Source organism: Cibotium barometz, chromosome 9, assembly GCF_041138505.1.
Source record: "Cibotium barometz isolate CiBa-2024 chromosome 9, ASM4113850v1, whole genome shotgun sequence".
Lineage (NCBI taxonomy): Eukaryota > Viridiplantae > Streptophyta > Polypodiopsida > Cyatheales > Cibotiaceae > Cibotium > Cibotium barometz.
In genome coordinates, this window is record NC_141054.1 from 7746160 (window position 1) to 7818248 (window position 72089).

At 38.2% G+C, this 72089-nt stretch overlaps 1 protein-coding gene across 1 annotated transcript; it reads left to right on the forward strand.

Annotated features, from left to right (window-relative positions):
- Window positions 1–8421: 8421 nt before the first annotated feature.
- On the forward strand, window positions 8422–59380 carry LOC147635217 (uncharacterized). Its single transcript, XM_086803257.1, has 3 exons — window positions 8422–8643; window positions 8734–9037; window positions 59160–59380. Exons 1-3 carry the CDS (start codon window positions 8422–8424, stop codon window positions 59378–59380), a joined length of 747 nt encoding a protein of 248 aa, XP_086659383.1.
- Window positions 59381–72089: the final 12709 nt, after the last annotated feature.

The following is a 72089-nucleotide window of genomic DNA, read 5'->3' on the forward strand; positions in this document are numbered from 1 at the left end:
AATTTACATGCTTAGGAATCTATGATGGGTGAAAGGTTGATGCATATGTGTGTGTGTCAGTGAAACAACAGTAAGGGGCTTGCAATAGGCAGAGAGAGAGAGAGAGAGAGAGAGAGGTGTGAAAAAATGAGTGCATGACGAGCTACTTGTAACTGTTTTTTGTTTTCAGGATTTTCAAACGTACAAAATGTGGGAGAAAATGAGGGAAAATGACTTTTTTCAAATGTCTAAAAACTAGTTTAAAAGCCATGGCTAGGACATAGGTTTCGAGTCCACCTTACCATGCATCCACCCTGTGGAGTGTGAAGAAGAGAGAGAAGAGAAAACTTGAGCACACAAAAGAGAACAACTTGGGCACAACACAAGGCGAATGTATTATGAATGAGATGAATAAACCACCAAGTGCAATGCCCTTTTATAGGCATCATACCCTATCTTTTGACTTTAACTAAGAGGTTCTTCATACTAAGAGTGTTCACACCAACTTGGCTATAGACCTTGGCTATAGACCTGACCAGCTCCAATGTCATGAAAGCTCTCTGTCCCCTCCGCGCAACGAATTCAGGAGTGCTAGCAGCGGAAGTAGCACTTCTTGCGTGGGGCAGGGTCCCTCACTCGGGGCCTCGCTCACGGATATCCGGACAAGAGACTAATCCATCGGTTCTTCCAAAACTGAACACGAAAAAACTTTCCTCACCCGAAAAGCATGCGCGATTCCTCCAGGATAAATTTACTCTAAGGTAGTCAAGAGCTTTAACTAACAGAATTGATCTAACTGAACCCGTAAGTCCCATATTCAGTCAAGAAAAGACTTACACTTGGATCATAGAGACCAACGCATTTTTCCTCATTGTTGAGAGGCACATCCGTTGATTCTTTTCCATAGAACAATTTTTATCCGGGATTTACTTCATCTATCGTACGATAACAGAATTGAGTCTCATTTTAGGGATCCATCAGTCTAGCCTAACCCCATCCAGTCCCGTGGGTTAGCCAACCGCCCAACCACTGTAGTGATGGGACCCAACAGAATCCTGGGATAAAGATCCCTTATACCAGCTGAAAGATCCCTTATATAGAACTCATCATCAAATAACAATTCATTTAGATCATATCATTCATATCTAGATTTTTAATTTGTCATCCCTTAACTTGATGCACTGGGTCAAGTGTTAATAGTAGCAATCTGTCAGCACAATCCGCTGCAGTGATTTGCTGAGTCATTATCGTCATTCCAGTTACGAACATCATCACAGGGACTTGTCCCATTCATCCTCATTGTGGTTTTGCTCAGCTTATCGCTTTTCAACCAAAATTCAGGAATCATCATTTTTCAATCAGAATCCCAATCAACTCATCAGTTCTCAACCAGAATTTTAAATTCATATAAACCACATTCGAATTCATCATCTGGATAGCATTTTTGCTTTTAATTTCAAGGTCTTAGATTTACTCGTATATACTGCCAGTAAAGAGCTACAGTTATACTCTCGGTATATACGGGTAGTTACGGTCCTTGGAATTTTAAGGTAAATATCATCATGTCTAGGCCTCAAGCAAGTCAGGGATTCCATACAATTGCAGTACTTCCATTTGAAGACCTAATTACCTATTTATGAATCTTCATTTTGAATATCAATTTGTATGAATTTCATCACATAAGTATAACCTTTTACTACTACTTCATAAATTTTTGACATTTCTGGTTTCTTGGTTGATCCACTTTAGCCAATTTGCTCTGATACCAGTTGAAAGATCCCTGTCCCCTCTCTGCGCAACGAATTCAGGGGTGCTAGCAGTAGAAGTAGCACTTCTTGCATGGGGTAGGGTCCCTCACTCGGGGCCTCGCCCACTGATATCCGGACAAGAGACTAATCCATCGGTTCTTCCAAAATCGCGAACCCGGAGGTGATATGAATCAAATAGATGTGAATGAATGTGTATATGAAGAATGGATATGAATGTGTATGTGAAAATGGATGTGTATATGAAGAATGGATGTGAATGTGTATATGAAGAATGGATATGAATGTGTATGTGAAAATGGATGTGTATGTGAAGAATGGATGTGGGTGTATGTGAAGAATGGATGTGGATGAGTATGTGAAAGAATGGATGTGGATGTATGTGAAAGAATGGATGTGGATGTGTATGTGAAAGAATGTGATGTGATGTAAAGAGATGTGATGTGACATGAATATATGTGGATGTAAAGTGATAGATATGAATGTATGGATAGATGTGGGTAGTCGTACATGTGATCGATTGGATAGATGTGGATGAAAGAGATGAGATGTGTATGAATGAGATATGATGTGGACAGAAGTGATGTGATATAATGTGGATAGAATGTATGTGATGGGATGGTGATGAGAATGAATGTGATGGATATGAATGAATGAATGTGATGGATATGAATGAATGTGATGTGATGAATGAAAATGGATGTGATGTAAATGAATGTGATGAACGTGAATAGACGTGATGAGATGTGAATCAGGATGTGAAGGAATAAGATGTGATGTCATGTGAATCGGGATGTGAGTGAATGAGATGTGATGTAAATTGGGATAGATGTGAATGAGATGATATGTGATGTGAATGAATATGATGTGATGAGATGTGGATATGGGTAGATGCGAGTGGATGAGATCTGATGCGGATAAATGAGGAAAGATGTGATGAGATGAAAAATGATGTGATGAGAATGAAAAATGATGTGATGAGAATGGGAATACATATGAAATAAATGAGGATTGATGTTCAACAATGTGGAAAGACGAGAGTTTGTTATTATAGAAACTGTATTTATGACCTATTTTTAAATGACTATTTTATGTCAAGAATGCTAGGGAAGCATTTTGATCGTCTTGTGATTGAATGAGGTCGTGGAGACCTATCTGATAAAGTTGCAACAGTGTGACGGAGAGTCAATGAAGGGCATCTTGCGTAGCAAGGTCGGCCGAGTTGACCACTCAGCCTTGGTTGACGGAGAGTCAATGAAGGGCATCTTGCGTAGCAAGGTCGGCCGAGTTGACCACTCAGCCTTGGTTTGATTTAAATGGTGAGCTTTCGATACGGTGGATGAGGGACTAAGGAAGCGGCCTATGAGTGAAGCGCTAGGTGACCTGCGAAGGGTCCTAGAGAGTGCTGACCATACGGTGCTCGGGCTCTAGGTCGCCAAAGATACCCACACGTACGTCGTGGAAGATATTGGAACAAGGAGTAAGAGTTGTTTTCTAAATTCGGGCATGGATCTGGTTGATTGACCTTGCTGGTCCTCAACGGATGAGTCCATGGCTCTTTTATATGGATCTGTTGGTTGATCTTGCTGATCTTCAACGGAGATTCCATTTTGATTTTTATAAGTGAATATATTGCTGGGTACTATGAGCTAGGAACTGTCGGAAAGGCCCCTGAGTGGACAGGTGGTGAGCGTTCTCGTTGTTGCCAATGATGCCATAGGTACAGCTATGAAGGAAAAATTGGAAATTAGGATTCAACCAAAAATTTTGGAGGATTATGATCGGTGATACTATAGTTTCATTAAATGATTGTTTTAAAGACAGTTGAATTTATGAAAAAGGCAATTTCATATTGGGTGTGTAAGTTGGGTGTGTAAGTGGTGTGACTAGTTTTAAGTTTGCATGAATATCCAACTAGGGGGCCTGGGAACTCTTTTTCCTCGTACCCGGGACAAAACCTAACCAAATTCTTAAATGGATCCCATTACTATAGTGGTTGGGCGGTTGGCTAACCCACGGGACTCTGGATGGGGTGGAACCCTAAAATGAGACTCAATTCTGTTATGGTACGATAGATGAAGTAAATCCCAGATAAAAATTGTTCTATGGAAAATAATCAACAGCAGTGCCTCTCAATGAGGAAAAAAGCGTTGGTCTCTATGATCTAAGTGCAAGTCTTTTCCTTGATCTCACTATGGGACTTACCTGTTCGGTCAGATCAATTCTGCTAGTTAAGGCTCTTGACTACGTTAGAGTAAATTTATCCTAGAGGAATTGCCCGTGCTTTCCAGGCGAGTGAAGTTTTTCCAAGTTCGGTTTTGGAAGAACCGATGGATTAGTCTCGTGAGCCATCTACATTAAATTTTCACTGATATTAATTATAAAAATTGATTTCTATGCATAGAAAGATGCAAAAAGAATTTTTTTTAATTACAAAAGTGTTATTCTTATTAAATTTGATTTTTATGCATAGAAAGATGCATAAAGGAATTATTTTATTATAAAAGTGTTATTCTTATTAAATTTGATTTTTATGCATAGAAAGATGCATAAAGGAAATCTTTAAGTGTTATTCTTATTAAATTTGAATTTTATGCATAGAAAGATGCATAAAGAAATTTTTTTGATTATAAAAGTGTTATTCTTATTAAATTTGATTTTTATGCATAGAAAGATGCATAAAGGAAGTTTTTTATATTAAAAGTGTTATTCTTATTAAATTTGATTTTTATGCATAGAAAGATGCATAATTTTTTTTAATTACAAAAGTGTTATTCTTATTAAATTTGATTTTTATGCATAGAAAGATGCATAAAGGAACTTTTTTAATTACAAAAGAGTTATTCTTATTAAATTTGATTTTTATGCATAGAAAGATGCATCAAAGATTTTTTTTATTATAAAAGTGTTATACTTATTAAATTTGATTTTTGTGCATAGAAAGAGATGCATAAAGGAATTTTTATTATTATAAAAGTGTTATTCTTATTAAATTTGATTTTTATGCATAGAAAGATGCAAAAAGGAAATTTTTTCATTATAAAAGTGTTATTCTTATTAAATTTGATTTTTACGCATAGAAAGATACATAAAGGAATTTTTTTATTATAAGAACGTTATTCTTATAAAAATTGATTTTTATGCATAAATAGATGCATAAAGAAATTCTTTTTATTCCAAAAGTATTATTCCTTTTAAAATTAATTTTATGCATAAAAAGATTTTTTTTTTTATAAAAGTGTTATCCCCATTGAAGTTGATTTTTATGCATAAATAGATGCATAAAGAAATTTTATATCAAAATTAGAATTCTCTTAAATTCTATGAGTATTTGATAAATGAGTAATTAAATACTCTAAGAGAGAAATTTCTATCGTTTTATATTCACACGAATTGTAAAAAGAAAATTCAAGAAATCTATCGAGCTAGAAATATTCAGATAAATGATTAATTTATTCCTCATTGAAATTCGTGACTATTTTAGAAATCAGTTAAGTGAAAATTCAAAGAAAGAAATTCAGTCAAATAGTAACTGAATTACCAAAACTTTTTGAGAAAGATAGTTCAGGAAAAATCTTATCCAACTCGAACCTTGAATCAGACTATGACCAAGACCAACCTCTTTCATCAGTTTTGAGGAAAGAAGGTGTGACCAGTTTAGAAAAATACACTCAAAACTCTCGCCAAATCTAGAACTAAGTTTGAAACCCTTCGAATTGATCTGTGGATCAAGGTTATAGAATTCGAGGAATTCTCGTATGAAATTCAAAATTCCGATCAATAAGTTTTGGGGATACTGATTCAAGAAATACTCCTTGTTTTTCTAAGAGAAGTTCAGTTGCTATCAACTCGCGGCGGGGAGTGTTCAAAGGACGGCTCACGCAGCAAAGCCTTTGACCAGCCTTGGTATGGTTGAAAAATGGTGACCTTTTGGTACGATGGGCGAGGGCCGACGAAGCGGTCCCTGAGTGAATGGATGGATGGGATGTGATGTGAATAGATGTGATGAGATGTGATGTGAATAGATGTGATGAGATGTCATGTGAATCAGATAGATGGGAATGAATGGATGGATGGGATGTGATGTGAATAGATGTGATGAGATGTCATGTGAATCAAATAGATGTGAATGAATGGATGGATGTGATGTGATGTGAATGAATGAATGGATGGATGGGATGTGATGTGAATAGATGTGTTGAGATTGGATGTGAATAAGATAGATGTGAATGAATGTGTATATGAAGAATGGATTTAAATGTATATGTGAAAATGAATGTGGATGTGTATGTGAAGAATGGATGTGGATGAGTATGTGAAAGAATGGATATGGATGTATGTGAAATAATGGATGTGGATGTGTATGTGAAAGAATGTGATGTGATGTGACATGAATATATGTGGATGTGAAGTGATAGATATGAATGTATAGATAGATGTGGGTAGTCGTACATGCTATCGATTGGATGGATGTGGATGAGATGTGTATGATTGAGATATGATGTGAGCGATTGGATGGATGTGGATGAATGAGATGAGATGTGTATGAATGAGATATGATGTGGATAGAAGTGATGTGATATAATGTGGATAGAATGTATGTGATGGGATGGTGATAAGAATGAATGTGATGGATATAAATTTGGACTCAAAAAGGGGCCTTGTAAGAGATCCCTTGGGATGGTGATGTGGACAAAGCAAGCCAATAAATCCACATATAATATTGGAGGGCACGTGCGTCGTTTTTGAGTTCTTTATTCCATTAACTGACATGTAGGGTGTTTTTTAATTCAAAACAATGCATCTTGAGTATAGTTTTTTATTCCCACTATGGTGCCTTATTTTATTGAAAAAAGACACCACTCTCTTTCTTCATTACACTTTTGAATGTAACGAAGCCAACTCTGCTAACCGAACTTAGTCCCTGCAACCCATCATCTTGCATTGTCTCCCTCATTGTCTTCCCGATTGCACAACCACTACCACTCCAAATCCGAGTTTTTTTGAGCGGGAGGTTTTTGATTTTCTCTTCTTCTCAAGGCGGCAAGTTTTGAAAAAGGATGGAAAAGTATTTGTTCTTCATGCGCCATACCTGCTTGTGCATGAATAACAATCCCATTTCTTACCTTTTTCAAGTGAGGGTTGTGCTTACAAGTACTCTGTACATTTTGGTTCATCCAGGATACCAACAAGTTTGTTGGATGGACAAGGAGGTATTATTTAGTGATGTTGTCTTTTGGTTTTAATGAAGCAATCTTCTTCACGGGAGATAAGTGTAATATCTTAGGTTTTTTTTTGGTTAAAGTGTGAGTTCATTATGCTTTTTGGTGTTGTTAAAGCACAGAACAATGCAATGGAACCTGTGCAGCAAAAGAGGAAAAAGGTGGACATCCACTTCCAAGTAGAACCCGATTATGCTCCCTGCTGCTGTAAGAGAAATTGGTCTAGGCCAGCATGCGAAGCCCGCATTACTGAGCTTCGAAATGAAGGAAAGAAAAATATGGACCTTTGGTTGGATGGTAGTATTTACCCACCAGATCCAACCTCCTCTCAATCTCCATCATTCTTTGGGTTGACAAGTTTCTTCAAGTTTGTGTGTGAGGGTGAAAATGGATTGCTTGGGTATTGCAAAAGACTGTTTGGCCAATGTCAAAGTATCTTTGAAAGACATTTGAGTGATAGAGATGCCAGGATAAAAATGCTTGAAGGTGCGAATTTTTACTTGGCATCGATCACAACAGCTTTGCAAGCTTCAAACGAGGACAAGGCAAAAGTTTGTGCTGGGTTACAAAAAGAGTTTGATCATTTGCAGCAGACTATTTGTAAGATGCAGGACACTATAAAGGAGAAGAATGAAATTTTGGCAGTTCGAGAAATCAACAATTTCACATTGGAGAGTGAGAATGCACACCTTCGAAAACAACTTGAAAAGTTCAACAGAAAATTGCAATATTTGAAAGACACGCCATTAGGTGCTCGATTACGCAAGAGAAAGATCAAACCATTGGAAGAACTCAATGTTGGAGGTGGCCAATGGAAGCGTCGTGTAAAAGCTTGCAGGTATTGGGATCTATAATTTCTTTGAGCTTAAATTTCTTTGAGCACTCACTTTCATTTTCATCTTTAGTTCCTTTCTTGGAGATGGGGGATTGGGTGTGGGGGTGGTATAGTTAGATGAATGGTGGACTGAAATAGCTATCGTTGTTGCTTCAGGATGGTCACAGATGTTGTGGGTCCAAAAGAGCAAGGTTCTGATATATTTGGCAAAGTTCTGACAAAAGACATCGTGGAGTCAGCAATACAACATCCTAAGTTTACAAGACTTCGATCAGACATAGCAAAGCAATCCTTGCAAGAGGTGAGTGAAGCATTCACGCCTGTAGATGCACAAGGTATATGTGACATGGCTGGTATAAGCACAAAGTCTTACAGGATGTTGTTTAATAAAGTAAAAGAGGGTTTCAATTGCAAGCTTGGAAAAAAGACAGTAATTCCCATTCCAAAACCATTTCACGTAAACAAAGCTCGAAATATTCTCAACTTGGGAATGGTCGAACTTGTTGGAGAGCCTTGTCACGTGTCTAGCACATTGACAGTGACTAAAAAGAGCGGGGAACAGAAAATTATAGAGCTTACAGAGTTCAACAATTTCATCATGGATGTTCGGAAATTACAAATGGCTATGGTGAAATTTTATGACATCAGTGTACATGAGTGCAATGGAAGGCTGAAATTTGTTTTGAAACTTGATGAGAGTGAGGTGATCAAAGGACAGAAGCTGGAAAGGGTTAGCATTACTTTAATGAATAGAGCTTTGGATGCAAGTATCAGTAATGCTGATGAGAAGCACTTTAGTGTACAATCCGAAAATGAGATTTGGTGGCTGGCTGCATTTGAGGTGACGTGCTATCCATTTTTAAATAAAGAATATTATGTTGCTATCCTCTTGTTATGATGTTGTAGACAATCTAACAGTTGTTGTTAACAGGTTCCAACAGAGACCCATGAAATTCTGAAGTGGTACTTCAACCAGACTGAGCTTCCTTCCACTATCCAGCAGCAGCAGTCGAATGGCGAAAAGCTTTATGTAGAAGGATATGGTGAATATGAGGTTGAATGGCACCTGGCTGCAGATCTTAAAACCTTGAAATGCATGTTTGGTATTTCCCAAGGAGCAATGGCCAAGTATCCTTGCCTGTATTGTATGACCGAACGAGGTGTCTCCAAAGGAGGAAAAGAGAGAGAATGGAAATGCCCAAATGCAATCAGTAATAGGCGTGAACCCCCAAATCGTGATGCTCCAGGAGTGGATCCTACTTGGGATCCAATTCTTCCTATCCCTTTGATCAGAGTTCATATTTGTGTTTTGCATGCGCTGGTTAGAATAATTGAGAAACTAGTCTACATGTACATCGAATTTTCATGGAATATGAAACCAGCAGTAGAGAGTGAAAGAACTATTAAAAAAATAGAGCAAGTGCTTTCAGATGCAGGTTTACATTGTGGTCAAGTGAAGATTGAGAAGGACTTGAGAAGATCAGGGAAGACCGGAAATGTTCCTAGCAAACCATGTTTTGGAGGTGCAAAAGCCAGAAAGTTCTTATCTAATCATACCCAGAGAGGTCATCTGGGTACAGATTTTGAGGTGTGGAGGAAGCTTCATGCAGCTGTACCTGACCGAGGCTCTTCAGGACAAGCAAGGGTGGCAAAGGCCAAAGCGTGGTTGGCACTTGATCGCCTAGCACCTTTGTTGCAAAAAGCAAGGTTTGAAGATGGGGATGTTGAGAAATTTGAGGCAGTTGTGACAGAGTTCTACACTAGCTATGAAAAGGCATGGGGTGCGACAAACTTGACACAATACATGGTTATTACTTGAAAACCTACAGCTTTGAGTATTTTTTGTTGTTCAAAAAATATTGTACGATACTAAATGTCTTGTTGTTGTTGAGCATTTGTAGCACATTTTGCATGCACATGGAACCTTTTTTGCGGAAGAGTTTGGAAGCCTTGGGATTTGGTCTACCCAAGGCATGGAAAGATCTCATTGGCAAGCATGTTGTGCCTATCAAAGGGCCACTCAACATGGAGGAGGAATAAAGAAAAGTAATCCCATGAAGCAAATATGTCAGTGGTGGTATAGGCGGATTCAAGTGAGGGCTCGTGTGAAGATCAAACATGCTGAATCAGCTGTGTCATGTGCAATAAGAAAGGTTCAGGCTGAACGGAGACGTTCAATATATGTCTCCTCACAGGGAAAGCAGAATCATGCTGAATGGCTAAGACAACGACAAAGACAGGGCAGAGTGTGGAAGAAAATTGATCATTGAAATATATATTGTAAAACAATGATGTAACTGTGAAAGATTTTAAAAGAACAAGAGCTTTCATCTATGTCCCATATAAATGTTTCCAATATATATACATTTCATAGTTTGCAATGGTAAACAAGAAGAGTATTGAGAAATATGACGAAACTTCTTAGCAACTGGAACAATCTAAATTTGTTAATCTGGAACAGAGACTTCCCCCAGCCGAGCCTTTTTTGTTGACGTTTCTGCATCATCTTCTTCATCCTCTATTAATGGCACAAGAGGGACCATTGGTCTTGCTGTTCTAAGAAGATGCTTCTTCCCGCAATCACTCAACAGATTGGGATCTGTGATTCCACATGCCAACCCGTAAGCAGCATATGTTAAATAATATTTACATCTTAACGAATATACTCCAGGTCCCTCTCCAAAAATTTGAACAGCTGCTTGCCGCTCCAGAAGTATTGCCTTGTTTGCATTCAGCCTTACGTGGTAGCCACCTAAATACCTGGATAAAGTCTTTATCGCCATCAGAGGAAAACTGGCGTTGTCCTTGGAGTAGCTAGCGTGAAATATCACAATTTGAGGGAATTTTAGGCGGTGTATATATGTTCCTAGTGTCGAATCGTGGCCCAATCCCGCCATACGCTTGCCTGAAGCACGTTTGAGGAATGTGTCTTCATATATTTCCAACTGAAAAAATAAAGGAGCATTAGCCAGAAACAACATCACCAAACATTTCAGGACAAAGTTGATAAAGCCAAATCCACAAAAAAAAAAAACTAACCTCTTGGTTCTCATCTGCTTCAAGCAAGGCGTCTTGCCATAAATTAGTGCTCGAACTAGGAACGTTTTCCGCTGACTTATTTGGCACATCCCTACACCCTCCCATGTTGGTGATATTCAATCTGTCCCTTGCTTCTTGTAGCTCTTCCTCTGTGGCATCTTTTCCTTCATATCTAAGGGCATCAGCATAGATCATATTTAGTGTTGCTGCAGCAGAAAGGAACTCGGTGTCTTTCACATGGCTATCCACTAGTAGGTACTTGTCTATCCCATCATCATCTACAAAATTGTCATCGACCTCCAGATTCTGGGCTATGAAAGCTATGCAATGATCCTCCCTTAAGTTAAATACACGTTGTATGTCTGTCAGCAATATATACTCTGAATCTCCTACTTGGTAGGAGGGGAGTAATGGCGTTGGAATGGGGGAGGAGTCATCTGATTCAATCACAAGCTGACCTACATCACTGTTTTGTTCTCTAACTGCCTCAATATCAACCACCGAACTAAGCTTCCTCTCTTCTTCAACATTGAACTCCTCAATGACATGAGGAGTGTCCTCCTCTTCAGCAGCATCCTCAACGGTGGGACTTGCCTGACGAGAAATCGTGTCTTCACTTTCAATTTTTGCAAGCGGCTCTGTACATTCTTCATCTGTTAATTGCACGTTCATGTGCAAGAAGCATAAGAAGGCGTAGGAGTATTCCATCAAGCGGCACTTTCTTTTGTGAAAAGGGCAAAGCAAGGCTCTCTTCTTGTCACATGGCACCTTGTGCCAATCCCTGTTTAACCTCTGCTTCTTCTCCGGCGAAACCTTGAGATTAAAATGAATGTGACTTTTCCCATCAATCATCATTGGTTCTTCATTTGTGAGCTCGTCAAACTCTTGCTTTGCCTCTTCGAAGTATCCATGATGGCTAGACAATGTATCCTCCAGAGAAAAATCGCTATTGAACATCAACGAAATTGCAGGGTGCAAATCATGATGTCGACATTTGTACAGGAAGTCATATAATAGAGTTGCAGGAGTTTCTTTGATCTCTTCGTCCACATCAAATTCGACTTGAACTTGCGCCATGGCTGAATTCAAGTCTGTAGAAAAGACATGGAAAATATTAGTTCAGGCAATGAATCAAGACACAGTCGATCTTAAACAACAAATCTCTGTGTGGTGTAAATGGATTCAACATAACGCGAGAGGAGATGCCAGAGGAATCCAGGTATTCCTCCTCGCATTGTAGTGAATCTATTTTCCCTAACGCAAATAAAATTGAAGCTTAGTCAAGGACCTCTTCTCGCATTATGGTGAATCGATTCACCATAATGCGAGGAGGAGTATTGTGCTTCCTATGGGACCTTCGCTCGCGTTGTGGTGAATTGATTCACCGCAATATGACGACTTTATCATCCTTTGGCAACGCCTCTAACGTTATGGTGAATTAAAAATAAAGATAGTTCTCCAGTACCCATACTGAGAGAGGAGGTGTCAAACGAATTAAAATACTCTTCTTCGCAGTCAATTCACCATAAGGCGAGAAGTCATAGGTTTTCAATTCACCTTAACGCGATGAAAAGACAAAGCAAGTAGTTCTCCTCGACTGAAACCAAAACAACGAAATAACAAAAGAAGAAAATGTAAATGGATTCAACATAACGCGAGAGGAGATGCCAGAGGAATCCAGGTATTCCTCCTCGCGTTGTAGTGAATCTATTTTCCCTAACGCAAATAAAATTGCAGCTAAGTCAAGGACCTCTTCTCGCGTTATGGTGAATCGATTCACCATAATGCGAGGAGGAGTATTGTACTTCCTATGGGACCTTCGCTCGCGTTGTGGTGAATTGATTCACCGCAATATGACGACTTTATCATCCTTTGGCAACGCCTCTAACGTGCAACGCCTCTAACGTTATGTTGAATTAAAAATAAAGATAGTTCTCCAGTACCCATACTGAGAGAGGAGGTGTCAAACGAATTAAAATACTCTACTTCGCAGTCAATTCACCATAAGGCGAGGAGTCATAGGTTTTCAATTCACCTTAACGCGATGAAAAGACAAAGCAAGAAGTTCTCCACGACTGAAACCAAAACAACGAAATAACAAAAGAAGAAAAAAGCACAAAGGAGATAAAAATACCAGGAAAACGAATTGTATACAATCGTCGCAGGAGATGGAGATGAAGGAGGTTGGAGGTTTGTCTTTGACGTTGGATACAGGAGGATGATTGATGAAGGAGGGTTGGAGGAGATAGTCAGTCGTTGATGGAGATAAAGGCCGTTGTTGGTGGGGAGATAAATGAGAATACGAACTCCAAAAGAGGCAATAAATGAGATGAGTATCCTAGAAAATCCGTTTTTAATGCTACGCGACACGTCAGCGCCGCGTTTTCACCCGCCATTCCATGAATGCCACGTGGCATCCCGCCGTGTACCTAGCACGTGTACAAGCTATAAAGTTTAATCAAAGCCCTTTTTAATGCTATACGACACGTTAGCGCCGCCTAGTCGCCCTGGCAGCCCGCCAGCACGTGTGTTCGCTCTAAAGACTAATCAAAGCCGTTAATCACGCCACCTTTTCGTCCTCTTATTGATTTTGCCTTGTCCGTCCTCCTGCTTGCCTCCAGCTGACTTCCGACTACCGCCACAGTACTGAACCGACTTTCCAACACCTGCACGACAGTCTCCATCCATTCACACGCAAGAAATGTAAGTTTTTGTATAATACTTGATTGTTTTGTAAGTTTCTTGTATATTGCTTGTTTGTTTTATTTTTTCTTCGACTGTTTGCCCTGTGCCATTGTTTATTCTTCGACTGTTTGCCTTCTGCCGTGGTGATTCGATTCACCTTAAAGCACACGACGGGCCATTAGAATCTCAATAAGCTCCATGTCTTATGGTGGATCGAATCACCATGGCAGAAGGCAAACGTAAGAGATTCGCGAAAATCGATTCACTATAATGCGAGGAGGATTGTTTTGCATTGACTGGCCCTTAGACTCGCGTTATGGTGAATTCACCATAACGCATGACCAAAGGGCAAAGGATTCACGATAATCCACCTCTTATTGGTGTCAATTAAATCACCTCCTACACGACAGTCTCCATCCATTCCCACTCATAGAATGTGATGAAAGTGTATTACTTGATTGTTTTGTGTTTCTTGTATAATACTTGATTGTTTTGTTTTTCCTTCGACTGTTTGCCCCCTGCCGTTGTTTTCTCTTCGACTGTTTGCCCTCTGTCATGGTGATTCGATTCACCGTAAAGCAGACGACGAGTCATTAGAATCTCAATACTGCTCTATGTGTTATGGTGAATCGACTCACCAAACTGCAAGACGGAAAGGTAAGAGATTCGGGAGAACCCTCCTCCCGTTGTAGTAGATCGATTCACTATAACACGAGGAGGATTGTTTTGATTTGACTGGCTCTTAGTCTCGCGTTATAGTGAATCAAATCACTTTAACGCAAGATCGAAGCTCAAAGAATGCACGATAATCCGCCTCTTATTGTTGTCAATGAATTCACCATAATGCGAGAAAAATTATTGTGTTTCTGTGGACCTTCATCTCTCGTTATGGTGAATGGATTCACCATAACGCGAGGAAGTGCATATTGCTTTCTTGGCCCCCCTCTCTCGCTTTATGGTGAATTGTTAATCGTGTACTACTGAATAGCAAAGTTTTCTGCTTTTTCTTGCGTTTTCAGATGGCTCGTGTAAGGCATACAGCTAGACCCATTGATAATGCAGCTCCCTCATCTACTGGGAAGAAGATGGGCGTTCTGAAAGCCTCAAGATCAAGAAAATCAAGCAGTCCTTCCCGATTGTCCAAAACGCAGCCTAGACTCAGGCGTTTTGCAGAGCATTCGGCAGCCCTGCGAGAAATCAAAAAGTTTATGAAGCACCCGACAGCTGCTATTCCTAGATTGCCTTTCCAGAGGCTTGCCAGGAGAATTTGTGAGCAGAATGGAATTTTGTTTAGGTGGAAGGCATCGGCCTTGTTTTGCTTGCAAGAGGCCACAGAAGATTGGATGATCGAATTTTTTTTGGATAGTTACGTTCTTGCTGCCCACGCACACAGGGTGACAGTAATGAACAAGGATTTTTTCAGCCTAATAGCCCTTCGTTTCAGATACGATAAGTCACTTAGACCAGTTACGTTTACTGATGAACGAATGTTACAAATTTTGGATGTCCGGCCTGTACAAAAAGTGAGAATTGAAGAGGTGACCGAGGGAGGTCCAGATCATGAGCATCAGACTCGGGCAAATTTAATGACAAGCGCTCAAAGGGAACATCAAGCTGCAATGCTTGCATTGCAAACAAAAAGGGAAAATGTTCGCGCACTCCACGCCATGAATCGGGAGGCGCTGCAATTTTTGTTGCCGGAGTTCTATGTACCCTTTAATATTAGAGGGCATAGATGTTATTTCTCGATTCATGCTGAAGAAATCAACATTTTGTTTGATCCCAAAACTGAAGTCAACGACAAAGTGCTCAGATGTGTTTTAAGGTATACTCTTTTCTCTGTCCTCCCACAATTTTTCATTCTTGGCTCTTAAAGTTGATGCCTCACTCTTGATATGTTTCCTTGTGAAGTTTTGTTATTTCGCTATTGCCCGAGGATGTACAGCAACGAGTGTTCCAGATTGATTCACTGGTCTCAACACTGTTGCTAGTAGAGTCAGTTCCGTACCTCGATGTGCTGAACTGGTTTCGGGAGGTCCAGCTGGACGATGCCCGAGTATTTTTTTTGGCATATCATGAAAAGTGAGTTTGTCTCTCTCTCTCTCTCTCTCTCTCTCTCTCTCTCTCTCTCTCTCTCTCTCTCTCTCTCTCTCTCTCTCTCTCTCGCATGATGTTTATAGGAATCACCGTACACGAGTTATATAGTGCTTCCTTTGGATTGAAACTAATAGAATTCTATTGTGCAGTTCCCATTGGAGTCTTCTACTAGTCGACGTGCAAGAAAATGTCATTTACCTTGCAAATTCGACATCTGGTGTCCATGGAAATGTTTTGTTGTAAGTAAAAATCATTAAGATACATATTATTGTTTGAGTTAGAAGTCCGGATTGATCAGGATAATGATTGGTCTCTGTTTACAGTGGAGTCAGGAAACTAATGGCAGCTTACGAGAGCCTCAGCATGGACATCGACACCCTGGATCGATCGACCATCCGTAGGGTTAGTGTCCCCAAACAAGAAGATGGCTACAGCTGTGGGTGGAGGGTTGCACTTAATGCAATGTTGCTGCTACGAAGCATTTTTCAGCTCCCTTCAGAGGATGTAAGCATTTTCAGCTCCCATACGCATTTGTGCGCTTGTTTATCTTCTTATATATTGTCATGTTGATCTTATTTATGCCTTGATGAATTGTGATGGCAGTTTCCATCAATGTCTCGCTACGTGGACCTAGACGTCCAAACGTTTAGGGAGGAAACGATTGCGAAATTGATCGAGGTCGCTGAAGTTATGCCTCCAGACGGGCCAGTGGACTTCATCCCGCCCAATCCACGAGGGGGGATAGGCCCCCCTGAGCCTCTTACATGGGCTCCATACTTGGGAGAAGAGCCCTGGCTCCATCCTGAAGCCAATACCTATGGGTTCCAGCCATAAATAGTTTTTTCCTTCTTCCAACAAATGTACGTTTGTAAATATGCAGCTATACATGTATTGGAGGGAGAACATCAAATGTAAATACACTTATCATTTGAAAATCAGAGGATCAAATTTGCTACTGTGTTCCTTCACTGCTTGCTTTCTTACTTTAAGCCTTTTTTTGTGTACATAAAAATTCAATTGGGGAATTCTTGCCTTCATTACATTGTTTTAAATAATAAAGCATTACAAAAGCAATGTTCTGAATAGATAAGTTTATTGCATATGGAAAATACATTGTCACCGTATACATGGTCACATCATATATCTTCTAGTGCCTCCAATTCATGTGGGGCTGCAACATCTTTACAAATGATCTGATGCTCTCTTCTTTTACTTAGCTTCCGACCATCGAGCTTGAAGCAAAATTGATCTGGAGGATTCTGAATAGCTACTTCTAATTCCTTCCTAACATATTCGAGAGTCCAATTCTCTTCCACTTCCAATGTCAAAGATGGGTGACCCTGTCGAATCATAACTATATCTATCAAGCAAGAGTGGCTGCCATCTCTTGTATCTTGGTCCATGCTTTCCCAGTTGTTGTTGATCCATCGCCACCTTCTATAAGTAAATGACATGCACAGATGTTGCCTGGCAATATAGTATCTGATTCCAAAATATCATTAGGATAATTTTCCGAGTATAATCAAATAAGCGTTGTAACTGTTTCACAAAAATACATTTTAATGTTTTAACACTCACCGAAATGCAACGTCGGAGGTGTTCAATCGACATTCGATCAAATCATCTCCCTTTGATGATTTCACTCTCCAACCTTTGTCAAACAAATGATCAAGCCAGACTTCATCTACATCTTTGCACACAAAAGTTGTTCTAGTTTTTCTCAATTGTTTACAATCAGAAAATAAATGAACAAAGCATGCAATTGGAACAAACAAACTTAAGTGCACATTTCTTGCACCAATGCTAGGCTTCATAGCACATTTAATATCATTAAACATTTTGGTCCTGTATGACTCTATCACTTCTGTGTCAAGCAATGGCCACTCCGGACTATCAAGTGCGGGCAACGGAATACGTTCCAACTTTCCATGTCGACTCGATTGAGTGGGCAAGGTATAAAATGAGTCATAGAAATATGTTCTACTTCTTGCAAGATCACTTGGTGCACGACCTTCATATTGAAGTTCCCCCACCTCACCATGTACGACATTCAAGAACCCCGTCAAGCATTGTGCAGGCTCCCACTCCTGAAGGTTGGATGGGTACAAATCTGTGCAAGGCAGAAAAATGTATATCAATCACCTTATTTGCAACGTTGAAATACAAAACACAAGCACTTACAATGTGGTCTGTGTCTTGGAAGTCCTTCCAATGGTCCCACGTTGATCTCTTTTTGCATGAATACATGCTGGATCAACACTTCTTTGACAGTTTTCCCTCCTGGTGCCATCTTAAAGTCAAGGATCCTTCCTTTCCAATGTTTGGCCAAGTCTTCAGATGCCTTTCCCTTCACTCGGTAGTGGCCTTGTTTTCCTGGCTGCATAGTGACCCAAGAGTACTTCCTGTATACTTGGGGAATCCATTCTTCGTTCTCGTCTTTTATGTTATACAACACAACAGATGAGATACTGCTCCTTGCTCGTTTCAGTCCACTTTCGGGTGCCATGATAGAATAACAGACGTATGAGAAAGAAGAAGTAGCAGAAAGTGGATGACTGGGCTAACCGCTTTTGTGGATCAAGGAGGGAGGATGAAATGAGGGACGGTGTGTTCTTTTTGGGCGCCAAAGATGTTTCAAGATTCAAAAGTGGAACCAAGTTGAGGGAATAACCGGGAGAATGTGTATCTATCTATTCCAAGCATTCAAGCTTCATTAGTTCTAGGGGTGGTGGAAAGAATTTTTTAGTGCTCCACGTCTAACACAGGAATGTGGAAAACATTCTTTTATTGTGTTAGTTTCTGACAAAAAAACGGTTTTAAATATTTTAAGACAAGGTGATGGTTTTTTTTAATATTTCATGAAGATAAGAGTTTCTCCACGTTTTGGGTGGGTTTGTACAGAGGTCCCACCACCGGTGAATCTCGTTTGTAGATTACATGTCACTCAATCTATGTGTCTATTATTATATTATTGTTGAAACAGCCCTCTTTTGAGTCCAGAATTTTCCTAATGGTACCCGGGACAAAACCTAACCAAATTCTTAAATGGATCCCATTACTATAGTGGTTGGGCGGTTGGCTAACCCATGGGACTCTGGATGGGGTGGAACCCTAAAATGAGACTCAATTCTGTTATGGTACGATAGATGAAGTAAATCCCAGATAAAAATTGTTCTATGGAAAATAATCAACAGCAGTGCCTCTCAATGAGGAAAAAAGCGTTGGTCTCTATGATCCAAGTGCAAGTCTTTTCCTTGATCTCACTATGGGACTTACCGGTTCGGTCAGATCAATTCTGCTAGTTAAGGCTCTTGACTACGTTAGAGTAAATTTATCCTAGAGGAATTGCCCGTGCTTTCCAGGCGAGTGAAGTTTTTCCAAGTTCGGTTTTGGAAGAACCGATGGATTAGTCTCGTGAGCCATCTACATTAAATTTTCACTGATATTAATTATAAAAATTGATTTCTATGCATAGAAAGATGCAAAAAGAAATTTTTTTTATTACAAAAGTGTTATTCTTATTAAATTTGATTTTTATGCATAGAAAGATGCATAAAGGAATTATTTTATTATAAAAGTGTTATTCTTATTAAATTTGATTTTTATGCATAGAAAGATGCATAAAGGAAATCTTTAAGTGTTATTCTTATTAAATTTGAATTTTATGCATAGAAAGATGCATAAAGAAACTTTTTTGATTATAAAAGTGTTATTCTTATTAAATTTGATTTTTATGCATAGAAAGATGCATAAAGGAAGTTTTTTATATTAAAAGTGTTATTCTTATTAAATTTGATTTTTATGCATAGAAAGATGCATAAATTTTTTTTTATTGTAAAAGTGTTATTCTTATTAAATTTGATTTTTATGCATAGAAAGATGCATAAAGGAACTTTTTTAATTACAAAAGAGTTATTCTTATTAAATTTGATTTTTATGCATAGAAAGATGCATCAAAGATTTTTTTTATTATAAAAGTGTTATACTTATTAAATTTGATTTTTGTGCATAGAAAGAGATGCATAAAGGAATTTTTATTATTATAAAAGTGTTATTCTTGTTAAATTTGATTTTTATGCATAGAAAGATGCAAAAAGGAAATTTTTTCATTATAAAAGTGTTATTCTTATTAAATTTGATTTTTACGCATAGAAAGATACATAAAGGAATTTTTTTATTATAAGAACGTTATTCTTATAAAAATTGATTTTTATGCATAAATAGATGCATAAAGAAATTCTTTTTATTCCAAAAGTATTATTCCTTTTAAAATTAATTTTATGCATAAAAAGATTTTTTTTAAATAAAAGTGTTATCCCCATTGAAGTTGATTTTTATGCATAAATAGATGCATAAAGAAATTTTATATCAAAATTAGAATTCTCTTAAATTCTATGAGTATTTGATAAATGAGTAATTAAATACTCTAAGAGAGAAATTTCTATCGTTTTATATTCACACGGATTGTAAAAAGAAAATTCAAGAAATCTATCGAGCTAGAAATATTCAGATAAATGATTAATTTATTCCTCATTGGAATTCGTGACTATTTTAGAAATCAGTTAAGTGAAAATTCAAAGAAAGAAATTCAGTCAAATAGTAACTGAATTACCAAAACTTTTTGAGAAAGATAGTTCAGGAAAAATCTTATCCAACTCGAACCTTGAATCAGACTATGACCAAGACCAACCTCTTTCGTCAGTTTTGAGGAAAGAAGGTGTGACCAGTTTAGAAAAATACACTCAAAACTCTCGCCAAATCTAGAACTAAGTTTGAAACCCTTCGAATTGATCTGTGGATCAAGGTTATAGAATTCGAGGAATTCTCGTATGAAATTCAAAATTCCGATTAATAAGTTTTGGGGATACTGATTCAAGAAATACTCCTTGTTTTTCTAAGAGAAGTTCAGTTGCTATCAACTCGCGGCGGGGAGTGTTCAAAGGACGGCTCACGCAGCAAAGCCTTTGACCAGCCTCGGTATGGTTGAAAAATGGTGAGCTTTTGGTACGATGGGCGAGGGCCGACGAAGCGGTCCCTGAGTGAATGGATGGATGGGATGTGATGTGAATAGATGTGATGAGATGTGATGTGAATAGATGTGAATAGATGTGATGAGATGTCATGTGAATCAGATAGATGGGAATGAATGGATGGATGGGATGTGATGTGAATAGATGTGATGAGATGTCATGTGAATCAAATAGATGTGAATGAATGGATGGATGTGATGTGATGTGAATGAATGAATGGATGGATGGGATGTGATGTGAATAGATGTGATGAGATTGGATGTGAATAAGATAGATGTGAATGAATGTGTATATGAAGAATGGATTTAAATGTGTATGTGAAAATGAATGTGGATGTGTATGTGAAGAATGGATGTGGATGAGTATGTGAAAGAATGGATATGGATGTATGTGAAATAATGGATGTGGATGTGTATGTGAAAGAATGTGATGTGATGTGACATGAATATATGTGGATGTGAAGTGATAGATATGAATGTATAGATAGATGTGGGTAGTCGTACATGTTATCGATTGGATGGATGTGGATGAGATGTGTATGATTGAGATATGATGTGAGCGATTGGATGGATGTGGATGAATGAGATGAGATGTGTATGAATGAGATATGATGTGGATAGAAGTGATGTGATATAATGTGGATAGAATGTATGTGATGGGATGGTGATAAGAATGAATGTGATGGTTATAAATATATGAATGTGATGGATATGAATGAATGTGATGTGATGGATGTAAATGGATGTGATGTAAATGAATGTGATGGACATGAATAGATGTGATGAGATGTGAATCGCGATGTGAATGAATGAGATGTGATGTCATGTGAATCGGGATGTGTGTGATGTAAATTGGGATCGATGTGAATGGATGATATGTGATGTGAACGAATATGATGTGATGAGATGTGGATATGGGTAGATGCGAGTGGATGACATCTGATGCGAATAAATGAGAAAAGATGTGATGAGATGGAAAATGATGTGATGAGAATGAGAATACATATGAAATAAATGATGTGATGAGAATGGGAATACATATGAAATAAATGAGGATTGATGTGGAACAATGTGGAAAGACGAGAGTTCGTTACAGAAACTGTATTTATGAGCTGTTTTTAAATGATTGTTTTATGTCAAGAATGCTGGGGAAGTATTTTGATCGTCTTGTGAATGAGGTCATGGAGACCTATCTGATAAAGTTGCAACAACTCACGCAAAGTCAACCGAGGACGTCTTGCGTAGCAAGGTTCAGCCGAGGTGTTGACCACCCTTGGTTCGATTTAAATGGTGAGCTTACGGTGGATGAGGGACTAAGGAAGCGGCCTATGAGTGAAGCGCTAGGTGACCTGCGAAGGATCCTAGAGGGTGTTGACCAGACGGTGTGAGGGCTCTGGGTCACAGAAGATACCCACATGAACGTCGTGGAAGATATTGGAACAAGGAGTAAGAGTTGTTTTCTGAATTCGGGCGGCATGGATCTAGTTGATTGACCTTGCTGGTCCTCAACAACGGATGAGTCCATGGCTCTTTTATATGGATCTGTTGGTTGATCTTGCTGATCTTCAACGGAGATTCCATTTTGATTTTTATAAGTGAATATATTACCGGGTACTATGAGCTAGGAACTATCGAAAAGGCCCCTGATTGAGTGGACAGGTGGTGAGCGTTCTAGTTGTTGCCAATGATGCCATATGTACACCGATGAAGGAAAAATTAGAAATTAGGATTCAACCGGAAATTTTGGAGGATTATGATCAGTGATACTATAGTTTCATTAAATGATTGTTTTAAAGACAGCTGAATCTATGAAAAAGGCAATTTCATATTGGGTGTGTAAGTGGTGTGACTAGTTTTAAGTTTGCATGAATATCCGGCTAGGGGGCCTGGGAACTCTTTTCCCTGGTACCCGGGACAAAATCTAACCAAATTCTTAAATGGATCCTATCACTACAGTGGTTGGGCGGTTGGCTACTAACCCACGGGACTGGATGGGGTTAGGCTGTGCTGGACTGATGGATGGGGTTAGGCTGTGCTGGACTGGATGGGGTTAGGCTGTGCTGGACTGATGGATCCCTAAAATGAGACTCAGCTTTGTTATGGTATGATAGATTAAGTAAATCCGGGATAAAAATTATTCTATGGAAAAGAATCAATGGCTGTGCCTCTCAATGAGGAAAAAAGCGTTGGTCTCTATGATCCAAGTGCAAGTCTTTTTCTTGATCTGACTATGGGACTTACGGGCTTCTGACTACGTTAGAGTAAATTTATCCTGGAGGAATCGCCCGTGCTTTTTGGGCGAGGGAAGTTTTTTCGGTCATTGATTTTGGAAGAACCGATGGATTAGTCTCCTGTCCGGATATCTGTGGGCGAGGCCCTGAGTGAGGGACCCTACCCCGCGCAAGAAGTGCTACTTCCACTGCTAGCACCCTTGAATTCGTTGTGCGGAGGGGACAAGGATCTTTCAGCTGGTATCAGAGCAAATTGGCTAAAGTGGATCAAGCGAGAAACCAGAAATGTCAAAAATTTATGAAGTAGTAGTAAAAGGTTGTAATTGTGTGATGAAATTCATACAAATTGATATTCAGAATGAAGAGTCATAAATAGGTAATTGGGTCTTCAAATGGAAGTACTACAATTGTATGGAATCCCTGACTTGCTTGAGGCCCAGACATGATGATATTTACCTTAAAATTCCAAGGACCGTGACTACCGTATATATCGAGGGTATAACAGCAGCTCTTTACAGGCAGTATACAAGTAAATCTAAGACCTTTTAAGCAAAAATGCTATCCAGATGATGAATTCAAATGTGGTTGATATGATTTTAAAACTCTGGTTGAGAACTGATGAGTTGATTGGGATTCTGATTGAAAATGATGATTCCTGAATTTTGGTGGAAAAGCGATAAGCTGAGCAAAACCACAATGAGGATGAATGGGACAAGTCCCTGTGATGATGTTCGTAACTGGAATGACGATAATAACTTCAGCAAATCACTATGAGATTAGTGAATTGTGCTGGCAGATTTCTACTGTTAACACTTGACCCAGTGGATCAAGTTAAGGGATGACAAATTCAAAATCTGTATAATTGAAATTCCCATGGAGGACTGTTCAGATGGAAATTTCAGTCTAATGGACCATTATTGTGTTAAAGATATGAATATGATCTGAATGAATTATTATCTGATGATGAGTTCTATATAAGGGATCTTTCAGCTGGTATAAGGGATCTTTATCCCAGGATTCTGTTGGGTTGACTAGACTATAAGGAACCCCATAATCAATTGGATCTTAAGGGAAAGAGTTATCCTCTAGTTTGCGAGATGAGGACATCTCGCATTTTTTTAAGTGGGATAGGATGTAAGATTCCTCCCTCCATTTTTTGAGGTGTACAGGTGTAAGAACCTTCCCTTCTGATCTTATAATTATTCCCCTCTCTAAAATAAAAGAAAGATCACGTTTTACCCTGTTTTGGCCTGGCCAGATGAAAATGTCTAAAGGGAGGTAATTTAAAATTGAGATATTTTTGGATATAAAAATCCTCCTAGTGTCTAAAATGGTTTCCCCTGAAACAAAAATTCAAAAAGAACTTTCTAATGTACAATTGGAATTTATTAAAAATAGGTATAAAGGACCTTAGCCTAAGGGTGTCCAGATTTTCAAAAAAATTTAAATTATGGTCCAATTAAGGTTCCTATGGACCAATAAGATTAATCCAAATGTAGGGAGGAGATAAATTAAAGAATGAAAGAAAAACCCCCCCAAAAACGAGTAAATGCTCACATAAGATGAAGAGTGGACTAAGGACCAAAGAAAAGAATTAAAAAACTCAATTTTGACACCTCAGTGTGGGGATATCCCCTCATGAATTAGGCACCTTTTTCTCATCATTACCCCCAATTTTTAATCAATAAAATGAGATATTTTCATCTCTCCTCTCTCCTGTTTCAAAACTAGTTCCAAAAAGTAAGCTGAACTGACCCAAAAATGGTCAAAAATTGACCAAATTGATCTGAAAAATTCTAGAATCAGTTTGCTTGGTTAGAGGCTCACTTTCTCCTATAGATAGAAGCCTCCCCCTTTGTAAAATCTTAATGGTGTTTTATGCACTATTACTCTACTCCTGTCCTGAGCCATCTACATTGAATTTTTTAATAATTCAATTGTTTTTGGCCTAATCCTCTCCAAAGTGAATTGGTGGCCACTTTTGCCTTAAACAATAGTAGAACCCTCAATCCCTCAAGCCAAAGGAGAGCTTACAAGCTCCATGTAAGCTAATTTTCTTACTTTGTTTACAAATTTTAATGAAAAATCTATGGTTTTCTTGATTTTTATGAATTGCAGATGATTGAATTAAATTCAAATACTATGCCTTTGATGAAAAGGCCACCCCCTTCTCTTCTTTACATTCCAACCCTTCTTAATCCTAGAAAGATTAACTAAGTGACTAATCAAACTCTTCTTATTGTTTACCATCTTGAATTTAGAAAATTGTATAGATTAGAGTTCTATAATTCTAAATTGGGTTAGTTAAGTTAATTGTAGAAAGATAAAAGTGAGAAATGGTCAGCCATACAAAGGAGGTTATGGCAAAATTTTCTAGAATTTTATGAAAAAGAAAGATTGTCTTTATGTTATTCCAAAAGAGTAATTCCCACCATTTTTGCATCTAAAAGAAATATTCTAATTTACCTTATGTACATATTCACCTATGAATATGCATATATATCACTGATATTAATTATTAAAATTGATTTCTATCCATAGAAAGATGCATAAAGGAAATTTTTTCATTACAAAAGTGTTATTCTTATTAAATTTAATTTTTATACATAGAAAGATGCATAAAGAAAATTTTTTTATTATAAAAGTGTTACTCTTATTAAATTTGATTTTTATGCATAGAAAGATGCTTCAAGAAAACTTTTTTTTATAAAAGTGTTATTCATATAAAATTTGATTTTTATGCATAGAAAGATGCATAAAGGAATTTTTTTATTATCAAAATGGTATTCTTATTAAATTTGATTTTTATGCATAGAAAGATGCATAAAGGAATTTTTTTATTATAAAAGTGTTATTCTTATTAAATTTGATTTTTATGCAAAGAAAGATGCATAAAGGTATTTTTTTAATTACAAAAGTGTTATTCCTATTAAATTTGACTTTTATGCATAGAAAGATTCATAAAGGATTTTTTTATATATATAAGTGTTATTCTTATTAAATTTGACTTTTATGCATAGGAAGATGCATAAAGAAAATTTTTTTATTATAAAAGTGTTATTCTTATTAAATTTGACTTTTATGCATAGAAAGATGCATAAAGAAATTTTTTTATTATAAAAGTGTTATTCTTATTAAATTTGATTTTTACGTATAGAAAGATGTATAAAGGTATTTTTTTAAAGCGTTATTCTTATAAAAATTGATTTTTATGCATAAATAGATGCATAATGAAATTATTTTTATTTTAAAAGTGTTATTCCTATTAAAATTGATTTTATGCATAAAAGGATTTTTTTTATGAAAGTGTTATCCCCATTGAAGTTGATTTTTATGCATAAATAGATGCATAAAGAATTTTTATATCAAAATTAGAATTCTCTTAAATTCCATGTTTAAATTCTATGAGTATTTGATAAATGAATAATTAAATACTCTAAGAGAGAAATTTCTATTGTTTTATATTCACACGGATTGTAAAAAGAAAATTCTGGAAATCTATCGAGATCGAAATATTTTGATAAATGATTAATTTATTCCTCATTGGAAGTCATAACTATTTTAGAAATCAATTAAGTGAAAATTCAAAGAAAGAAATTCAGTAAAATAGTAACTGAATTACGAAAACTTTTTGAGAAAGATAGTTTAGGAAAAATCTTATCCGACTCGAATCTTGAAATAGACTATGACCAGGACCAACCCCTTTCGACAGTTTTGAGGAAAGAAGATGTAACCTATTTAGAAAAATACACTCAAAACTCCCGCCAAATCTGAAACTAAGTTTGAAACCCCTCGAATTGATCTGTGGATCAAGATCATAGAATTCGAAGAATTTTGGTATGAAATTCAGAATTCTGATCAAGAAGTTTTGGGGATACTGATTCAAGAAATACTCCCTTGTACTCAAAAGAAAATCAAACTGAAAACTTGCATAGAAACCCTGTTTTCTTAAAGGACTGTCTTACGCCAGAATGCAAGAGGGAGCATTTGGTATATGTTTTTCTAAGAGAAGTTCAATTGCAATCAACTGGGGCAGGGAGTGTTCAAAGGATGGCTCACGTGGCAAAGCCTGCCCAGGTCCTGACGAGCCTTGGTATGGTTGAAATATGGTGAGCTTCCGGTACGATGGGCAAGGGCCGACGAAGCGATCCCTGAGAGTGAATGGATGGATGGGATGTGATGTGAATAGATGTGATGTGAATATATGTGATGAGATGTCATGTGAATCAGATAGATGGGAATGAATGGATGGATGGGATGGGATGTGAATAGATGTGATGAGATGTCATGTGAACCATATAGATGTGAATGAATGGATGGATGGGATGTGATGTGAATAGATGTGATGAGATGCGATGTGAATCAGATAGATGTGAATGAATGTGTATGTGAAGAATGGATATGAATGTGTATGTGAAAATGGATGTAGATGTGTATGTGAAGAATGGATGTGGATGTGTATGTGAAGAATGGATGTGGATGTATGTGGAAGAATGGATGTGGATGTGTATGTGAAAGAATGTGATGTGATGTAAAGAGATGTGATGTGACATGAATATATGTGGATGTAAAATGATAGATATGAATGTATGGATAGATATGGGTAGTCATACATGTGATCGATTGGATGGATGTGGATGAATGAGATGAGATGTGTATGAATGAGATATGATGTGGATAGAAGTGCTGTGATATAATGTGGAGAGAATGTATGTGATGGGATGGTGATGAGAATGAATGTGATGGATATGAATGAATGAATGTGATGGATATAAATGAATGAATGAATGTGATGTGATGGATGTAAATGGACATGATGTAAATGAATGTGATGGACGTGAATAGATGTGATGAGATGTGAATCGGGATGTGAATGAATGAGATGTGATGTCATGTGAATCGGGATGTGAGTGAATGAGATGTGATGTAAATTGGGATAGATGTGAATGGATAATATGTGATGTGAATGAATATGATGTGATGAGATGTGGATATGGGTAGATGCGAGTGGATGAGATCTGATGCAGATAAATGAGGAAAGATGTGATGAGATGGAAAATGATGCGATGAGAATGGGAATACATATGAAATAAATGAGGATTGATGTGGAACAATGTGGAAAGATGAGAGTTCATTATAGAAACTATATTTATGTGATTGTTTTATGTCAAGAATGCTAGGGAAGCATTTTGACCGTCTTGCAACAGCTGACGGAGAGTCAACGAAGGAGGACGTCTCGCGTAGCAAGGTCGGCCGAGGTCTTGACCTTAGAGTAAATTTATCTTGGAGGAATCGCCCATGCTTCTGGAGGAGGGAAGTTTTTCCGAGTTCGTCAATTTTGGAAGAACCAATGGATTAGTCTCTTGTCCGGATATCCGTGGGCGAGGCCCCGAGTGAGGGACCCTACCCCGCGCAAGAAGTGCTGCTTCAACTGCTAGCACCCCTGAATTCGTTGCGCATAGGGGACAGGGATCTTTCAGCTCGTATGAGAGCAAATTGACTAAAGTGGATCAACCGAGAAATTAGAAATGTCAAAAATTTATGAAGTAGCAGTAAAAGATTGTAATTGTGTGATGAAATTCATACAAATTGATATTCAGAATGAAGATTCATAAATAGGTAATTGGGTCTTCAAATGGAAGTACTACAATTGTATGGAATCCCTGACTTTCTTGAGGCCTAGACATGATGATATTTACCTTAAAATTCCAAGGACCGTGGCTACTCGTATATAATGAGGGTATAACTGCAGCTCTTTACTGGCAGTATATACGAGTAAATCTAAGACCTTGAAATTATAAGCAAAAATGCTATCCAAATAATGAATTCGAATGTGGTTGATATGATTTTCAAATTCTGGTTGAGAACTGATGAGTTGATTGGGATTCTTATTGAAAAATGATGATTCGTGAATTTTGGTTGAAAAGTGATAAGCTGAGCAAAACCACAATGAGGATGAATGGGACGAGTCCCTGTGATGATGTTCGTAACTGGAATGACGATAATGACTTCAGCAAATCACTATGAGATTAGTGGATTATGCTGGGTGGCAGATTGCTACTGTTAACACTTGACCCAGTGGATCAAGTTAAGGGATGACAAATTAAAAATCTGTATAAATTAAATTCCCATGGAGGACTGTTCATATGGAAATTTTGGTCTAATGGACCATTATTATGTTAAAGATATGAATGATATGATCTGAATGAATTGTTATCTGATGATGAGTTATATATAGGGGATCTTTCAGCTGGTATAAGGGATCTTTATGCCAGGATTCTATTGGGTTGACCAGACTATAAGGAACCCCATAATCAATTGGATCTTAAGGGAAAGAGTTATCCTCTAGTTTGAGAGATGAGGACATCTCGCGTTTTTTTAAGTGGGGTAGGATGTAAGATTCCTCCCTCCAGCTTTTGAGGTGTACAAGTGTAAGAAACTTCCCTTCTGATCTTATAATTATTCCCCTCTCTGAAATAAAAGAAAGATCTTGTTTTACCCTGTTTTGGCTTGGAGAGAGAAAATGTCTAGAGGGAGATAATTCAAAATTGAGATATTTTTGGATATAAAAATCCTCCTAGTGTCTAAAATGGTTTCCCCTGAAACAGAAATTCAAAAAGAACTTTCCAATGTGCAATTGGAATTTATTGAAAATAGGTATAAAGAACCTTAGCCTAAGGGTCCAGATTTTTAGAAATTTTTAGATTATGGTCCAATTAAGGTTCCTATGGACCAATAAGATTAATCCAAATGTAGGGAGGAGATAAATTGAAGAATAAAAGAAAAACCCCCCAAAAATGAGTAAATGCTCACATAAGATGAAGAGTGGACTAAGGACCAAAGAAAAGAATTAAAAAACTCAATTTTGACACCTCAGTGTGGGGATCTCCCCTCATGAAGTAGGCACCTTTTTCTCATCATTACACCTAATTTCTAATCAATAAAATGAGATATTTTTATCTCTCCTCTCTCCTGTTTTAAAACTAGATCCAAAAAGTAAGCTGAACTCACCCAAAAATGGTCAAAAATTGACCAAACTGATCTGGAAAATTCTAGAATCAGTTTGCTTGGTTAGAGGCTCACTTTTTCCTATAAATAGAAGCCTCCCTATTTGTAAAAGCTTAATGGTGTTTTATGCACTATTACTCTACTCTTGTTATGCTGCATAAAGAAAAAAAATTTATTATAAAATTGTTATTCTTATTAAATTTGATTTTTATGCATAGAAAGATGCATAAAGAAATTTTTTTATAAAAGTGTTATTCTTATTAAATTTGATTTTTATACATAGAAAGATGCATAAAGGAATTTTTTTAATTACAAAAGTGTTATTCTTATTAAATTTGATTTTTATGCATAGAAAGATGCATAAAGAAAATTTTTTAATTACAAAAGTGTTATTCTTATTAAATTTGATTTTTATGCATAGAAAAATGCATAAAGGAATTTTTTTTATAAAAGTGTTATTCTTATTAAATTTGATTTTTATGCATAGAAAGATGCATAAAGAAAAAAATTTATTATAAAAGTATTATTCTTATTAAATTCAATTTTTATGCATAGAAAGATGCATAAAGGAATTTTTTTATTATAAGAGCATTATTCTTATAAAAATTGATTTTTATGCATAAATAGATGCATAAAGAAATTCTTTTTATTTTAAAAGTGTTATTCCTATGAAAATTGATTTTATGCATAAATAGATGCATAAAAGGATATTTTTTTTTATAAAAGTGTTATCTCCATTGAAGTTGATTTTTATGCATAAATAGATGCATAAAGAATTTTTATATCAAAATTAGAATTCTCTTAAATTCCATGTTTGAATTCTATGAGTATTTGATAAATGAATAATTAAATACTCTTTTTGGGGATACTGATTCAAGAAATACTCCTTGTATTCAAAAGAATATCAAACTGAAAACTTGCATAGAAATCCTATTTTCTTAAAGGACTGTCTATTTGGTATATGTTTTTCTAAGGGAAGTTCAGTTTTGCAATCAACTCACGCGGAGTGTTCAAAGGACGGCTCATGCGGCAAAGCCTGCCCTGGTCCTGACCAACCTCGGTATGGTTGAAAAATGGTGAGCTTCCAGTACGATGGGCGAGGGCCGACGAAGCAGTCCATGAGTGAATGGATGGATGGAATGTGATGTGAATAGATGTGATGAGATGTGATGTGAATAGATTTGATGAGATGTCATGTGAATCAGATAGATGGGAATGAATGGATGGATGGGATGTGATATGAATAGATGTGAGTCAGATAGATGTGAATGAATGGATGGATGGGATGTGATGTGAATAGATGTGATGAGATGCAATGTGAATCAGATAGATGTGAATGAATGTGTATATGAAGAATGGATATGAAAGTATATGTGAAAATGGATATGGATGTGTATGTGAAAGAATGTGATGTGATGTGACATCAATATATGTCGATGTGAAGTGATAGTTATGAATGTATAGATAGATGTGGGTAGTCGTACATGTGATCGATTGGATGTATGTGGATGAATGAGATGAGATGTGTATGAATGAGATATGATGTGGATAGAAGTGATGTGATTTAATGTGCATAGAATGTATGTGATGGGATGGTGATGAGAATGAATGTAATGGATATGAATGAATGAATGTGATGGATATGAATGAATGTGATGTGATGGATATAAATGGATGTGATTTAAATGAATGTGATGGACGTGAATAGATGTGATGAGATGTGAATCGGGATGTGAATGAATGAGATGTGATGTCATGTGAATCGGGATGTGAGTGAGTGAGATGTGATGTAAATTGGGATAGATGTGAATGGATGATATATGATGTGAATGAATATGATGTGATGTAAATTGGGATAGATGTGAATGAATATGATGTGATGAGATGTGATGAGATGTGGATATAGGTAGATGCAAGTGGATGAGATCTGATGTGGATAAATGAGAAAAGATGATGAGATGAAAAATGATATGATGAGAATGGGAATACATATGAAATAAATGAGGATTGATGTGAAACAATGTGGAAAGATGAGAGTTTGTTATAGAAACTATATTTATGACCTGTTTTTAAATATTTTATGTCAAGAATGCTGGGGAAGCATTTTGACCATTTTGTGAATGAGGTCACGGAGACCTATCTGATAAAGTTGCAGCAGCTGACGAAGAATCAACGGAGGAGGACGTCTCGCGTAGCAAGGTCAGTCGAGGTCTTGACCTCGATTTAAATGGTGAGCTTCCGGTACGATGGATGAGGGACTAAGGAAGCGGCCTATGAGTGAAGCGTTAGGTGACCTATGAAGAATCCTAGAGGGTGCTGACCATACGGTGCAAGGGCTCTGGGTTGCCGAAGATACCCACACGTACGTCGTGGAAGATATTGGAACAAGGAGTAAGAGTTGTTTTCTGAATTCGGGCATGGATCTGGTTGATTGACCTTGCTGGTCCTCAACGGATAAGTCCATGGCTCTTTTATATTTATGGATCTGTTGGTTGATCTTGCTGATCTTCAAAGGAAATTCCATTTTGATTTTTATAAGTGAATATATTGCCGGTTACTATGAGCTAGGAACTATTGAAAAGGCCCCTGAGTGGACAGGTGGTGAGCGTTCTGGTTGCCAATGATGCCATAGGTACACCGATGAAGGAAAAATTAGAAATTAGGATTCAACCGGATATTTTGGAGGATTATGATTAGTGATACTATAGTTTCATTAAATGATTGTTTTAAAGACAACTGAATCTGTGAAAAATTGGAAATTAGGATTCAACCGGATATTTTGGAGGATTATGATTAGTGATACTATAGTTTCATTAAATGATTGTTTTAAAGACAACTGAATCTGTGAAAAAGGCAATTTCATATTGGGTGTGTAAGTGGTGTGACTAGTTTTAAGTTTGCATGAATATCCGGCTAGGGGGCCTAGGAACTCTTTTCCCTGGTACCTGTCGGGACAATACCTAATTAAATTCTTAAATGGATCCCATCACTACAGTGGTTGGGTGGTTGGCTGACCCACAAGACTGGATGGGGTTCGGTTGGACTGATGGATCCCTAAAATGAGACTCAATTCTGTTATGTTACGATAGATGAAGTAAATCCCGGATAAAAATTGTTCTATGGAAAAGAATCAACGACTGTGCCTCTCAATGAGGAAAAAAGCGTTGGTCTCTATGATCCAAGTGCAAGTCTTTTCCTTGATCTGACTATGGGACTTACGGGTTCGGTCAGATCAGTTCTCTTAGTTAAGGCTCTTGATTACCTTGAGAGTAAATTTATCGTGGAGGAATCGCCCGTGCTTTTCGAGCGAGGCATCACATCTCATCACATATATTCACATCACATCCCATCCATCCATTCATTCACATCTATCTGATTCACATGACATCTCATCACATCTATTCACATTACATCCCATCCATCCATTCATTCCCATCTATCTGATTCACATCTATTCACATCTATTCACATCACATCCCATCCATCCATTCACTCAAGGATCGCTTCGTCGGCCCTCGCCCATTGTACCGGAAGCTCATCATTTTTCAACCATACCGAGGCTGGTGAGGACCTGGGTAGGCTTTGCCGCATGAGCCGTCCTTTGAACACTCCCTGCTCTGCTGCCAGTTGATAGCAACTAAACTTCTCTTAGAAAAACATATACCAAATGCTCCCTCCATCATTCTCGCGTAAGACAGTCCTTTAAAAAAAGAGGGTTTCTATACAAGTTTTTAGTTTGATTTTCTTTTGAATACAAGGAGTATTTCTTGAATCAGTATCCCCAAAACTTCTTGATCGAAATTCTAAATTTTATACCAGAATTCCTCGAATTCTATAACCTTGATCCACAGATCAATTCGAAGGGTTTCAAACTTAGTTTCAGATTTGGCGGGAGTTTTGAGTGTATTTTTCTAAGCTAGTCACACCTTCTTTCCTCGAAACTGTGACGAAAGAGGTTGGTCTTGGTCATAGTCTGATTCAAGGTTCGAGTTGGATAAGATTTTTCCTGAACTATCTTTCTCGAAAAGTTTTGGTAATTCAATTACTATTTTACTGAATTTCTTTCTTTGAATTTTTACTTAACTGATTTCTAAAATAGTTACGAATTCCAATGAGGAATAAATTAACCATTTATCTGAATATTTCGATCTCGATAGATTTCTTGAATTTTCTTTTTACAATCCGTGTGAATATAAAAGGATAGAAATTTCTCTCTTAGAGTATTGAATTATTCATTTATCAATTACTCATAGAATTTAAAAATGGAATTTAAGAGAATTCTAATTTTGATATAAAAATTTTTTATGCATCTATTTATGCATAAAAATAAACTTCAATGGGGATAACACTTTTATATGAAAAATCCTTTTATGCATATATTTATGCATAAAATGAATTTTAATAGGAATAACACTTTTAAAATAAAAAGAATTTCTTTATGCATCTATTTATGACATTTTCTCTCTCTAGGCCAAAACAGGGTAAAATAGGATCTTTCTTTTATTTCAGAGAGGGGAATAATTATAAGATCAGAAGAGTAGGTTCTTACACCTGTACACCTCAAAAGCTAGAGGGAGGAATCTTACATCTTACCTCACTTAAAAAAACGCGAGATGTCCTCATCTCGCAAACTAGAGAACAACTCTTTCCCTTAAGATTCAATTGATTATGGGGTTCCTTATAGTCTGGACAACCTAACAGAATCCTGGAATAAAGATCCCTTATACCAGCCTGCAAGATCTCTTATATAGAACTCATCACATGAGATATAACAATTCATTCAGATCATATCATTCATATCTTTAACACAATAATGGTCCATTAGACCAAAATTTCCATATGAACAGTCCTCCATGGAAATTTTAATTATACAGATTTTTAATTTGTTATCCCTTAACTTGATCCACTGGGTCAAGTGTTAACAGTCAGCACAATCCACTAATCTTATAGTGATTTGCTGAAGTCATTATCGTCATTTCAGACGAACATCATCACAGGGACTCGTCCCATTCATCCTCATTGTGGTTTTGCTCAGCTTATCGCTTTTCGACCAAAATTTAGGAATTATCATTTTTCAATCAGAATCCCAATCAACTCATTAGTTCTCAACCATAATTTTAAAATCATATCAACCACATTCGAATTTATCATCTGGATAGCATTTTTGCTTATAATTTCAAGATCTTAGATTTACTGAAGTCATTATCGTCATTTCAGTATTACGAACATCATCACAGGGACTCGTCCCATTCATCCTCATTGTGGTTTTGCTCAGCTTATCGTTTTTTAACCAAAATTCAGGAATCATCATTTTTCAATCAGAATCCCAATCAACTTATCAGTTCTCAACCAGAATTTTAAAATCATATCAACCACATTCGAATTCATCATCTGGATAGCATTTGTGCTTATAATTTCAAGGTCTTAGATTTACTTGTATATACTGCTAGTAAAGAGCTGCAGTTATACCCTCGGTATATACGGGTAGTCACAGTCCTTGTAATTTTAAGGTAAATATCATCATGTCTAGGCCTCAAGCAAGTCAGGGATTCCATACAATTGCGGTACTTCCATTTGAAGACCCAATTACCTATTTATGAATCTTCATTCTGAATATCTGTAAGATTCCTCCCCAGCCTCTCAGGACGTCCAGTATCATCCCCTGTAATCAAATCCCTCTTCAAAAAATATAAAAGATCTTGTTTCTACCTGTTTTGACTTAGAAAGAGAAAATGTTCTAGAGAGAGGTTATTCAAATTTTGGATATTTTTGGATGGAAAAATATCTCTTCTTATTAAAATAAGTTCCCATGAAACAAAAGTTCAAAAAGATTTTCAGAAGGTGCATTAGAAATCAAGTATAATCTGTTCTCAAGAGGCCTTATCCTAGGGGTCCAGATTTTCGAAAAATTTTAAATTAAGGTTTTGAGGGGCCAATCAGATTCATCCAAATGTGTGGAGAAGATAAATAGAAGAAATAAAGAAAATCCCCCCAAAAATGAGTAAATACTCACATAAGATGAAGAGTGGACTAAGGACCTAAGGAATTACTAAAAAAATAGATTTTTGACACCTCACAATGGGAATTCCCTCCTCATGAAGGAGGCACCTACTTCACATGTGTGGTGGAGTTTAAAATTATCAAAAATTGAGATATTTCATCTGTCCTCTCTCCTAATTCAAGTCTAGTTCCAAAAAGTAAGCTAAACTGACCTAAAAATAGTCAAAAATTGACCAAACTGATCTGGAAAATTCTAGAATCAGTTTGCTTGGTTAGAAGCTCACTTTCTTCTTTAAATAGAAGCCTCCCCCTTTTTTGAAGCTTAATAGTGTTTTATGCACTGTTACTCTGCTTCTCCCAAGAGCCAAGAACTGTGAATTTTTTAATAATTCACTAGTTTTTGACCATTCCCTCTTCTAAAGAATTGGTGGCCACTCTTGTTGCAAACAAGAGTAGATCCCTCAAACCATCAAGCCAAAGGAAAGCTCCCAGAATTTCATGTAAGTAAGAAATCTTACTCTTTCTTATTCTTTTAATGGTTTTCTAAATTATTTGTTATCTTAAAATGATAAACAGATGCTATGCCTTCTTGGAAAGCTTTCCCTCTCTCTCATTCTTAAAATCAGCCCTTCTTTATCCTAGTTAAGTGATCTAATTGTTGGAATTAAATTTTTCATATTGTTTCTCTCTTAAAAGTGAAAATTGATTAGTTTAGAGTGTTTAAAACCAATTGGGGATAATTTTTAAGTAATTTTTAAGTAATTTTAAGTTAGGAAGAATTGAAAAATGGTCAGCCATACAAAGGAGGTTATGGCAAAATTTTCTAAAAATTGGTGAAATAAGTTTTATCTTTTATTATCCAAAAAGAGTAATCCCCACCAATTGTGTATTCTAAAAGTGTATTTCAAAAGAGTTATTCTCATTAAAATTGAATTTATGCATAGAAAGATGCAGAAAAGATTTATTTTTATTTCAAAAGTGTTATTCTCCTTAAAATTGAAATTATGCATAAATAGATGTGTAAAGAATCTTTATATAAGAAAATAAGGATTCTCTTGTATTCTAAGAATGGATGTGAATCAGATAGATGAGAATGAATAGAGAATAGATGTGATAAAAATTGAAGTAATGAGAGTGAGAGGTAAATAGATGTGATGAGATGGGATGCGAATCAAATAGATGAGAATGAACGGATGGATGGATGTGATGAAAATTGAAGTAATGAGAATGAGAGGTAAATAGATGTGATGAGATGGGATGCGAATCAAATAGATGAGAATGAACGGATGGATGGATGTGATGAGAATAGGAGTGACGAGAATGTGAGGTGAATAGATGTGATGAGAAGTAATGTGAATCTGATAGATGGGAATGAATGGATGGATGGATATGGATGTATGTGAAGAGAATAGAAGTGGATGTATGTTAAAGAATGGATGTGGATGTATGTGAAGGATGGATGTGGATGTATGTGAAAGAATGGATGTGGATGTGTGTATGTGAAAGGATAGATGTGGATGTATATGTGATAAGTATGGATGTGGATGTATGTGAAAGGATAGATGTGGATGTGTATGTGATAAGTATGGATGCGGATGTATGTGAAGGATGGATGTGGATGCATGTGAAAGAATGGATGTGGATGTGTGTATGTGAAAGGATAGATGTGGATGTATATGTGATAAGTATGGATGTGGATGTATGTGAAAGGATAGATGTGGATGTGTATGTGTATGTGATAAGTATGGATGTGGATGTATGTGGGAGAATATATGTGGATGTAAATGTGATGGATATGAACAAGAATTGAAGCGATGTGAATCGGGATGTGAATGAATGATAAGGGATGTGAATGGATGTGAATGGATGTGATGTGATGTGAATGAATGATATAGGATGTGAATGAATGATAAGGGATGTGATGTGATGTGAATCGGGATGTGAATGAATGATATAGGATGTGAATGAATGATAAGGGATGTGAATGGATGTGATGTGATATGAATCGGGATGTGAATGAATGATAAGGGACATGAATGAATGTGTTAGCATGTGAATCCTTTGGCATCATCTTAAATGTCAAATGACTTTTGGAAAGGCTCCCAAACTCCAATTGAAATGTTCTTTGGCTCTAAAGAGAGATGATTGAATGCTCTAATCACCTATGTAATTGCCTTTGACTTTGTCAACCTTGTACTATTCTCTTTTTTGACTTTTATAAAAGTTAACCACAACCCAAAGGTTACCAACTCTTGATCAAACGAAATCCGATTTTGAGAATCTTTGGTTTGATAGAACTCTTAAAGCAAGCGCTACACATCCATGTCAACACTTTGACCAAGTTTGACTGGTAACATTTCTTTGTTTTGACCCCTTTGACCAATTAACAATTGTCGTTTCACCAAGTCAACTGTGCCAAAATTAAGAGCTCTTTGGTTTGTCAAGAAGCTAATGGCATTCATGTACTATGCACCTACATGCTCAAATCTTAAATTTAACTTGCTGCTTTTAACTGGGCCCACCTTTTGCCTTGTAGTGAGACTCATTGGTTGGAGATGAAAACAATGTTAGAAAATGGAGCACTTGAGGGCTTCAACCACTTGAAAACAACCCCAACCCTTTCGGCCTGAAGTAGGGTATTATGGTGTAGCAGAAATTGTCAAAATTGTCTCCACTTGCTATCCACTCCTTCCCCTTGCATTGGCAATGCCTTGGAACCATTCAAAAGCATGCACCACATCAATTTGTATCCGCATCCAAAACTAACCCCAAGTGCCATGCATATGTGCTTTTTGCAAAAAAATTGGTGGCATCTCCTTTGTATTTACAACAAAATCTCAATGTAGACTCAAATGAATTTCAATTGCAATGCTATGCCCACTCTTTGCCAAAACTTTGCCACATCTAAATACATCAATTGTCAACACTTTGAGGTCAGTGAAGTGCATTGAAGCTTGCTGATCTCCTGCCAAGCTCTTCTCACCCCCTTACCAAAGTTTATATCTAATGGTAAGGGTTGAGGCCATGTATTCACACCATGTACCTTATCCCCTTTCGTAACGCTTTAACAAGGCACTCACAACACGAAAGGTGCATGCACACTCCCCGTTGGCCACTCCACCTAGTGCCAAAGGCACCCTCTCACCATACTAGATTCTACAAGCATTTTGAAATTGAAATTGAATGTAATGAAAGCTTGTAATCCACAAATGTGAGAGAGTTTACTTTTACAAGAATAGCATGTACTCATGCCAATATCATAATGGCCATGCTTTTCCACAACACCATATAGCTCTAAAGGAATCAATCAAAACACATCTATGCCCCTTACATATAGCTCCAAAGGCATCAACACCATATAGCTTCAAAGGCATCAATCAAAACACATGTATGCCCCTTACATAAGCATGTCAAAAGCATGGGCATTCAACACCTCCATGTACATGTGTATAGAGCATTCACTAAAGCATATCATATGACATTCCAAAGCATTGATTCATGTCTCCATCATGTAGAATAGCTCCCATCATTCAAGCAAACACATCCAAGTATGTAATTATGGAATTCATGATCCACCATAATGTCTTATTTTGGTATATATACATGACCACCCCTTTCACACTATCATTAATGTTGTCCATGGGCATGGTCCATTGGACTTGGGCCCATTATTTATATGAGACCACACTTTGTTATAATCTTTCGCTGCCTAGGAAATATATAATCATAGGCCAATACCGAGGTTTTCAACTTTTTGGATCAAGGGGTTGAAAACCCCCCAGATGATGTAATCAACTTTGAAGAAATAAAAGAAGTATTTTCATGTCTTAAAGAAAAATTTTGCAACTTGAATTTTGTAAAGATTTTGATACAAAAAGATTCTATTCTTTCATAAAGAAATCAAGAGACATGGATGTTAAGCTCAAAATGTTGTACTTGAAGTGGAAGCATTAGATAATGATGTTAAACAAGTGCTCCATAGATAACAATCAAATCCACTCTAAGGAGAAAGAAATAACCTCAAAAAATCCGTTTTGAGTTGGTGGACCGATTTTATGGATGAGTAATTTGATATATCTGAGTGCAACAATTGCAGTACGATGGCCCTTGCTTGGCTTAATATAACTAGAGTGGTTTGAAGTAGTTGGAGAAAGCCCATTAATCAAACCATCTGAATCAAGATCGGCTTAAGTGGGAAGATATGAAGGCGTAGATTTTATCCCCCAGGATTCTAGAAGGAAAAGATAAATGAATTCTTAGAATTATCTCAAGTAGGGAAATTTATTGAGGTGCACCATGAATCTTATGCAAATCTTGTCCATGCCCTCGCCCCCAAAATCAATGAAATGCTTCTTCATTGATTCATTCAAAGATTGGATCCTCTATGGATAGGCTGGTGAAGAATGTAAAGCCCCCTCATCTATACTAGAAGTAGTAAAGATGGTTGAAGACTTTGCTTAGGCCTTTCCAAAGGGATTCCAAAGGAGACAACTTAACGCAAATTCTTATCACCTCCTCCTCCCAAGAGAACTTCAACATTGACAAATAATCTCGGTTTACCCAAGCCGAAAGCAAAGTCAGGGATATGACTAGAAGTAGTAAAGATGGTTGAAGACTTTGCTTAGGCCTTTCCAAAGGGATTCCAAAGGAGACAACTTAACGCAAATTCTTATCACCTCCTCCTCCCAAGAGAACTTCAACATTGACAAATAATCTCGGTTTACCCAAGCCGAAAGCAAAGTCAGGGATATGATAAGAGTCAAGGCTCTGAGACTAGGGCACCTAGGGTACAAGATTCTTATTCCACTTTGCCATCAAAATTATTGCATTAACTCAAAAAAGAGCATAAATTCTTTAGATGCTAGTAGTTGAGTCACATGATGAATGATTACGCGAACTCTCCTATTGTTGTAAAGGCATCTACGCTATTGAAGGGAATCAATAAGAAATAGGCAATTTATGTTGTTAAGCTAAATCCTATAGGCAAGGAATCAGATGCCAAGGAACCCAAATGTAATGGATTCAATGTGTCGACGAGGAAAAAAGATTTCATCTCACCCTCTGTTTGATTCTCAAACTTAGGGAGGCAGAGGGTTGTTCTGGTGGGATTCATCCACCCCTTGCACAAAGGATCATCCAGCAATAAAGTTTTTTCCTCATTCAAGTCTTGGTACCACTTTCATAAGGTGGAGAGGTTGTTGAAGAAAATTAGTTTGTTGTTAACTCGTAAGCTTGCCTCATCGCACGCATCTCCTACCCAGAAGAAACCACTTACCTAACTAGTAACTTTGTTGTTAACTAGTAAGCTTGCCTCATCACACGCATCCTACCCAAAAGAAACCAGTTACCTTGTAGTACACTTTGGGAAAGTACCACTCCAAAATCATGTGTACTTACTTAAGCCATGAACTTATCCATATGAAAACATAAAAGTATCTAAGGATGAATTATCAGCATCCTTTACGAATAAGCACAACACACCCATCAGGCTCCTTACAAGTCTTCATTAGGTGTCCATATTTAGGTTTATGTTCTTTATAATAATAAATTCCACTATCTTCACGAGCACACCATTTAGATCTAGAATGATGGCCCTCTTTTGCTCACTTAGAAGTGGTAGCATTCTTGGCAAAAGGGGTAGACATGGGAGTATTCGCGAGTGATGATCCATGAGAGGTATTGCAGCACATGGGTATGATTTGGAATTCAACCATTACATCATTTAAAGTTTTTTCATAGCTTGTGGCTTGGTAGCATGCTTGAGTGGTGACATACTTTTACTTTGTTCAAGACTCGTTGGACTTGCAATTGCAGATTCATCTTTAATTGCCCCTTTTGTTCTCCTTGGTGTATGTTTCCTAGCATCCATACCAGTAGTTCTGTTTCATTTCCTAGTAATACTAAGAAATACTTTCAAGATATGCTCTAGACTATCCACTTTGTCCTTGGCATGCACCAACCATATCATAGGCTAAAAAAAGCTCACAGGTGTTATTTAGTGACATTTTGTGTGTCGCCTAGGAGTGTCACTATGGAATTGTATCACTAAGCTACAATTTTAATGACAAGAATCATATTACATATCAGAGTTATGATGTAGCATGTGTACTTTAAATTTCATATCTCACCCGCCCCACCATGAGTTCTCTCTCTAGCTTGCTTTGCATCTTCTCTCCAGCCTTCATTACATCCATTGCACACACCTGTATTTGCCCTGCCCATGGATCTTCTCTCTAGCCTTCATTACATCCATTGCACACACCTGTATTTGCCCTACCCATGGATCTTCTCTCTAGCCTTCATTACATCCATTGCACACACACCTGTATTTTCCCTTGCCCCCATGGATCCTAACATATCATTTTTATTGATTTTTCTTAGGCAAATCCTCATAGACAAAGAATTCATAGGAGAGGCTCTAGAGGATGCCATGGCCTCTATGGCTAATGCCACTGTAGAGTACATTTAAGATATGACTGACTCTTTGTGGTAGAGATCGATCACCAACTAGAGGGAGGTGAATGTTACTATGCGAGAGCCACTTGTGAAGTTGTTGACACTTACTTTGACACCTACTCTGACACCTTATAGTCGTGGGAAGGAGGTCAAGTGTAGGAGACAAGTAGACCGAAGAAGATGGCATCATAGTGCACGTAAGTAAAACCATTTGTTAAGGTTTTTTCTTCTTTTGAGAGAGAGAGAGAGAGAGAGAGAGAGAGAGAGAGAGAGAGAGAGAGATTAATAACTTCAAAAGTTCCAAGGAATCTATGAGACCTAAAATAGTACAATGCATTACGTTATTACATGAGAGATAATATGTGTACACTCTAATTGTAAGATTCCTCCTTAGCTTGAATATTGAATAAGCCTTTACTTCATTACCTTGTAATCATTTCCTATTTTTGAATACAAGAAAATATTATTTTTCCTTGTTTTGCCTAGTGAGATAAAAATTTCTAGAGAGTGCTAAATCAATATTGAGATATTTTTGGATATATAAATTCTACAAATATCAAAAATATATTTTCCTGAAATAGAAAATCAAAATAAAATTTCCAAGGTGCAATTGGAATTAATAATAATGATTTAGAAGACCTTAGCCTAAGGGTCAAGATTTTTTGAAAATTTTGGATTATGGTACAATTAAGGTTCCTATGGACCAATAAGATTAATCCAAGTATTGGGATGAGATAAATCCAATGAATAAAAGAAAATACCCAAAAATGAGTAAATGCCCACATAAGATGAAGAGTTGACTGAGTACAAGATTTATTAGTTAAAAATTATGAAATATTACTAAAAAAATAAGATATTTTGGAGTAATCATTCATTTTTGACACCTTGGTAAGGAAAAGGGGGACCTTCAAGGAGGCACCTATTTCACATGTGTGGAGGAGTTTCAAACTAAAAAATAATAGGATATTTTTATCTCTCCTCTCTCTTGGATCAAACCAAATAAAAAAGGGAGCCAAACTGGTCCAAATCTTATCCAAATTAACCCAAACTGAAGCTGGAAAATTCTAGAACTTAGTTGGACTCAGTTAGTGGCCTCCCTCACCTATAAAGAGACCCTCATTCTTTTGTATTCTCATCTGTGCACTAAACTATGCCGGTATTACTCTAAGTTAAGCTTATTTTCTGTTATCCTCTAAAAATCCTCTATAAATTGAAGAGATTGGAGCTTCTCTCTCTCTTCAATCTTCCTTGGAGTCTTCATCAACATACTAAACCAATTGATTGGTTGGGGGCCTCTCCATTGACTAAAGAATCAAGCAAATTAAGAGGTAAAGTGTGGTTTATGGTCTTTTTTGTTAGTCTTAAAATGTTTCTCACTTCTCAACCCCTCTCAAGCTTGAGAAGCATTCAATTGAATGGCTCTTTAATGCAATTGGAACTCTCTAAGTAAAATTTTAGTGATAAGTCTTATAAATTTTACATTTATGCTTAAACTAGAATGTTTTTAAAGCATATCTCTCCCCCCCCCAAAGAATGGTCATTCTTATGACCTATTCTATATTCAAATGATGCTTCTCATAAAGCAATTCTCAAATCTAAAAGAAATTTCTATGCTTGTCAAATTAGAGGCCAAAGAAGTGGCTTTTTAATGCTTTTATGCTATTTAATTTATGAAAAACTTACGAATCAAGTCCATAATTGGATATTGATCCAAATAATAGTGATTCTATCATATTGTATTACTAAAACTTTATGTTTATGAAATTATTAAAAATTATCAGTAAAAGCAGCAGAGCTATGGTAAAATTTTTGAAAAATTAACACATAAACCATTTTCATTCATAATATGAAAAGGGGACATCCTACTATATTCTAGGATTAATCATCCTAGATTAATTGAATAATTCTCATCATAACCATGGAAAAATTGATTTTAATGTTTATGCATAAATAGTTAATTATTGGAAAAAAGAGAAATATTAAGTAATTTATTTTTATGAGATAAAAGAGAAATTTCCATGACAATAGAAATCCATGTATTCCAATGAGGAAAGAGAAAAATTTGGAATACCAAAATAATGGATATTTTATTTAAAAAATAAAGAAGAAATTTAGTTAAATTTATCTTATTGCATAGATAAATTTAAATGATGAAAGAGGAATTTCCACCATAATTGGAATTCAACCATTTAAATGAGAAAAATGTAATTTTTAGTGTAAAGGAATTAATGGAGATTTTTATTTAATTTTTAAGAGAAAATTTAATTAATTTTATCTTTTTGCATAGATAAAATTTTAATTGGTAAAATCACTAAATTGATATTTACCCAAAACTAGATGTTTAGCTGAAGGAAATCTTTGTTAGAACTAAATTGAATGAATTGGTTAGACTACGAGAGGGACGGATAGTAAACCTACTTGTCCATCTCTCCATGTGAATCAAGCAAAAACTTTGTGACCAATTCCAGTCCCTAAACACGAAGAATAGACTACAGGAACTAAACTAGTTAAACCTACTTGTCCATCTCTCCATGTGAATCAAGCAAAAACTTTGTGACCAATTCCAGTCCCTAAACACGAAGAATAGACTACAGGAACTAAACTAGTTTTTCCTTTGACCGAACTCACCAAGAATCTAGTTGGACAAACAGATAAAATGATGGGTAGATTACCCTCATGAGAGATTAAGGATCCTCATTATGAAACCGGGAATTATGGAGAAAAGGGTTTTGTGGAACCAATCTCAAACTGGGAATTTTACTTGTATTGGAACCTCTGTTTTTCATTCAAAGGACTGTTTTATGCCAGAATGCTAGAGGAAGCATTTGGCATATGTGTTTTACTAAGAGGAGGTTCGTTTTGAAACAGCTGGCGGGGAGTCGTCAAGGGACGTTGCTTGTTGCGGCAAAGCCTGTCGAGGTCTTGCCAGCCTCGGTACGGTTAAAATGGTGCGCGCTTCTGGTACGATGGGCAAGGACCGACGAAGTGGTCCCTGAGTGAAGTGCTAGGACACCTAAGGAGGATCCTAGAGGGTCCTGACCAGGCGATGCACGGGCTCGTGGTTGCTAGGACACCCATGCGTACGTCGAGGAAGATTTTGGATGGACTAAAAGGAAAGATTTTTGGAACCAAATTTTGATACTTGATCTCGTTGTTTGGTTGGCCAGTTGGTATTCAACGGAGAGTCCAGAGGACATATTTTGTAATACAATGGACTCAGAATTTTGGAAGATGGTGATCAGAAATATTATGATTTATATTGAAGGATTGTTTAAAGCCAGTCCAATCTATTATAAATGGCAATTTCATATTGGGTGTGTACGTGGCATGCCTACCTTAATTTTTGCATGAATCGCTGGCTAGGGAGCTTGGGAACTCTTTTCCTCGGTACCCGGGCAAAACATAACCAAATCTTTATAAAGGAATCCCACCAATACAGTGGTTGGCCAACCCATGGGCCGGATGGCTGGATCGGAGGATTCCTGTGAAACAATTAGATACGATTAGTTACGTTAATTAAATCAAATCCTTAGAAGACCTTGTTCTATGGGAGGGGATCAGCGGGGCTGTGCCTCGTAAATGAGGAGAAAAGCGGTGATTCCATAGATCAAGTGAAAGTCTCTTCTTGATCTGACCATGTGACTTTAGGTTCGGTCAGATCAGTTTATCTCGTTAAGACCTTGACTCGTTAGAATAATTCCCCCGTTAAAAGATTTTTCCCATGGCGGAATCGCATGTGCCTTCCGGGCGAGGGGAGTTTTTCCGGGCCCGGTTTCGGAGGAACCGCCTAGGCTAGCCTCTCGTCCCGGGCGGGAGGCCGACGCCGCTTCCGCCCCTGGTAGGAGCCCCGGAGGGGGCAAGGATCTCACACTCCAATGCATTTATTCAAGCATGAATATGATATCTATATATGTGCATGCATAAGATCTCCGTTCTTCCAGTCCAATATGTAGAACACGATTTCAATGCATGTGATAGATAAGACCATCAACTTTTACTTAAACTCTCTAGTTTCATGTTGACCATTTTCTTAGGCACATCTCTTGTTTGCTATGCTTTTTTTTAAAATAAAAACATGTAGTTTTCCTGTTTCCATTTCTCCCCAAGGATACTCGTTTTCACATTTTGAAATTATCATTTCTAATAACTATTCTTCTTGGTTTATGGGCTGCATTGATTTCAAACTTGTTTACTATGCTTGCTTACTATACAAACTTTTGGCAGACTTCCCAAATAACCATGCTATACTCTTCTCAACTTGTCAACTTATGGTCGTGCAAACTTATGAGCTAGCTATAAGAATTGTGGGCATGTGGGCTACTTGGCTTGCAGGCTTCGTGACTAATTGGCTTGTATGCTTATGAACTTCCTAACTAATTAGCTTCCCGTCTTGTGGAGTTCCCTTGCATACTTGTGGACTCTTGTCTTGCAAACTTCCTAACTAATCGTAGGCTCCCTAGCTTGCAAGCTTATGGTCTTGCAGACTTTTGGCTTGTAAGCTTATACACTTCCTAGATATTGGACTTCCAAGCTAACTAGCTTGTTGAGATTCTGACTTTGTAGGCTTCTTAGCATGAAAACTTATGATGTGCTTATGGGCTTGCAAAAGTGCATGTTATGGACTAGCTATCCAACTTGGAAGCCACAAAAGCTACAAGATTTTAGGCTGACCCAAAAAGACCATAAGATTTCACCTTGCTTGCATCCCAAAAAGTCTATCAAGTTAGTATTTAAGTTTGCAAGCTAGGAAGCCCACATTCTTGTGAGCTGATTGGGAGCTAAACGATTTCCATTACAAGAAGTCTAACTGGTTACTAAAAATTATAGCTTAGAGGCTAGGAAGTTCATATAAACCATCTTGTTGGTGGCTCTTGATTGTATCATATATTCAAGAAGCCATTGTCAGACTTCTTAGAGTAGTTGGATTTCTTCATTAGCTCAAGTAGAGTTTTTAAAGTGAGATGTTCTTATTAATAGTCAATGAAGAAGAATCTAGTGGCCATTAGAACCCTTCTAGCACACCCCATATTTTGAATGCAATAAATGCACATACATTTAAATTTTATTGAAAAGATCATAGTTGATCAATTTGTAACATTACACAACTAGCTTGTTGAAAAATGAACATTACAAAGAGAAAGAGAAAGAAGTAGAGAAGAACACTATCATTGGGTCCTAACCAACCCTCTCGAGGGTTCAATGATGCGATGCACATACCTTTCAATTTTATTGAAAAGATCATAGTTGATCAATGTGCAACATTACACAACCAACTTGCTAGTAAAAACCAAACATTACAAAGAGAAAGGGAAAGAAGTAGAGAAGAACATTGTCATTGGAACCCTCTCAAGGGTTCCCGCTTGTTGTTTTCTAGGAGTATTTGCTTATATATTGCAAAGAGATAATGAAAGTGCAACAATTACAACAAGTATTCCCAGACCTGTGGACTGTTATGGGACTTCTTTGGGCCAAGAAATGGACTTCATTGGCTGCTTGTTGAGACTGGCCATTTTGGCTGGATACTTCACTCCTATATGTTGCCCATTATTTGCTTATGATTTAGTCTCCTCGAAAACCCTTATGTACCACTTGTTCTTCCACCGCCTTGCCCATGACTCTCGATTGTAGCATATTCAACAAGCTATTGTGAGACTTCTTATTTGGATTTCTCTATTAGCTCAAGTATTCACCCCTATCTACTACCCAATGTTTGCCTTAAATTCAGTTCTCATCTCGCATAAACCCCTATCTACCACTTGGTCTTCCACCACCTTGCCCATGACTCTTGATTGTAGCATATTCAATAAACCATTGTTGGACTTCTTATTTGGATTCCTCCATTAGCTCAAGTCGAGGTTTTGAAGTGAGATGTTCTTGTCAGTGAAGAACACCCCCATCCTTCTAACATGCCCCATTCTAATGTGATGCACATACCTTTCAATGTCATTGGAAAGATCATATTTGATAACATGTGCAATATCACAACGCTTGTTGAAAACGAAAAATAGAGAAGACAAAAGAGGAAGAAGGAGAGAAGAACACTGGACATCACTAGATCCCAATTACTAACCCTCTCAAGGGTCCCCACTTGTTGCCAAATTAGCTTCTTATTTGGATTTCTCCATTAACTGAAGTGGAGGTTTTGAAATGAGATATTATTATTAGTGAAGAGTCTAGTGGCCATCCCCAATCTTCTTGGCATGCCCCATCCTTACACTGTACAATGCACGTACCTTTTAATTTCATTCAAAAGATCATAGTTGATTACATGTGCACACCATTACATAGCAAGCTTGCTGATAGAAAGGGAAATAACACTATTATTGGGTCCCAAAAAACCCTGTCAAGTGTCCCCACTTCTTGCCATTAGTATTTGCTTATATATATTTGTAAAGAGATTGCAAAGAGATTGCAAAGAGATTACAAAGAGATAATGAAAGTATAACACTTAGAAGCTATCCCAAACCTGTGGGCTATTATGGACCTTCTTTGTGTTGAGAAATGGTCCTGGTGGGGGCTGCTTGAGACTGGTCCTTTTGGTTTGATACTTCACCCTTATCTGACTGGCCATTTTGGTTGGCCCTATCTACTGCTACTCTCACTGTTTGCCCCCGATTCAGTCCATAAAGACCCTTATCTATACTTGTTATTCCACCACCTGGATCAAGACTCTCGATTATAGTATATTCTCGACGACAAGCCATTATCAAACTTCTTATTTGGATTTATCCATTAGCTCAAGTAGAGGTTTTTGAGTGAGATGTTCTTGTCAGTGAAGAATCTAATGGGGCTATCCCCATCCTCTTAACACATCCCATTCTTTCAATGTGATGCATATAGCTTTCAATGGCATTGAAAGGGTTCATTGAAAAGATCATAGTATCACATGTGCAATATCACAAAAAAACCAAAAACAAAGAAGAGAAAGGGGAAGAAGGAGAGAACACCACCATCACTAGGTTGATAGTTCTTTTGGGCTTTTGGATGTTTATCTTGTGTCATTATGCAATGCAAACCCAAATCTATGCGGGAGGTCTTGCCTCTTGCCTTATTCTGGACAAGGGTAGTGTCTGATCCCATTTTCACAATGATGTAATGTGCCCAATACATAATGCATATAGCATTCATTCTTATGCACATTCCCAAATGCAACTCTGGCTGTGAATAACTTGAATTTGTGTGTGGGTTAAATGTAAGATGATGATTACCAAAAATTTATCAGCATAATTTTACCACAGAAATTACATTAAACCAAGGGTAACAAATCTGTACGGAATGGTTGGAGTGTCAAACCATCTCCAAATGGTTGGATCTATATCAGATACCTAATGGTTAATTTGAACCCTCAATTGTACCAAAAAATAGTGATTAGTACTGATTAATAATTGATTAGCAAATTAATCCTCTATTTTGTGTGCAAAAAATAGAGTATGCGAGGAGTTCAGATCTGAGGCCTTAGAGTTCAAATGAGCTCAAATCCTTTCAAGGCCATCAATAGCAATTAGTCTAGTAGAGGATTAAGCCAAGAAACACAAGAACACAAGATTTGACCAAACATTGAATGCTAAATCTATGTTTTACCAAAGTCACCCCTGCAGATTTGATGAAGAGCTTGGATCTCACTATAGACTTGATAAAATCAAAATCTGTCTTCACTAGCTTGTAGAGCACCCTTGAAAACCCCTAAGGCCAAGAGGAATTAGAGCCATTTCATCTGGAGCAGACAAGATCTCATTTTTCCCTCAGAAAAATGACGCTGGAAAATTAGCAAAAATCAGCAGATAGAGACGGCAGTTTGGCGATTTGTTTAAATGGGCTGAAGCCTTGGGAGAGTATGACTATGTATGGCTAAGAGCTTGGAGGCTATGATTAATCCTGGAGGGAGATCAAGCCCCTCCACCAGCTGGGGGTACAGAAGCTCTTTGAAAAGAAGAGGTAAAATTTGATTCTCTACTAATCTTGATTAGCTAGGTGATTAGCAAGATAATGGGCTAGACCCTTGGTGGGGATCCAAGTGCAGGAGCCCCCAGAGCCTGAGGGTATGGGTTATTATTAGTGGGATGATGGTCGAAAGTTGGTCGCATTTTGAAAGTGGACTGTGTGTATACCATGTAACTACCCTCGTTATATACACGCATCTACCACACTACATGCAGCACTATATATGGACATAATTATCACAAGCTAAGGTATCCAATGCTTATGAGTATCCACACCCTCTACACTCAGTATTTTGTCCATTCAAAGTATGTCTAGATTTCCATCTAAGATTTACTTGAGAGCGCATGGGTAGACAACATTCACATTGTACCTATCTTAGAATTTTAAATTTTCTATCTATTGCACTTTGTTTTGTTGTTTATCTTTCCACTATTATATACTCATATGGTATTAGAGCTTAGGTGCTTTTAGAAAAAATAGTGTATAAAGTCTGGTTTTTCTTTTCATAGAATACTAGGAGTGATGGCTTCTGCCCGACTACTGTTACTCTACTATGCACCAGCTATGTGTATTTGTCCACCTCCACCAGCCTTCACAGAAGGCAAGCTTGATGGAACAAATTACACTCTTTGGAAATTCAAAATCAATGCCATTCTAGACTCTTATGAGCTTCTATAAACCATTCTAGGAATGGATGGAGATAAACCCCCAACCCCAACGACGGGGACACACTACTAGATGCTATATATCTTTGGAAATGTAAGAGGCATAATTTTGATGCGCTTTGTGCCATCGTTTACCATCTAAGTGATTCTATTCATACTCTGATTCAATACACAACTAAGGCATCAAAGGTCTAGAACATACTGAGGAATCAATATTTGCCCTGGAATCAGACTAGGATTCAAAACCTAGAGAATTAGCTGCTAAGAAGTTTTCTGAAGGAGAAGCTGCTAAAGAATTTATCATGCATATCAAAAATTTTCGAGATCAAATGGCTACTGTGGGGATAACAAAGACCAGTGATGTGGAACTGGCCTGCCGAGTTCTTCCACAAAAGTATGATGGCTTAGTTATAGTACTAAACACTCAGGTTAGAGTACAACATCTATCATTTAAAGAATTTAGTGCTATATTGCTTGAGGAGGATATACGGCTAAAGACCCACGATGGCGGTGATGCTGATTTTTGGCCAATGTTATAGGTAAAGGCGTGGAATATTTTGATGACAAGAAAAAGAAGCCAAAGAAGAAGAAGTTTCAAGGGAGCTATTATTACTGTGTGACAAGAAGAGTCACGCTGTCAAAGACTATAGAAAGAAGTAGGAGAGGGAAAGGAGTTAGTTATTAACAATGCTAAGGCTGAGCTTGAACTTTGGGTTGCCATTAAAGAGGTATGCTCATCTACTCAAGCCCCATTTTTTTATTGATTAATGGATTTTGGATAGTGGACCATCTCGACACATGACCAATAAAAGGGATGGCATAGTTCCTAGAAGCCTTTACAAGAACCCATCAATTTTGCTGTTGGGAATAATGTCAAATGTCCAACCGAAGGGTGTGGAACCATCTCTTTTGTGGAAGCTATAGGTGAAGAGAAAAAGCTGTCAGACGTGCTCTATGTACCTTAAATATTAGTTACTGTGATGTTGGATTGTGGACTTAAATTACACTTCAAGAAAATTGAGGCAGATGCTATTGGCAAGTTAGTCAACAAAGGAGTAAGGCATAATAATATATGTGAGTTGAGTGCCCTTACAAAACGATTGCACATAAGAGCATGAGTAGGCTTTGGCACAAACGATTTGGTCACATCGGATTTGCAGTGCTAAAGGAGATGCAAAAAAAGGGAATGGTAGTAGCTAATTTGCTTGTATTTTCAGAATTGTAGGAACCATGTGAGGCTTGCATGATGGGTAAGCAACAATGCAAGGCATTTTCACATGAGAGTAGAAATAGTACATGCTGATCTTTGTGGTAAGATGTCTACTACTTCAAACAAGGACCATGACTCTCGATTATAACATATTCAATAAGATATTATGAGAATTCTTATTTGGATTTCTTTATTAGCTCAACTATTCACCCCTATCTATTTCCCATTGTTTGCCTCTAATTTAGTTCTTGGAAACCCCTATCTATCACTTGGTCTTCCACCACCTTGCCCCATGACTCTCAATTGTAGCATATTCAACAATCCATTGTTAGAATTCTCATTTGGATTCCTCCATTAGCTCAAGTAGAGGTTTTGAAGTGAGATATTCTAGTTAGTGTGAAGAGCATCCCCATCCTCCGAACACACCCCATTCTTCCAATGTGATGCACATACCTTTCACTGTCATTGGAAAAATCATGTTAATCGCATGTGCAACATCTCAAAGCTTGCTAAAAACCAAAAACAAAGAAGATAAAGGGGAAGAAGGAGAGAAGAACACTATCCCCGGATCCCAATTATAAACCCTCTCAAGGGTCAGTCTCCACTTGTTGCCAAATTAGCTTCTTATTTAGATTTCTCCATTAGCTCAAGTTGGGTTTTGAAATGAGATATTCTTATTAGTGAAGAGTCTAGTGGTGGCCATCCCCAATCCTCCTAGCATGCCCCATCCTTCCAATGCAATGCAGGTACCTTTCAAAAGATCATAAGCAATCACATGTGCAAAATTACATAGCTAACTTGCTGAAAACCAAAAATAGAGAAGAGAAAGGGAAAGAACGCTGTTATTGGGTCCCAATCAACCCTCTCAAGGGTCCCCACTTGTTTCCATCAATATTTTCTTGTGTATTTGCAAGCAAAGAGATAATGAAAGTACATCACTTAGAAGTTGTCCCAGACTTGTGGACTGTTATGCACCTTCTTTGGGTTAAGAAATGGAATTGGTTGGCTACTTGAGATTGGTCGTTTGGTTAGATACTTCACACCTATCTACTGCTCACTGTTTCCCCTGATTCAATCCCTGGAGACCCTTATCTAAACTTGTTCTTCCACCACCTTGCCCCCATGACTTTCGATTAGCATATTCAACAAGCCATTGTCAGAATTCTTATTTGGATTCATCCATTAGCTAAATTAGATGCTTTGAAGTGAGATGTTCTTGTCAATGAAGAACCTAATGGATCCTCCTAACACATCCCATTCTTTGAATGCGATGCACATATAGCTCTCAATGTCATTGTGAAAAGGTTCATTTGAAAGATCATAGTTGATCACATTTGCAACATCACAAAGCTTGCTGAAAGCCAAAAACAAAGAATAGAAAGGGGAACAAGAAGAGAACAACACCATCACTAGGTCCTAATCACCAACCCTCTCAAGGGTTCCAACTTTTTGCCAAATTAGCTTCTTATTTAGAATTTATATAGCATGCTAACCCAATCTACAAAGATAATCTTCTAAAGCATCAAATGCTCTCTTGTCTTCCAAAATACCATCCTTTTGTGCCTTCAAAACCATGTGCACAAATTCATTCCATAAACTTACTTTAGTTCTCATTCTCAACAAGCCATTCTGGATCTTCTTGGTTGGATTCCTCTATTAGCTCAACTAGAGGTTTTTGCAAGTGAGATGTTTTTGTTAGAGTAATCATCCCACACTTAACACTTTATTGAAAGCGGGATAGCATAATACATGTGAGGGAGGGAGTGAGATATTTTATGTCATCTATTTTTGAGTTATATTATTTGTTCTATGTTCATATTACTTAAATTATACTTATACAATAAGATCTCGATCGAGTAGTGCACCCGGTATGGGTTCCACTCCTTCACCCTCCACACCCACACCACTATCGCCTAGGCAGCTCTACTACCACTTTTTACCACACCCATTTTCACCACACCACCACCTATTATACCCACAATTGTGGCGGAGAGAGCTCTCATGAGTCACATGGACTGGAGCTCGATATGTGCCCAAATAATGTAATATTATTTATAATGTGATTATTCTTTGGTTTTAGTAATGTGGTAATTAAATAACTACATGGTAATTGATTTGTATATGAATCATTAAACAATGTGGTAATTAAATAACTACATAGTAATTGATTTGTATATGATTCATTATAGGAGACTGGCTGCCACCTTCTCCTGAGCATCATAGACAACATAGTGATGAAGGTGATGATGATCAGGAGGATCATAGCAAGGCACCGAAGCTCAGACGAGGAGGATCATTATACTAGTGATAAGGCCTATTTTGGTTATAGTATAATCTTCTCTAATTTTTTAGTTTGTATGTTCTTTCATGATGATGTATCTAATTATCTCTGTTGTACATGGGCATGTATCCATGCTATCCATGAGCATACACACCATTATAGCTTGTATTCTTTTATTTTGGTCACTCCACCATGGATGGATGTTGTATACTTTATTATCATATTTATATATGCACACCTTCAATGGGATCTTGTGTTTATATCTTTTACCAATTAAATATAAAAAATTAATAAGAATTATAAGCCAACTTCCATGGGGAGGAATTGTTGATGAGAGCATTTTACTACACAACGAATAAATGAGTATACATATGTCATATCCCACACACGATGATAGTGTGTGGGATATATATATATATATATATATATATATATATATATATATATATATATATATATATATATATATATATAAAGAGAGAGAGAGAGAGAGAGAGAGAGAGAGAGAGAGAGAGAGAGAGAGAGAGAAGAAATATTGCAGGCCATGTCACGTATAAAATAATGCATGATTGAATTCAACGAGTCACTTAGCGACACAAACTAAATCATTAAGCAACACTTTAAGTGGTATTATATTATAAAGGATTCACTCAAATAATATTGCTTTAGTGACATAGAGAGTGTTGCTAAGTGATATATAAAGTGTCACAAAAAACATCGTTTTGTGCCATGTTGATATACGGGTGAAAGCATGTATAGGTGGTACCAAAAAGGAGTGTCTTGGACACTCCTTTTAGCCACCCCTTTGGGAGGAGAAAGAGGCTTAAATTTGAAAGAGGCGGGCTTGAAAATGCAACTGAGCATTCAGTAAGGGAATGGCATGCCCATTAAACACTTTTGAATATTCTCACTCCTCCACTCAGTCTGCACACTCGTCGTCCTGCAATCCATTGGCCTGCCGACTCTCTCTCTCTCACTCTCTCTCACTCTCTGCCTCTCTCTCTCTCTATCTGCCATAGCCTCTGCTTCTTGCCTACAAAAAAGGGCCTCTCTTCCCGCCTGAGTGCAAGCTGTATTCATCTGTACTATCTCCCTCTCTCCCTCTCTCCCTCTCTCCCTCTCTCTCTCCCCATGAAGACTACAATTGTGCTTTAATGGTCTTCTTTGCAATAACCTCAGCCTCCTAGCTCCCTCATAACTGCTTTAATGGTAGACTTCTTTGCAATAACCTCAGCCTCCTAGCTCCCTCATAACTGGCTCCACATGGAGTCTCATAGTGTACAGAATGGCAATACAGGCTCCGTATATCTTCCCCCATTATCTATCACACAACACATCCCAAGAGAACTTCTACCAGGTCTTCGATTCTACTGGGTTGCAAAGAAGAGGGAACAAAGAAGCATTGAGAAGAGGATGGCACGTACGCGCGAGGATGGTGACATTGATGAGCGAGAGGCAAAGAAAATCTGCAGCAGTTTCTTAGTGCTGGCGCAAACAAACAAACGGGCTTTTTGAGGGCCTTCAAACAAAAATTCTACAACAACTCCTGCGTCATCCAACATTCTTAGTGTTGCAGTACACGTCAGAGATAGTTGAGAGACTCATTTTCTCTAACATTTATCATACATTATCTGAGGTGAAGACACCCCATTCAAATAACGAGTTGTTTTTAAAGCGGGCTACTATCATGAGTGGTAGAGAAGTTGCCAAGGCTTTAGGAGTTCATTGAAGGAATGTCATTGTGGCCAATTTTCGGTTGCAACATGAAGCGGAGGAAGGGTCACTTCCCTTGGATTCTTGTCACTGTCAATTGCATAGGGCAAGCACCATCACCAGTGAAATCAGGGAAATCGTGTTTCAGTTTTGGTCGGTGGAAACTCGCATCTCCCCAAACAAGAAAGATGTTGTTCGAAAGAGGATAGGCAAGAGTGCGCATGTACTGCATCCAGTGCATCTACTCAATTTGCCTCAGGTATATCACTGTGTTGAGAGTGTGTTGTCAGAGCTACACAGTTGCTCGCATATGATTGATAGTGTATCCGGATATGCTCTTCTATATGATACTGATTTCTAAATGTCAGTGGTTTAGAGTGCTTGACAATACTAAAATTTTGTATGATAGTGTATCCGGATATGCTCTTCTATACGATACTGATTTCTAAATGTCAGTGGTTTAGAGTGCTTGACAGTACTAAAATTTTGTATGATAGGGCATTAGAGTGCTTTACCATGCTTCCAAATGTTTGCAAGTGCCTCACAGTGCATTACAATGCTTAACCATGCACTATAGTGCTTTACGAAGCTTTACAATTGATTTTAGATGCTTCTGAGTGCTTCATGGGTGATTCCAAGAAATTCCAAGTCATGAGTGCATCTTAGTGCTTCTAAGCATTTTCACACCACTTCTGAGTGCCCGACAGTGCACTATATTGCTACCATGCTTTATAGTGCTTGACATACTTCTTCAAGTGATCATAAGTGCTTCTAAGTGGTTCATAGTGGTTCCAAGTAATTTTATGTCATTCCAAGTGCATCTAAATGTTTCTGTGTGCTTCTAAGTGCCTTTTGTTGTTTGCTTCTGAGTGCTTAATAGTGCTTCAAAAAGCTGCCATGTACCTGAGAGTTCTTCCAAATGATTCCAAGTGCTTATGCTCGCAATGGCTTAACAGAGCTTCAGAAGTGATAACAGGAGCTTCTAACTGTTTCCAAGTGCTTGTAAGTGCTTCCAAGTGCATCTAAATGTTTCTGTGTGCTTCTAAGTGCCTTTTGTTGCTTCTGAGTGATTAATACTGCTTCAAAAAGCTGCCAGGTGCCTGAGAGTTCTTCCAAATGCTTCCAAGTGCTTATGCTCCTAATGGCTTAACAGAGCTTCAGAAGTGATTCAGGAGCTTCTAACTACTTCCAAGTGCATCTAAATGTTTCTGTGTGCTTCTAAGTGCCTTTTGTTGCTTCTGAGTGCTTAATAGTGCTTCAAAAAGCTGCCAGGTGCCTGAGAGTTCTTCCAAATGCTTCCAAGTGCTTATGCTTCTAATGGCTTAACAGAGCTTTAGAAGTGATAAGGAGCTTCTAACTGCTTCCAAGTGCTTGTATAAGTGCTTGTAAGTGCTTCCAAGTGCTTGCTAGGGCTTCTAAATGCTTGCTAGTGCTTCTAAGTGCTTCCAAGTGCTTGCTAGTGCTTCCATGTGCTTCCAAGTGCTTCCAAGTGCTTCTAAGTGCTTGCTAGTGGTTCCAAGTATTTGCTAGTGGTTCTAAGTGCTTCCAAGTGCTTCTAAGTGCTTGCTAGTGATTCCATGTGCCTCTAAGTGCTTCCATGTGCTTCTAAGTGCTTCCAAGTGCTTCCACATGCTTTACTTGCTTCTAAGTGTTTGCTAGTGTTTCCAAGTGCTTCCAAGTGCTTCCAAGAAATACCATGTTATTCCAAGTTCATCTAAATGGATCCTTAGGCTTCTAAGTGCTTGCAGGTTCCTGAGAGTGCTTTATAGTGCTTCCAAGAAATACCATGTTATTCCAAGTTCATCTAAATGGATCCTTAGGCTTCTAAGTGCTTGCAGGTTCCTGAGAGTGCTTTATAGTGCTTTACAACCATTTACAAGTGCTGCCAGGTGCAGAAAGTGCTACTAAGTGTGTCTAAGAGCTTTACCCAATGAGTGTCATAGCTTTACACTGATTGAAAGTGCATCATAATGCTTACCAATGCTATAGGTTGCTTCAGAATGATTTATAATGCTTGATAGTGTGTCTAAATTTGTCTTCTTTGTCACAAAGGGACTTCTATATGCGGTTCCAAGTGGCTCATCCTAAAATAAGGATCTCCCTTAGATGTTTTGAGGGTCTAAAGCCACACTTCGTATGCAAGTTGAAGGACTGTAACACTTGTTGCTGTGAATACCATGTGCAGCTTGTCTACTTCAAGGAAGCTCTTAATCAGATGCGCTAGGGAAGATATGGGCTACATGGCCGGCCATGCAGTTGTTTGCAGGTGCCTTGTTTGCAGTTCTCATGATGGAACAGCGTAGTGCGCGGCCTCCAATGCCACATTTTCAAGCTTAACAGACCTGTGGGAGTCTGTATTGTGCCCAAAACCCATTGACTGTGCTTATCACCGTAGACAATGTCTTTTGGGTACATGCCAACATTGTGGCATTAAACAGATCTCCTTGTGTCCACATGAAAAAAGCGATGACATCTCTATGATGATTGTCAAGCTTTTTGACGACGTTCCTACATAGGAAGTGGATGAGAACGGTCAAGCAAATCTTGTTGTTCGCGAAGTCAGCTCGAGGACTTTCACTTTTCCTTGCTTCAAAGCAAATTGGAAAACTTCATCAAAAATAAGTATAAGTACAGATGGCAAGCTGAACAATTCAAACAGTGTTTGGATAAATTTCCAAATGATGTAGTGGTGTCGGTAGTGGATTTTGCAAAGAATTACTCCTTCAAGGTGCAGAATGAAATTCAGTCAATGCATTGGTATTCAACTCAGGTGACAATCTTGGTCCACATTTTGTACCTGCGTGATGTGCTTGGTACCATTCGGAAGACAACCCACTTCTACATCTCTGATGACAAAATCCATGACACTTTGTTTGTGCAGCACTGCTTTCTTTTGCACAATGAGTGGCTGAAAGCTCAAGGATGCAGTGTCAAGCGACACTGGGTGTGGTCTGATGGCACTGCTTCACAATTCAAAGCAAGGCGCCCTTTCTATTTTGTAGCCCGATACTTCAATATAACAGGTATTGAGATGATGCACAGTTTCTTCGCATCCGGCCATGGGAAGGGCGAGCACGATGGGGCTGGTGCGGTGCTCAAAAGAGCTCTCACACAGGAGCAGCTGAAATCTGATGGATGGGTGTTACATAACACTTCAAGTGTGGTGGCATTCCTCAACGCAACCCTCATTGAGACAGGGAAGAAAGTCGATCGTGGATTCTAGGAGGTCAAGCTCGGTGATGTAGATAGAGATAGAGAGTGGGATTGCATGTGGATCAAAGGGTCTCGATCCTTCCACTGTGTCAATGGCTACAATCAATCAGTTATGCATGGGCTACACTGCAGACCATTGTCCTGCTTTTGCCATGTGTGCATGGAAAGGCCAATGGAGGAGATGTGTAAACAAGGACCACGTTGAGAGGTGGTAGTACTTGGGAATACAACTGACTGTCAATGTTCAAAACGATGGAGAAGCATCCAGCGATGATGAGTTACCAGGAGCCCCCATGTATGCTGGCCACCATGATGACCTAAGTGATGCCTTGATGGTTAGCCAGAACTTTGCAGTGAATGCAGAAGAGCCAGGTGTAGACTTCTACGTCTTGAAGTGCACTAAAACCAAGCTCTTGGCCATCAAATCTGAAAGGGATGAATGGCATAACCGTATTCAAAGGAACTCATTTGTTGTTGAGGGACTCTTCTACGACAAGGTAAATGGCCAAGATGACACCTACGTTCTTTTGGATGAGGGACTCTTCTACGACAAGGTAAATGGCCAAGATGACACCTACGTTCTTTTGGATGACAAGCCCCCTGCTTTTATCTACTCCCACACCTGCTGCGATACATCAGGTTTCTGATGTGCTCGGTAGAAGGTGAGCCTAATGTATATGAATTGTCAAATGATGTATTTGAACAAATCTATAATAGCATGCCCCCAGAGGAGAACTTATAAGTTCTAACTTTCAAGCTAGCACAATGCGTCCTCCTAAGAAGCACTATTTCGCACGTTCAACTCTTTGATAGCACTTTCAGTAGTAGACAAGCACTTTAAGACCACTTGACAAACACTTCTAGTACCTACACAAGCACTTCTAGGATCTACACAAGCACTTTCAGATTACTTGAAAAGCACTTTAAGTACCTAGACGAGCACTTTAAGTAACTTGACCAGCACTTTCAGACCACTTGACCAGCACTTCCTAAACAATTGAAGTACCTACACAAGCACTTGACAAGCACTTGGAGGCCACATGGTGTCAGGTACTTTTAGTACCTAGACAAGCATTCCAGACCACTTGACAAGTGCTTTAAGCACCTTGACAAGCACTTTCAGATTACCTGACCACAGCAGCCGTTAGCTAGCACTTTCTAGTACCTAGACAAGCACATGTTTAGTACTTTCAGACCACTTGAGAAATTCTTGTCAGCACTTTAGTACCTGGACAAGCACTTTTAGTATCTAGACAAGCACTTTCAAACCACTTGACAAGCACTTCAATACCTAGACAAGCACTTTCAAACCACTTGACAAGCACTTTCAAACCACTTGACAAGCACTTTTAGTATCTAGACTAGTGTCTAGACCAGCACTTTTAAACCACTTAACAAGCACTTCAGTACCTAGACAAGCACTTTCAGACCATCACTTTCTTAAGAGTCCCCAAAATGCAACCACAGTATAAACTAAAGAACACCAGATCGACACAAAATCGTTCCAAGGTCAAAACCATTTTTGTTTGTATATATGTCAAGGAGTGTTGGAAGTTAGCCACATAATAAAGGCACGGTGTCAAAGTACATTAAGCTACACAGTACATTAAGCTACACAGTAAGGGCATGGTGTCAGAGTACATTAAGCTACACAGTAAGGGCATGGTGTCAGGCAGTGAAGGGACTACAGGCAGTCCTCTGTACAATGGGAAAAATGCCAGCAAAAGCACTTCTAATTTGTTGTTTTACTCTTTGTACGCTTATACTTTCTTTCTTTAGGATCTAGGTTGGGAGTAATTTTTGGTAATGTGGGGGCTTCAATTTCTTTCATTTCCTCAACATTGTTCCAGACGATTCTCCAATTCGACCATTGCAATCCCTGACATCAAAAGGGCACTCTCTGACAGTTTTTGCTCTGTCAGCACTTTCTACCCACTGCAACACAAAGTCAGCCATATCCTGTTTCAGAAAATTTTCCCACTGCTCCTCAGTCTGCTTCTCCACTTCAGGAAGGATCACATAGCATGCAGGATCATTAGAGTACATTTTATACAATGAGTCATCTAGCACAAATGTATTTGTCTTATTGAATTTCAGAAAAAGATGAGTACATTTTATACAATGAGTCATCTAGCACAAGTGTATTTGTCTTATTGAATTTCAGGAAAATATGCCAAAAGGTATCCAGGTTTTTCAAGAACATTGGCCTAGGAGGATTATCAAGGCGCCAACAAGTGCAAATATGGCAAGCGGTTTGCGACAGCCATCCACTCATGCAATTTTATGATGGCCCACTATTTTCCATATTACTAATTTTAAAAACACTAAACTTTCCTCCTTTTAGGGGCTATTGGTGGTACCACCAAAAGGTGAAAAAAGTGGTACCACCTATACATGCTTTCACCCATACGACATTTTTATCGACACTTTTTAGGGGGCCCGTAGTATTGCTTCAATTTTATCGCTAGGGCCCCCATAACCTTGTAATGGTAGAGAGAGAGAGAGAGAGAGAGAGAGAGAGAGAGAGAGAGAGAGAGAGAGAGAGAGAGAGAGAGAGAGAGAGAGAGAGAGAGAGAGAGCAATAGGTCAATGGGGTGGCAATGACTCAAAAAGTAAATCAACAGTAAAGAATATTTTACCATTTAGAATGTCACTCGGTGATATATTTTAAAAGTAATGCTATGTAACATTTTTTACTATTACTAAACACTTACAATGTAATGTGTTTAGCACCAGACAAATATTGATGTTATGTACAAAAGAAGTAGCGTGTCACTAGGCTCCATAACGTAGTAGTGAGTTATGGCTAGTGGGTTGGAAAACCTTGTGGCATTGAGGCAAGGAGACCTCAAGGATTAAGTATTACAACTCTATAATTTTTTGGGACCTCACAAGTAAGGATGGCATTATGTCCTTTTGGTAACTCTATACCTCCGAAAGCCTTGTAACCCATAAGTCTCCTTCTCCACCCTTAATGCACCTAGGATTTGGTAAAATTGTTGACACATCCAATTATATTAGTTATTTCAAAATAATTAAAGCATTATATGTATTAAGCTTCACATAACATGTATCATACAAGTTGATATTATGGAAAAAAATGACACTTGTACTATCTAGTGTATCTTGAAGTCCTCGAGAGTACATGAGCCTTGTATGTACTATGGAGCTTTACATTAAATATATACGACAAAAGTTTGACTAAAAAAAACATTTGACTCTTGTAATAACATTGACTCCTCCCTTTCCTCTATCATCCTATCTATCAATAAGGTCTCAACTTTGGTAATGAATGACCTCTATTAGAAAGAGCAAACTAAATTTGCATGCAAGAAGTGACAAGTAAAACTAACAAAAATGACAAGAACTTATGCTAAGCAAACACAATGAGTTTTATATGGACAAGATAAGATGCATGAATTAGCAATCACAAGAAAACACAATGAGTTTTATATGGACAAGATAAGATGCATGAATTAGCAATTACAAGCTTTTGAATGAGGCAGAAATGACAAAGAATGTCTTGAGAAAACGTCAAGGTGATGAGTTTTAAGGTTTCAAGGAGTTTGTGGACCTTAATTATTTCACACCTTTGAGCATCATGCCCAACCAAACCAAAAGGGAGAGGCCATGTGATTGGCGAGCTTATTTGTAAGATGCACTCATATACTTGTGATCTTAGCTAAGTATACCGCTAAAGCTAGTGTACACTCAAATAAAATGGCATTATGACAACCTCTATCTTGTAGCTAAAGGTGGCTGGTTCACTTTGTTGTGACTCGAAACATTATTATGGGCGATGGCCACCTCAGTTCTCTTTAGTAGCCAGCTTCAAATTAGTACTCTTTGCAGGGTCTTGTTTTTCCAAAAACTGCCTCATTGCAAGGTCCAAGCCTCCCAAACCATCACTTTTCCGCCCATTGCCCTTCCTTGGCCTTTTCTTCTACACAACGCAGCCACGCACGAAATCATTAGCACCAAACCCAATTAATTAGCCCCACCACTCTGATCAAGATTATTAAGGAGTCATTGCTGTATACTTTTGTGGTGTTGGCGTGAACGTGCTTGATTGCTATCGTGGGTAGTGTCTGCTTTCTTTCCGATAACAGTCTCTCGATAAGCTCGTTATCCTGCACTCAAAGCATTTCCACGTAATTAGTACTAATCCACTATTATAGTATATTGATTCATGGCGCAGCTAGTAGGCTATGCTAATCAGGACAAACCCGCTGCTTCGCTTGCTGGAGCTGCTGCTCGAGTTGGTATTGAAGGAGGTCATCCCTCTCGTCCATGGGGAGATTAAGTGATAGTCTTCTCTCTAACTACCTCCTAATTAGCATGCTACGATCGAAACGTCGCGAAATTCCTAAACTCGTCACTAATTGTCATGCGATTATGTCAACCAGCTATAATACAAACGATAATGATACGTGGGGCGCAGTCGGTGCAGCGATAAGCTCGTGGCTAATCAGCTGATTAGCAAGAGAGAAGCTCAGATATACGACGTAAAAGCGAGTAGCATGCAGAGAGAAGTCTTACTGCAAGAAGACGAAGATACGAGGCGATTTTATCGAAGTTGATAGTGTTTCCTCGTGTGGCGGCAAGAGGAGGGCGGCGACAGATCGATATTCGAGAATCGCTGGAATTAGGGTAGATGAGAAGTCCTCGTGCGGCAGCTTGGGGTTTTCTCGTTTCCCCCCAGCTGCGCCTTACCCCGCTCCCTTGATTTGCTGCCCGCTGCCGTTACAACAACAACATGCGCTTGTGTTAAGTTAAGAGAGAGAGATGAAAGATATGATGATGATGGCGGTGGTGGTGGAGTTGGATTGCAAAGAACGTGCAAGCCCTTGGCCTGCCTGCCACTTTTATTGGGGAAGTGCGAGAGGCAAACAAGCCGTTATAAAAGAGACCCTAGGGCTAACACAACACAACACTACACACTCCTTTGCACCCACACGCGCTTCATCAGCTGGCTGTAGGTGGCTAGCGTTACGCGCATCCTAGGATCCACAAAGCCAACACATACATGTCTCATGGCTTGCACTCCATGACATTTGGGGCCTAGCATCTAGTGTGTGTGTGTGTGTGTGTGTTTTGGGGGAGGGGAACCAAATGGGGTATCCAAGTGTGTGTGGGAAATGCTTAGCATCTAGTGTGTAGGGAAAATCCCTAGCATCCAGTGAAATTGACACTCACGATCTCGGATGAGTTTAGAAAGTGTCACAGTTGCCTTGTCAACCATGCTATGTAATCAAATTTCTGATCTCCAATATTATTAGGGCGGACATCATCCATGGGTGCATGCTAGATCATCATTTGGAGAAAGTGTATATTCTAAATGCTATTGCTACTGGTAATGCCATTTTCTTTTGATGTTGAAGAGATGTACTTAGTGTGCTTTACTGAAATTGACAATCTTGGATGAGTTTAGAAACATGTTAAAGTTGCCTTGTGTTGCAACCATTCCATGTAATCAAATTTCTGACCTCCAATATTATTAGGCCAGACATCATCCATGGGTGCATGCTAGATCATTTGGAGAAAGTGTATAATTTAAAATGCTATTGCTGCGGTGTGGTAATGCCATTTGGTTTTGATGTTTAAGAGATCCACTAAGCAGTGAAATTGACAATCTCAGATGAGCTTAGAAAGTTGTTAGAGTTGCCTTGTCAACCATGCCATGTAATCAAATTTCTGACCTCCAATATTATTAGGGTAGACATCATCCATGGGTGCATGCGCCACTGGTATCATTTGGAGAAAGTGTAAAGACAACAAGCTAGGATCTCTTATATAAGTGCCACACATGATGTAGAGTGTTCTTGTTACAACTAACATGTAGCTAGAAATTGGTTAAGTAAATGTGAGCATACACTCTATTTAGATTGTCACTACCAGTAGCAATATCCTTCTCCATTGCTATAGTGCTGCAACTAGTAGTTACCTTTGGTATTGCAGGAGGTGCAATAGTGCTCTTTGACATTGTTATTAAAGAAGAAAATCTTTGTTAATTAGATGAAAGAAGGAATCACATGTCAATGGGCATGATGTTGTACACAACTTCATACACTTCAAGGGTAGTGAATAGACCTTTCTACATCCTTGGATTTTCTCCATTGGAAACTTGATGACTTTGATAAGGTGTGACTAGAGTATCACTTCTGGCTTTGCATTAAGCAGTTTGTATTGTGATAGACATCCTTCATACGCTCATACCAAAATCCCTTTACTACATAAGAACATTGTGAGCAATGAGATTACCTCATGTATGATTAAGTGGTACAGTAGTGAGTTGTTTTTCTTGCGTGCACTTTAGGCTCACTTTAGGATGTAGAAGTCTATATTCTCCTTGTTTCCATTATTAGCTATAATAGCAAAGTTATCGGCCAACACATAGAGCATCACTTAGTGTATCGTGTTGTCCTTCATATGTTGCATCATCAATAGTATCATCATTTGCATATGAACATCATCAGTGTGGGTTCTAGAATGCTATACTTCTAGCTTGGAACATGTGATTTGTTATAACCTCTCTTCCAAAGGTCTTGCATGTAACATGAGAATTGTCTACACCTTAAAGCTTTGCCATCAGTAAGAGAGTATCTAGACACGCAGTTTAAAGAAATGTGCATAAGGCACAACTTTACAATCCCATCAACATCATCACTTTGATCTCCCAAAATACTCAAGTGATTATATAAACCTATGAAGGGTATGTAGCATCAGCCCCGTCTCATAGAAATTTCACTACATCAGTAGCATCAGCCCCATCTCGTAGAAATTTCACCACATTAGTAGCACACTCTGGTATAACACTATTTGGCTTCAATTGTTCATGAGTTAGTGTTAGTTTTAGTTCTACTCTTGCATCATCATGTTCCCCCTTCCCATGACTAGATCCTAAAAAAGTATGTGTTATATTTATACCTATAAGCTTGCCATAATAGGCAACAAAGTAGAAAGGCCTCTTGGCTTTAGATTGGGAGGCTATCCCATCTGACCACACCCAATGTTCCTTGAGTGTAATACTTAAATCTTTTAGCCATCCATGATGCATCATGAAACATTGTTGAACAAAAAGAGTATCTCTATGCTTATCACATCATATATATAAAAGTGGTGATATTTGGTGACATTACCTGCAATGCGTACATATGCAATATGGACAAAGATTGTAACCTAGTTAGAATGCCAATGCATTGATTGAATTTTGTTTTGCTCTTTGAATGAGTAATTTTTGGCAAAATCCACAACAAAAAACACCACATCCCTTTCTAAAAAAAAAACACATCTTTAGGAAACATAAGAAGATACTCCTTGAATTGGTTTGCTTGCCATTCATAAAGAAAATTATGGCTTATAAATTTTGCAAGATGATCCTTGAATAGTCAAACAAGCTCATTGCACTGCATCTCCTTGAGTGTAAGGGCTTTCCTTTTTTTCTTCTTTCCTTTAGCATCATGGCTAACTTCCACATCCTCAAATATTTTCACTGTAATAGCGCGACTCCTAGATGATTCCTCGATTGGGAACTTTGGCCTTGTTTCTAGTCCACAAGCAGAGCATTCTCCCATCAAACATTTCAAAGCATGGTAGTTGTTGTCACCACTAGGTTTTGGACATAAAACAAAGTCCAAAAGACATTTCATGCTCTTAGGATTTCTCAGCAGATATGCACTCTGTGCAGTTGTCATCTGGACCATAAAAATGATAATTGTAGTAGCATTGTGTCCCGTGTACACCAGAAGTAGCATGTCTCATGTGATTTATCGAATTCTTCAAAAATGACATCTGCATGTGTAATGTGATTTATCGAATTCTTCAAAAATGACATCTGCATGTGTAATGTAGTAACATGTGTAACAATTCTTAAGATTTTGCACAAAATAAGGCTTTATCTTCTCAAATGCCCTTTGCTGGAGCTTCACCTTGGAGTGCGTCTCCTTGAAATTAAGAAATAATTCAACCTACATTTTAATCATGATGATAGTCAAATACCAGTATACTACTATTTGCATACAGTTTAACAGTTAATTAGCAATTTACTACCACTTGCAACAACCTCAACTAGATATTTAAAAAATCCTACCACTTTTTCGAGTTGCACAAGAAGTACTTGGCATTGGTAGTTTGTTATGTGCTACCACTTGCCTAAGTACTAGAAAAGTAGTAGTTATCATCATATGCAACAATGACCATTGTAATAGGGGTAACTAACAGTGGCATAGTGGTAGTAACACTCACCACTAGCATAGTGGTAACTAGCAGCTCTGTCATTTTAATCATGATGATAGTCAAATATCAGTATAGTACTATTTGCATATAGTTCAATATTAACAGTTTACCAACCACTTACAATAACCTCAACTAGATATTTAAAAAATCCTACCGCTTTTCCAAGTTTGAGGAGAAGTACCACCACTGGCATTGGTAGTTAGTTATATGCTACCACTTGCCTAAGTAGAGAAGATGACCATCTGCATAACTGGAAAAGTAGTAGTTACCATTATATGCAATAATGACCATTGTAATAGGGGTAACTACCAGTGGCATAGTGGTAGTAACACTCACCACTAGCATAATGGTTCTATCAAAGTGGTCACTAGCTTCTCAAAGTGGTCACTAGCCTCTCAAAGTGGTCACTAGCATAATGGTTCTATCAAAGTGGTCACTAGCTTCTCAAAGTGGTCACTAGCCTCTCACAAGCATCACTCTAGTAAAACTAACAACCACTACCATTGGTAATTCATAGGCTACTACTACTAACCATCTACATTACTAGAAAAGTGGTAGTTAGTATCATGTGCAACAATCATCACTAGAATAGTGGTAAATAATTAGAAAAGTGGTAGTTAGTAGCATAGTGGTAGTAACACTCACCACTCGCATAGTGGTAACTAGCACTTCTGTCAAAGTGGTCACTAGCATCACTAGTAGCACTCACAACTACTAGCACTAGTAATTTACAGGCTACCACTGATCATCTACATTACTGGAAAAGTGGTAGTTAGCGTCATGTGCAACAATCAATACTGGAATAGTGGTAACTACCATTGGCATAGTGGTATTAGCACTCATAACTGGCATAGTGGTAAAATTAGATCTTCTCTCAAGGTGGTCACTAACATCACTAGTAGCGCTCACAACCACTACCATTGGTAATTCACAAGCTACCACTATTCTAGTGGTGATTGTTGCATATGATGCTAACTACCACTTTTGCATGTATGTAGATGCTCAAGTGGTAGTAGCCTATGAATTACAAGTGGTAGTGGTTGTGAAAACTGCTAATGATGTGAGTGACCACTTTGACAGAAGTGCTAGTTACCACTATGCTAGTGGTGAGTGTTACTACCTTTATGCCACTGGTAGTTACCACTATTTCAGTGTTGATTGTTGCACATGATACTAACTACCACTTTTCCCATAATGCAAATGGTTGTGCCTTCTCTACTAACTTAGGCAAGTGGTAGCAAAATGGCAAGTGGTAGGAGAAGCTCTTCAAGCGTGAGTTCGGAGTGAAATACCCCAATGTACTATCAATTGTAACCAATGCTAACGATAGTTACCAATTTTCTACCATTTCTCTTTGTTGGAGGAAAAGCAGAACCTATGCTAGTTAGCAGTCAAATATCAGTGTATTAACTATGCTAGTTAGCAGTCAAATATCAGTGTATTAACACCTATTATACTTTATACTATGATGATAAATTGCTGCCAATTGTTCAAGTTAGAGGAAAGATAGAACTAGATGTAGTTTAAGGAACACAAACCTAGGGTTGGTCAAGAAGGTTCACTGGATGTTTTATATAAGATTTTCTCCCCAGATGCTTTCAACGCACGTCCTTTTTGTTTAGTGAAACATGAGTATAGGTTTTCCAAAAGGACAATACTAATTTCTTCACCACATCTGTGATTATTCCCTTGTGCATATTTGTTGTTGACACAAATGTAATGGCAACACTTCTTTTTGCAATTTCTTTCTAGTAGCACATAAGTTTCTCTTGTGTATGTTAAGAATCTTTGGTGCAGCTGCAATGTTTACTTTTGGGCCAACTATTTTGGAATTCATTACATTATGATGCGAGCGCATTCGAATAATATTTCATTAGTGGTTTTAGGGTGCTTCACAATGCTGAGTGTATTTTGTATCCATGTTATCAAAGAACTTTGGGCATTTGCATTCCCTTGCATATGACCATAGTATAGGTCCTCACAAGGATGTGTGTTGAACTACCTTACTTAATAGCTTTGCCCTTACCTCATCATCTAGACCGTGTGTATGGCACTTGAAATATTCCAAAAGAGTAGTGGAAAGCTTATGACACTCCACAGTGCTGCTAGTGTGCCATTCCCATCTTGAATTTGTGCTAGCGTCTCGTTCACTTTTTGGCGATACTCCTACTTACACTTTCTTTCATATTCCTTAATGGTATCTTGTTTTTTACATGATTGGTTGCACTCAATTGAACCACATTTACAATGCCCATCCACTTCTGTAGACATCATGCCACAGTCCATCCTCGAAGAAAGAGGGACAATTGTGTATTCAATCTTGCTATTCCCTTACGAGAGAGAGAGAGAGAGAGAGAGAGAGAGAGAGAGAGAGAGAGAGAGAGAGAGAGAGAGAGAGAGAGAGAGAGAGAGAGAGAGAGAGAGAGAGAAAGCAAGAAAGATGTATTAACGTCTACTAGAGGCCAAACTTACTCGACCTATGAGACAAATCAATGTACAACTGTCAATGTCTTCTGGATGTCTAGAAAAAAAAAGGACAAAATGAACATGAAGTAAACTATGAAAGTACTGAGCTAGTGGGGGGGGGGGTGATGGATGGAGCACTACTGCTAGAGGCTCAGTATGCAACCTACATGCGTAGGGTATACAAGAATGCAATGCAGATCTTTCTAGCTCCAAACCAATACAATATGGGGGTGTAATATGTGATACATAGGTGATGGCGAGGCAAAAATACATCGGAGCATGATTCTGGGTGAGTGTAAGTGAGCTAGCCACTCCTGGGTGCTGATGTCGAGCCCGTATCTCTGTGATCTCCCTCTGATGTAGTTTGGTAGTGTGGTAGCTTGGTGCTCTCGGTCTCCGTCCTAGCTCGGAGGTCCACAGCGCGCGCTGAAGTGTAACCCCCTCCTGTGTCAGAATAGGCACTGGGATAGATCTCTGGAAGAAATCAGTGAGTTGGAGCTGTTGCCCACCTCTCTCTCTGTGGTATGAGTCCATAGCAGCATCTCTCTGTGGTGCTATGTCTCTAGCAAGAATTGGCCAAATCTGCGCTGGTCTGCGGACTCCATGATCTGCTGGAGTGAGGGATGTCCACTGAAGATGGTGGTGTATCTCTCTCTAATGACACTATATGCTGTGCATCTGCATACATAATGCTCCTCACTCTCAACCTCCTCCTGGCATAGTCTGCATATCCTCTCTGCTCTCTGGGGATCCGTGATGCCCTACCTGCCTCAATCTCAAGCTGGTGTGATGACACTTTAAGCTGGCTAATCACCACTCCTTGGGCACTGTGAGGCATGTACACATCCATCTATCTAGGTCTCTGTATGAATCCATCCGTTGAGATACGCATAAACTGATCTTTGTCGTATAGCATCTTCGGTAGTAGAGGCTGACTGGGTGTAATCCAAGTCTCTTGAGTGTATCGCTGCCATAAATCCTGCCGAAGAACTCTGTTCCTCTCACTGTGAGAGAGCTGGATGTGTGGTGCATGTATATCATACTGGAAAGGTGGTAGGTGATCTATGTCAAGACCATGCTGAGTGAGCCACTGTATCATCAGTGAATACCATGATCTCCTATCTCCACTCTCTGCGAGTTGCCTGGATGCCTTAAAAGCTCTATGTGAGAGTCGATCTGATGGCATATATCTCTGATCCTCTGTATGAAGCAGATCGTCTGGAAGAGGGCCTCTACTAGCATAGGAGGTGCAGCAAACTCCGTCCGGACAATGTCATGTGGGACGGAGGGTTTGTTGTGGATCATCCGTGAGAGCATGAGAATCTGAGGCCTCTCTATCTGAGACCATGTGGAGGTGGTGAGCCCAGGTGCCCATACTGTTGTAGCATACATCAAAGCAGGGGTGACTAGTGTGTCAAACAACCACCCCTTCGTGCGGGGTTCTTGGAAGTGTGCCTAGTGACACTGTCTCTCTAGCATGGCCAGAGCTGTATATCCTCGTGTGAGTCTACCCCTGGTTTCCTGTGTCATAGTAAATCTTCCTGTGGTGGCGGAGTCATAAATGTAATCCCCAAGTACACATATGAGTCTACCACCTCTACCTGTCCTCTTGCTCTAGTGTGAAGATGGCCTGTCGTCCGAACCAGCCCTTGAGGTGTGGAAAATCATGGCCTTGGTTTTCCCAACGTTCACTCCATAATCCCCCTCTGTGTGCAGAAGTCATTGAGTGCATGGAGATGGTGCTGTAGTCCCATCTACGACTCAGAGACCAGAATAATATCATCTGCATATAGCATAATGTGGACTGTGGTACCTGAGATGTCTACCCTGTCCCCACCCACCATGACCAATGAAGTCAGCCACCTCATCAATGTATAGCCCAAATAATATAGGAGAGAGTGGGCATCCTTGCTTCACACCTATGGTGCTAGCAATAACATCAGATATGTGCCCAAAGGCCTGCTCATATAAATCATAGATGCCCCAAACCATCTCTGATGGGATCCCCAATGACTGTA

What these genes read in the sequence shown, in the direction of transcription:
- LOC147635217 (XM_086803257.1), top strand. Translation starts at nt 8,422, where the DNA reads ATGGCTATGGTGAAATTTTATGACATCAGTGTACATGAGTGCAATGGA. An exon ending in GGTGGCTGGCTGCATTTGAG is followed by an intron (nt 8,644 to 8,733) that starts GTGACGTGCTAT and finishes TGTTGTTAACAG; the next exon opens with GTTCCAACAGAGACCCATGA. An exon ending in TAGGCGTGAACCCCCAAATC is followed by an intron (nt 9,038 to 59,159) that starts GTGATGCTCCAG and finishes TCTATTTTGTAG; the next exon opens with CCCGATACTTCAATATAACA.